Source organism: Malus domestica, chromosome 06 (assembly GCF_042453785.1).
Source record: "Malus domestica chromosome 06, GDT2T_hap1".
Taxonomy (NCBI): Eukaryota; Viridiplantae; Streptophyta; class Magnoliopsida; order Rosales; family Rosaceae; genus Malus; species Malus domestica.
This window is the reverse complement of record NC_091666.1, coordinates 1,803,272-1,873,299: the sequence shown is the minus strand read 5'-3', so window position 1 is coordinate 1,873,299 and position 70,028 is coordinate 1,803,272. Positions and strand designations below refer to the sequence as shown.

Below are 70,028 nucleotides of genomic sequence, written 5' to 3'. Positions count from 1 at the left end.
TGATGGTGGCGTTGGAGATTTTCGACGACGGCGAGGACCTCAAGGTTCTAGGATGTTCTAGCTTTCTCTGTGCTTGTTCTAAGCCCTAAGCTTTGTTTTGGGCTATTTTGTGTGGCCTTTTGAGATCCAATGTTTTGATTTATACTTATGTTGTTGGTGGACCTCTTTGTATCTTAGTTTGGCCTTTGGCCCTGGAATAAAATGTCCAGTTTACCAAAAAAAAAAAAAAAAGCAACTAAGGAGTTCTGAAAATCAATACATGACTGTAGAGATCAAATTAAGTTAAAAAAAAACAATATTATGAGATTAAGTTTATCTATACTATTATTAAGAGAACCTTCCTTGTCAACTTTTTGCCACATTTTTTTTTTCAATTTTGCCCTCACAATACTTACACAAGGAGGGCAAAATAGTAATTTTGTATCTTTTGATAAAATGACAATCATATCCCTATTTTTTCCATTTTACCCTCACTTTTGATATACAATATTTACATAAGGAGGATAAAACAGTAATTATGTAATATTAAGATAAAATATTCACTTATTAAGAGAAATTATCTCACCATCATTTTTTTATACTCTTTTTTAAATTTTAAAAACTAATCACACTCTTTAATAAAAAATAAAAAATAAAATTGTTCACACACAAAGTGTGTGCTGGTTGATTAGTTTATACATAAGACCATGTTCGGAACCAGAGCACAAGTCTGGAGATTCGATCTTCCAATGTATGGTGTCATGTATCCCAAACCTCCATTAATAGCCAAGGGTCACTCCATGCGCACCATTAATTGCCACCTCGCTCTCACTATATTTGCACACCAAATGTTGTTTCTGTATGCAAAATGTCTAATTTTTTCTCTTTTTTAAAGCAATTACTAATTTATTGTTTTGTTTCCTTGCAAATAATAGGATAATCTACACTTAATTAACTTGTTTGAAATCGGGACGGAGTAGTTTTAACTTTGAAGAGGAATATCCTATCCATCAAGACAATTTTCTACTTGCAATCCATTAGTTCTCTATTTTACCCCTTGGTGTTTGGTGTTCCCTCTTTTTAATTTTTTTTTTCTTTCAGAAAACCAAATCAAGTTGTAAGTCTTGCATGCATTGCTCGAGAAATTTCGTATCTTATACCAGATTTTCACTAATTTAACTTCTTAATATAGGATTGTGGAGTTTAATTTAAGTTTCTTCGTTAACTTTTTATGGTTTAAAAGTGGTTTCGATCAAATCAACTCAAACACCCAATTAGACAAATGCCACGAAGAACTAGAAGGATTCTAAGTTATTAAAAGCATGTGTACTACACGTGATGATTCTCAGTTTCAACTCATAAATGACGAGAATGATTTAACATTTATATTAAATTCGATACTTAGTTGTAATTAGGTCATTGCGGCTTGGCCTAAGGCCACCTCGCCTTATCAGAATATCATTGTATAAGACGAAGTAACCTCCATTTGCCGTTGCCCAAATTATTTCATGCGGTATACATTTCAAATTGACCTTCGCACCTAATGCGACGTATCATGGAAGAAAAATTGAAACACAAGCAGCTTGGTCTTCCTTACTCTAGAATTTCCAAAGTTACGAATAAGCTTTACCGTTTTACCAAACCTTAGTTATATAAAAAGGGCAACCCTAAGCTAACAAGACTCCCCGCTTTATGAAAGTCGGGAGGAACGTCTAAGTAGCTTAGTTATATATATAAATTTACTGTGCATCAAGCGTTGACATTTGTCTGCTTGCTTTGTCTTCCTCATTGAACCTGTATAAATTCTCAAGATCCTGAAGTTAACTGCAAACCAGAAGTTGATGAGTTTCAAACATTGCCAGTTTCTGAAAGGACTCTCTCTATCTCCTCTACGAGCCGTTCTTTTTCATCCATTAGATCTTCATTTTGCTTCTGCAACTCCTCTATCTGCTTAGTCTGCTCAGAATCCTTCCTGAAACAATGCAACACTTAGATAATCAATAAAATTTCAGATAGAACACGAAGGCGTGTTTCTAGCAGTCAAACCAAAAGCTTTCGTGCTCCCAAAAAGACCCTGTCAGTTGATTTGATCTAACTGGCAATACTTTCCAAAGACTTTGCTCGACAATTCACTAGCTCTAGCACTTAACCGAGAGGTTTAACTAAGTTTCGGACCAACGAAACCTATTAACAGAAGCTAGTTAGAAGCTCTAACGACAGCAAGTTTTCTGAACCATAAAAATCTTGATTAATACAACTAGAAAGTTTATGTCCTTTAGCAAACAACTGCACCATTCCGTCTTAGATACGGATATTCAACGGTTGTATGCATAATGTGACTTGAGTGAAAGAACAAAAAAGTTGCTTCATACGCGGAAACATCAAAGTAGAAAATTCTGAGGAAATGAAAGCTAATCTGTTTCGTTACCTATTCATGAAGGACAGGTTCAGTTTGAGTGATCGCACTTCCTTTTCAAGATTTTCGCACCGCTTCAAGACAGATTGCATATCAGATGGAATTACTGGAGTTGAGTTCCTTCCCTTTGCCTCCGCCATTCTACATTGACAAGAAACTTAACGTAAATATAACCTTCTCATCTCTAAAACACATGTAGCACTTTCTAGATAATTTCTATTGCCTCATGTTGCCTACAAAGATATGTTCCGGCATCACTGGAACCTGCTCACTGATTTTAACATAAAATCCTCCTAGAATTCCTAATAAAAGTCACAGTCTTCAATACGAAAAGTTCACTCTTCAATGCGATCAATTTGACGTCAGACAGTAAGTGAGATATGTATGCTGGTGTTTTTTCCGCTATCGTATCTTATGCGAACCCGTGTGCATAAAATAAAAAATAAAACTGGAATTAAGATTCAATGGATAGCCAAATAAGTAAATCTGCTCCCATTTGTTAACAAAAAATATGGAAATAAAGAGAGGAAAATCTAAAATTCGAAGAAGAGAAGTTTTTTCGGGGGAAGACAATACTATCCCCCATTGTAGAGATCAAATTAAGTTTTAAAAAATAAAAAATAAAAACAATATTATGGGATTAAGTTTATCTATACTATTATTAAAAGAACCTTCCTTATCAACTTTTTACCACTTTTTTTTTCAATTTTGCCCTCACAATACTTACATAAGGAGGGAAAAATAGTAATTTGCATCTTTTGATAAAATGACAATCATATCCCTATTTTTTCTATTTTACCCTCACTTTTGATATACAATATTTACATAATGAGGACAAAACAGTAATTATGTAATATTAAGATAAAATATGGACTTGCCCATTTTTTTCTTATTTTGCCCTCACTTTTGATACACAATACTTACATAAAGAGGGCAAAATAGTAATTTTGTATCTTTTGATAAAATGACAATCATATCCCTATTTTTACCTTCACTTTTGATACACAATATTTACATAAGAAAGACAAAACAATAATTATGTAATATTAAGATAAAATATTCACTTATTAAGAGAAATTATCTAACCATTATTTTTTCATACTCTTTTTAAAATTTTAAAAACTAATCACACTCTTTCATAAAAATAAATAAAATGAAATTGTTCACACACAGAGTATGTGCTCATTGATTAGTTTACACATAAGACCAGGTTCGGAACCAAAGCACAACTCTGGAGATTGATCTTCCAATGTATGGTGTCATGTATCCCAAACCTCCATTAATAGCCAAGGGTCACTCCATGCGCACCATTAATTGCCACCTCACTCTCTCTATATTTGCACACCAAGTGTCTTTTCTGTATGCAAAATGTCTAATTTTCTCTCTTTTTTAAAGCAATTACTAATTTATTATTTTGTTTCCTTGCAAATAATAGGATAATTTACACTTAATTAACTTGTTTGAAATCGGGACGGAGTGGTTTTAACTTTGAAGAGGAAGATCCTATCCACCAAGGCAATTTTCTACTTGCAATCCATTAGTTCTCTATTTTACCCCTTGGTGTTTAGTGTTCCCTCTTTTCAATTTTTTATTTATTTTTCTTCAGAAAACCAAATCAAGTTGTAAGTCTTGCATGCATTGCTCGAGAAATTTCGTATCTTATACTAATTTAACTTATTAATATAGGATTATGGAGTTTAATTTAAGTTTCTTCGTTAACTTTTTATGGTTTAAAAGTGGCTTCGATGAAATCAACTCAAGCACCCAATTAGACAAACGCCACGAAGAACTAGAAGAATTCTAAGTTATTAAAAGCATATGTACTACACGTGATGATTCTCAGTTTCAACTCACATAAATGACGAGAATGATTTAACATTTATATTAAATTCGATACTTAGTTGTAATTAATTAGGTCATTGTGGCTTGGCCTCAAGCCACCTCGCCTTATCAGAATATCATTGTATAAGACGAAGTAATATGAAGAGTGACAAAATGCCCCTACCTGCTAAATTGACACAAAAAATTATCCCATTTGCTGCTGAAACCACCTCATCTATTGAGAAGAATGAGGTTTCTCGTGCTGGCGGTCATAAGAAATCCACCAAGTCTATTTCTAGGAAAGTTGCTGAGATTTGTGTGCTTCTGAAATCATATTTGCTTGAGGACATGGATGTATGTGCTAAGTTTGTTGATGGTATCAAATGGATTGTTGGCCCGAGCTCATTTGCGAAGCATATGACCGAGTACAGAATGACTGCTTTACTAGCCATGATGCAAAAAATGACAATTCTGGCAGCCGAGTCTATGCTTCTTGATCAAGAAGATACCAAAGCTGCCAATGAAATGGCAAGAACTGTGGCAGCCGAAGCTTATTCCTCGACCGAGAAAGTCAAGAAATTGGAATCTGAGCTTGCTGCTTTAAAAAGGTCTAATGTATCTGCCCCCACTTCTCTGCAGCTTGAGACTGTTTGCCAAGATATCGTGGATTTGAAGACTAGGCTTGACGCGATCCAAGTAAAGTATGAAAGTGCAGATAAGAAGGTCGAGTGTTACATACCTCAAATTCAAGATCTTGAGCGATCCATCTCAGAATTCCGCTCGCTACTTATGTAAAGGATGAAGAACTGATCGCTGTTTACAACCAAGTGATCCACTTCAAAAAGGTTATTGATAGGCTTGAGCCTCAAGTGTTGGAACTCCAAGGTGCCCTGAAGATCAACGACAATCTGAAGAAAGAAGTAGAGGAGTTGCAACAGGTTCGTGTTTGTCTGCTCGAGGAGAATGAGCAGCTGAAAGGTGAGAAGGTTATGTTCGAGGCTTCGTTTACTTAGAATCAAGCCGATTTCTACAAGCTGGGTTACGTAGATCATCTCTTTGGGCAGCCGTCTGACTTTGAATTTTCTGGTAAAGACTTCGAGACCTTCTCTATTTCTCTAGAAGACTTGCTCATATTTACCTTTGAATCTTCTATTGGTGAAGTAGTTGGAGAGGTTAGTACCCAGGCTGGGGCAGCTGGGGGTGAAGCACCAGATGATGCCGCTGCTGAGGGTTTCACGGTTACTGAAGGTGTGGCGACCAAGTAGTCGTGGGATGTCCAAGCTGCTGAAGAGTAGTCTTCTAAGTTGCCTTTAGGATTTTCTTTGTTTTCCTTGTTGCTTTTGTTTTGCTTGAACTCATTCGATCTTTACTAGTTGTTTATCAATTTTGCTAGAAAATTTAATAAACTTGTTTCCTTCACTTTTCTCAATCTTTGCTTATTTTGTTCATGCCCTAACCTTTAGACTTTATAGACCATTAGCAAGCATGCTACTTTTTTATAAGCAAACAGGCTGCGTAGTCTATGCAGTCGTAGGTGCTGGTGTAGAATTTCACAAAGTTGTTAGCCATAGGGTCAGCAGCTAGATGTCTTACTTATAGAAGCAGACAAGTCCGTGTAACCACTAAGTTGTTAACCTTGGCTTTCTCCAATTCTGTAGGTTGCGTAGCAAGTATCACAACACTTTAGGACTTGGTGTAGATTGTTTCGTGCTTAGCAGAGGTGAAGTTTATCGCCTATGCAGCATATCGGCAATGGATAAAACTTCGTATATGCACGCTAGCTTGTTTAACCTTTCACAAGAATGTGCAGTTGTATAAGTCTAGCATGGCTTTATTGCTCGAAGGACAAGCCGTAGGCAGTCTTCCAAAAATCGTAGGCTACCTTAGTGCACTAGGTAGCAGCTTTAGGTTTCCAGGGCAGTTGTCCATTGGGTGTACTGCGTAACGTGCCCATTCTGTCTCTAGAGCCTGGTTCCACACGGATTAGGCCAAGAGACCAAAATCCTTAAGTTAGCTAAGCTTTGAAAAAGACCATTGTGGCTATTTCTAGGAATGCTGGCACAAGCCATTGTGTATCTAGTTATACTAGGGCTACCAGGCTCATCCACGTCTGGATATTCGGAGTGTAAAGTTTATCCTCCCACTTTGGAGAGCATGGTTGGTCCCTTAGAGGTGCAATTCCTGCATTGAGTCCCTAAGAATGGCGCAATCTTCTTTTGAAGTGCAGGAGAGATAAGTTATTGTAGACATGTAGTCGAGCCAAGTTGTCAATTACTTTTGAATTCCTTATTGAAAAATGAGTGAAACGAACGAATAACTTAGCTGTAACAGAATGCATAACAACTGGATAGCCCTCGACTTGCGAGGTATTGCCCATTGAGCTGCTTGAGTCGTCAGGTCTTGATATAGTAGGAGGTTACACCTGGTACTTCCTTAAGTTGTAGGCGTTCCATTGCTTCTCGATCTCTTTGTCGTTCATGGTGGCGATAGTGTAATTACCCTTGCCACCTACTATGCTGATCTTGTACGAACCTTCCCACATGGGATCCATCTTTGTAGAGCCTTCTCTACGGGCAGTGATGAAGGCCTTTCTTAGGAATATATCTCAGGGTTGGAATTGCCGGATCTTGGACTTTTTGTTATAGCTAGAGATGGGTTGTTGCTGGTAGGCTGCAATACGGGTGATGGTCTGCTCGCGCTTCTCCTCTGCTAGACCTAAGCTTGTGGCCATCTCCTTACTATTCTGCTCAATGCTTGGCAATAAAGTGCTGATGTTTGGCACGATGATGTTGGGATGAATGATTGCTTCCGAACCAAATGCCAAAGAGAAAAGAGTCTCACCGGTTGCTCGTCTTTTGGTGGTGCGATATGCCCATAGACACCCAGGGAGTTCATCTGGCCATTTTCCTTTCTTGTCGATGAGGGATTTGTTGAGGCAGTCAATGATTGTATTGTTGGATGCTTCGGCCTGCCATTTGCCTTGAGGGTATCTCGGCGTGGACATGTGCTGCTTGATGCCTAAAAGAATCGAATGATATAAATTCAAAAACTTTTCGTCTCACATCCCGGCCAGGGCCCCCACCACATTCCGGGCTCGACTCCGCCGTAGCATGATATTGTTCGCTTTGGGCCCCAACCACACCCTCACGATTTTGTTTCTGGGAACTCAGACGAGAACTTCTCAGTGGGTCACCTATCATGGGATTGCTCTCGCGTAAACTCGCTAAACCGAAGCCAGTGAGCTCCTAAAAGTCTCGTGCTAGGTAGAGATGTGAATATACATATAAGGCTTACATGATCCACTTTCCTAGGCGATGTGGGATGTCACATTTCGCACACTTCTTTAATTTTTTTTGAAGCTATTCTCGTAAAACCGAAAACCTTATTGACACTTCAGAATATTTTAATGTCCTGCATCTCAAGTTCATATCAAAAAGAAAAAAAAAATTTATCATGTACAAACTTAAGATGGCAGGGACATGATAATCCTTTATCCATCAAAGATATTATGGCTAACACCACCCGAGGAGATGAACATAAAATTCAACAATTGATAATGTATGGACATAGACTAGGTAAAGTTGTATAATTAAATATGCATTTGCATATTCCTTTTTCCTGCAAAATTTAAAGGCAAATAATGTATGAAACTCAAATTCTAATTAAGCAAACAAACAACCCCCTCTATTTCTATCATTTCAATTTCGTGGAGCTTAGAAAAAGGAAATAGACCAAATAAAGAGGACTCATATGAAAATTTCAATGTGATCGAATTGAAATGGTAAAATCCTAGAAATAAAATGAGTAAATTGTAACAATGGTCCCTTAACTTTAATCAAATTGAAACAATGATCCTTCAACTAAAAATCCATTACCATTGGTCAACTCATCAAAACGTGTAGCTATGTTCCTTTTCGTCAACTTCGTCAAAATTTTGTCAAAATGAGTTAGGTTGGAAGGATCATTACTACAATTAGGTTAAAGTTGAGAGACTATTTTTCCAATTGGATTAAAATTGAGGGCCATTAGTAATGAATTTTTAGTTAAGGGACAATTGCTTCACGTTTTGATGAGTTTATGGATCAATGGTAATGAATTCTTTGTTGATGGATCATTGTTTAAGTTAAAATTGAGGGATTGCCGCAATTTACTCGAAAAAAATCCTTAAGACCATCTCCAACCCTTAGCCTAAAACCTAAAATTTTTAGCCCATAAAATTTAGGTTTTAGCCCAGAAACAGTTTTTCTGCTCCAACCCTTATAGCCTAAATTTTTTAGCCCGAGATTATTAAAGAATAAATTTAGGCTAATTTTGTCTTTTAAAGTAATTTAAAAAAAATTATGTACACTATCATAATTTAATTTTATAAACATTTTAATCTAAAAATATTTAAATTCCGATAAACATTAAAAAATCACTAAATTTGGGTGAATTTTGAGTTAAATAATAATTTTTTTATTTTTTTAATCGTTGGATTTAAATTTGGATCGTTAGATCTTTTTTTTTACTGTTAGATTTTATTATATTCGATATCAGCCGTTGGATTTAATAAATTTTGTAGGACATGCCCATGTGGGTGGGTCCAGCTGGTGGTGCCCACACCATTTTTTGGGCTAAATTCTAGGGGGAATTTGGCCCTGGGATGAGTTTTAGGTTTTAAGTTAGTTTTAGGCCATGGGTTGAGTTGGGTTTTGGGAGAAAAAAAAAGGGGAATTATAGGTTTTAGCCCAGGGTTGGAGTGGGTATAAAAGGATCTGACTTTACATGCAGATTTACCTGGAAGAGAGGCGGAGCAACCCATTGCGAGCATCTGGTGTTCTTATTGAATATGCAACTGTAAATTAGCGGCAGGCTCGGCCTAGGTCCAGTGCGGGTAGGGCGACCGTTCGGGGCCCAAAAAAATTGGGGGTGCCAAAATTATTAGGGTGGTATATTTAGGGGCGGGTTCGGTACGGTTACCGTACCAAAACCCTTGTACCAATTACCGTACCAAACCGAAGTTTGGTAAAATCTATTACCATTACCGTACCAAACTTTCGATATACCGAAGTTCGGTATTGCCAAAAGTTCGGTTGGCATGGTATGGCAATGGTAATTGCCATTTTGTTTTGGGACAAAATCTATTTTTGTTTTTTTAACCCAATTCAAGGGCAAAACTTTTTTTTGTACCTTTATCTCATACATTATAGATTAAATTCATCTATTATTCATCATTCACAATTCACACACATAATAATTCAAATGATGCATCAAGATTCATCATGAAAATTAAGCTTACAATCCAAATAGAAGTTACGAACCAAAACAAATAGAAGTTAACAATTCAAATAGAAATTAAAGTTTCAAACCAAATGAAAATTGGAAGTAAACTTCAAAAAGGAGAATTCATTGATCAGTTATTCAAACTTGAGATGTCGAAACTTTTGGAGGAGGCATTGAACTTGTAGAAGATTGAGTTTGTGTCAAGCCTATATTACAAACAAAGAAAACATATTAATTAGTAGCAAGAAGAATTAAAGTTGAAAACCATTTAATAACAAATTTACTAAAAAAATTGAAGCATATCTTTTTTGTTTTCTCTTCTTCCATTTCCTAGTAAAATTGAAGCATATCTTCCGTTGGTTCCTTGTAGAAGTTTACTTCATCTGCCCTAAGTCAACCACTAGTACGCACTAGTGCCTCCATTATTTTAGGAGTCAAGGATACCCTAAAAGGGTCCACAACCCTCCTCCCTAGGCTAAATGCATTTTCACTAGCAACAGTAGAAGTGGGGGTTACAAAGATATTTTGGCTATTAGTGAAAGACTTAGGAACTTTTTTGTGTTTGATTTCCACAATTTCAAAAGATCAAAGTCACTAACAACAATGCTAATATAAGTAGGGTTTTATTTTCAAATTATTGGAATATTATAAATATGTGTTACATAATAATCTATTATATAATTTATAAATTATATAATATATTGTATTTTCGGTATGATACGGTAATACCGTGGTAATGGTATCCATTACCAATACCGTACCATAAAATTTCGGTACGGTACAATACCGTACCATTACCGATTGGTACAAAAAATTTGGCACAAAATCGGTATGACACGGTTGGCAATTCGGTTGGCACGGCAATTTGGCAAAAAAATCCACCCCTAGGTATATTTATATATGTTTTTATAAGAGTATAAATTTATAAAATTTGGTTTAGTGACAAAGAAAATTAACTAGAACTGGTGGTTTTGTTGTTTAAAATGAATGAGGTGGTCTTAGGTTCAAAGCACTATGTGTGCTTATTTACATTCCAATTTTAAAAAATTTATTTTCATAACAATATAAATTTATAAAATCTGGCAATGAGGTGGTCTTAGGTTCAAAGCACTATGTGTGCTTATTTACATTCCAATTTTTAAAAATTTATTTTCATAACAATATAAATTTATAAAATCTGGCTAAATGATCAAGAAGTTTAATTAGAAGCAATGGTTATTTTTTTCAATTTTTACAAATTTTTGTTTGGTTGTTAATTTATTTACTAGCTAGTAGCTATGTGAGTTGCTATTTTTAAATATTCATTCCAATTCAAGTCTAATCTTCAGCAAAGAGTAATGCACATACTAAATTTTTAGACCAAATTTGCAAATAATATTACGTGTCATCAAAATGTTTAATTTAGTGTTCATTCATTACTTATACATATCCTTAAAGACTCAAAACATTAATATTTTTTTGGGTCTTATATTGACGAGGTTAGTAAATAAGAAAAAATAACTCACGATTTATACAAAAACACTTTAAAAGTTCAGATGAAAAATAAAACTCATAATCTATCTAGTTGTAAGCCCGAAGTTTTTTAGTTTCCTTCTCTTGATACAAAATAAATTAATTATTCTATATTTCTAAATTATTGAGTTTGAAGTATTTTTCTAAATATAATTTTATTGATATCTTATGTGTGAAAATAAATATTTTTTTGTATGAAAGGAAGGCACATATTTTTACGTATTAGTGGTGTCCGTGAAATTGCATAGACCCCCGATCATTTCAGTTCCTCTTCTCCGAGCGGATAGGAGTTCTGTAACCAAACCCAAATGCCTCCGACCAAATTCTCACCGAAACTCCACCATGCAGCCACAGTGATGAGATCAACAATCCAGTCCTGACTCTAATCCTCCTATGGCGGACACTCTTGTCCTCCTATGACACATCCGCCTCCATTAATCCCGATTGCCTATCTACCATCCCCTCACAAAAAAATGTTCTCTTTCATTCCCTGGCTTTGGCTATCGAGTCCAGCATTGTATGGGACAGTGTCAACTTTGTTTGGATTGTAGAGTATGGCTACGAGTACGAGCAGACCTACGCTTTCTTTCCCCTTCTTCCTCTTTGCATGTCGTTCTTATCCCGCACAGGTTAGGCTCAGATTATCAGCTTTCGGTAATACCATTTGGGAAATTTGTTGGTTTCTATGGTTTCAAGCAATATCCAGTTTGCAATTTGTGAACTTTAAGCAATACCCAATTGGCAATTTGTGAACTTTGAACTTACCCAATTTGAAATTTGTGAAACTTGAGCTTACCAAAATGACATATTTTGAACTTAAAGCTTTTACCCAATTGGTAATTTGTGAACTTTGAGCTTGCCCAATTGGCAATTTGTGAAATTTGAGCTTACCCATTTGGCAATTTCCGAACTTCAAGCATACCCAATTGGTGTTTGTATCAGTTTGTTGAGTTTGAATAAGTGCTTTTTTTGTAATTAGCAGTTGTGCTTTGTGTTTCAGTTTTGACGCCATTGGTTCCAGTTATTGGGCAAAGAGCTATGTTGGGATTATCCGGCTATGCATTAATAACATTGGCTTCGTGTTTGCGGCAGTTTATTTGTAGAGGTGAGCTAGTTAGGATTTTCATAATTTCAATTCGATTCGGAAAAGCTTTATCCGGACTATAACTATTTGGCATCTTCAAGTTTTTACATTGACTTTTTGATTGGTTTAAAACTTTTGATTACTTAAGTCTTTCCCTTGTCACTTTGACAGGCGAACCGATTATTATATATATTTATTTATTTATAATTTTTAATTTTTAATTAGAAATTACTTGAACCATTGGGTTTGTTAAAATCTAATCCAACCGTCCATTAGTTAGGTCATTTTATTAGGTTGGTGATCAGATCTCTCGGACTCACTCACTCTCGCTCACTCTCTGCGCTCCGCTCTCACTCACAGTCTCAGTCTCTCCCTCACACACACTCTCACAAACAGTCTCGGCCATCAATAGCTTGATTGAGGAAGCCATTGTTCAAGCTGAGAGAAAGGGTGCCAAAGTTATAACTTATAGCTGTCCAACTCCAAGGCGTTTTCTGCAATCCGCCGCTTGTGCCAAGCGACCAAGCGACAGCAACGGAGAAGCACAGAGGAGGAGGATGGAGAGTAAAGTGGAAGTAGACGAAGCGCCGCAGCCGGAGCTCCAATCCACCGCCGCGCAGCCATCACCGGCCTCTTGAATCAGGCCAGTTTCTACCTACCAATATCTGAGTAAATTATATATGGTCATTGTCTCCTTAATTTTTTATCTGAATTCACTTTCTAGTCTTTAAGTCGAATTATTGTCCAGGAGGTCCACTCTATTATATATTCTGCAAAATAGATACATGAAACCCACCCCACCAATCTATTACTTTCTAATTTATGGATAATGTGTTTAAGTCTATTGGTGAGGGTTCTTTGTTCACATTTATATGCGGCACATGTTCTCTGGCTTACTAGTCATCTGTAGTGTTTTGAGTTCATTTGATACCTCCTCCGATGGAATGATGGTTTGTTTTTAACCAATCCCGAAGTATCCCGAAACACTTTCGGGAATCCCGAATTTCGGGAAATGCACATTTTCGGTTCGGTTTTGGGATATAAAATCCCATCCCGAAATGTTAAATGTTTTGGTTTGGGATTTGGGAAAGGAGTTTCGGTTCGGGATCCCGACCCGAACCACCCCTACCAATGACCCTATATTTCGGGCGAAGGCGGAAATGTTTTTGCTCACAATTTTGTTCATCCATTTATAAACATCATTAAGTGTCTCTGTCATGTCATGTCAGATAATGCAAATGCAACGCAAGTAAACAAATATCCATAGCTACAATTTACTTTATTATTATTTTTTTAATTAACAATTCATGTTTAAATGTGTATTTAAACAGGAGGCACTAGAGTAAATTTGCAACGCCAAAACCCTAATTGAAGACTTGTCTCATTTTCTCACTTTGGTAGTCTGGTTTGGTTTCCATCGAATCGAATATTTTCGGAAGGGAATTCTCCCATTTCGAACAAGCAGCAGCAGCAATGAGCAAATCACAAGGTTTCTCGTGGTCACGTCTCATCGTGAAACAAGGCATTAAGAAACCCAGCAAAGCCCCACTCCCCTTGGCCCGGAAAATCTCCACTCGGCCACACTTTCCCGCCACCCCTCAGCCACCGAAATGGTCGTTTTCTAGCAAGATCCCTTATTCAACAGTGTCATCCAGAGCGGCCCAAGACCTTCTGGCGGAGGTGGAGAGAGAAAAGCAGAGAGAACGAGAGCAGAGGAAGAGGGTGGGGCTGGACACCAAAGACATTGACCGAGAAGATGAGGAGGACTACATGGGCGTTATGCCATTGATCGAGAAGCTCGAGAAGGAGAAGCTCAAGGACACCGGAGACTTGAACTTGTACGAGGAGCCCACCGATTCCGATAGTGACGAAGACGATGAGAGGTTCACTCCTGATGCCGTCAAGAAGAGGTTTGATGAGTTTCAGAGGAAGTTCACACGCCACGAGGAGTTGCTCAACAACTTCACCGAGGCTGGTAATTTGCCCATTTCCCTGCTTTTTCAACAATGTGCTTTTTTTTTTCTTTGGTATTAATTATTCCAATTGCTTTTGAAATAGAAAAAATAGAAATTGTGGGTGAAAATTTTCGACTCCAGGTACCCAAAAACATGACATAATGATGGTTTTTGTATGTATTTGTGTGCTAGTCTAGTCCAGGATATAATATTTGTTTACTTACGTTGCATTTGCATTCTCTGACATGACATGACAGAGACACTTGATGATGCTTATAAATGGATGAATAAAATTGACAAGTTTGAGCAAAAACATTTCCGCCTTCGCCCCGAATATAGGGTCATTGGTGAGTTGATGAACCGTCTCAAAGTAGCTGAGGGAAAGGACAAATTCATCCTCCAGCAGAAACTAAACAGGGCTATGAGATTGGTGCAGTGGAAGGAAGCCTACGATCCAAACAATCCTGCCAATTATGGAGTCATCCAACATGAGCAAGTGGAGCCCTCAGTTGATTTATTGGAACATGCTGGGTTTGAAAAACAAAAGCAAATTATACAAGGAGTTGACGACGACAACGAAGAAGAATTTAATGACATGAAGGAGAAAGATGACATACTGTTAGAGAAGCTTAATGCCATTGACAAAAAACTCGAAGAGAAGCTAGCAGAGTTAGATCATACATTCGGGAAGAAGGGTAAGGTTCTAGAGGAAGAGATCAGAGACCTAGCAGAGGAAAGAAATGATTTGACAGAGAAGAAGAGGAGACCTCTCTACAGGAAAGTAAGTGCATGTGTCATCAAGTTAGACTTTTTAATGTTTATAGTTCAGAATTCAGCGACAACTGACAAAATAATTGTCATAAGTATTTATAAGTTGAACAATTGTTCTGGGTTAGTTTTGATGCAACTTTCCCATTTTCTTTCCCATGTTTTTATGCTTGCTATAGTTTTTAAAAATATTTGTGCATCTTTCGTGGACTTGCCTTTTTTTTTTCCTTTGTTGCTGTTAGCTAATCTGTTCACTTTTGGTATAATATATCATCTGCTACGTATGATGTTTGTAGAAAGAGTATGAGTTATTTATTTGGTATATGGTTAGCCTTGTTATACTGCGAAGTTTGAGTGAAGTCTTCACAATTTTGTTTTTCCATATTTTCTAATCATTCTTACTAAAATTTGTCCTTTGAGGAGCTTTATATTATTTGTTTTGAACTTCATTGCAGCTTCCCATGCAGACATATAACATATTTCTTGTTTTTGGTGTGCAAACACCAATGTTTTTGACCATTTTATTCCTTACATGTTGGCAGGGGTTTGATGTTAAATTAATCAATGTGAACCGAACTTGTAAAGTAACAAAGGTACTCCACCTTGCGGTTTATTTTTTGTGTACATAACTTTTGCTTTGATTTCTCTTCAAGACTCCTAACAGAGATCAATGCTTTTACATTTCTGTTTATGCTCTATAGGGGGGGCAAGTGGTCAAGTACACTGCCATATTAGCTTGTGGCAATTATCATGGTGTTGTTGGTTATGCTAAAGCAAAAGGCCCAGCAGTCCCTATCGCTCTTCAGAAGGTATGTGTGGTCTATGAACACTGCAGAGTTCCAATGTCTTGCACAGTGTTAAACATATATATTTTTTTGAGAAGAATTAAACATATATATTTTTATATGTTGATTTATCATGATCTAGTTTGCACATCTATGCGTAATTGCTGTGTTACTTTTTTATAGTTTGAGTATATTAGATGTGACCGTTGTGATCAAAGTAATATCCATTGAACTGATTATTTTAGATGGATCTCATGTGGATAAGTTCATTGGTTGTTTTTGGATATATCTTGGTATAGTCTGATATTGCTATCTTACTATTATTACTATGATTATCATTATTGTTGTTATTTTTTTTTACAAGATAGGCTTAGTAAAGTTCAACTCTTACAACTTTATGTCTTAATGGTCACAGATAATAGAATAAAAATGCTTTTATTGGTGAAAAGACTATAAATAACAGATAATACACATTGAAGATATAAATGTGGGCAGTTCGCAATAACTGGCAGTGGTGTTTCTCACCCTTGTTGTCCAAGGGTCACATATACTCTAAAACCATATTCGAGACCGATACCACCATAATACGTGCTTATTGCCTTGTTGAATACTACCCTAAAAATGCTTATAAGTGATTTTAAACAGTGATGGAAATTATTTTTGGAATAAAATAGATCTAGTGGTAGTTTACAATGTGAAGGGCACGATGATCACATTCTAGTTTTTGATGTGCTGTCATGTCATTGTATTGTATTGTATCATATTATACATCTTGATTCTTGAATCTACATCCATGCAACATATGTCTTCCATTCCTATTTTGGTTAAGTACACCCATTTTTTGTTGGTTTTCATCTCTATTATGAAAATGCACCCCCATGAAAATGGCCATCTGTAAATGAAGATGTGTTGTTTAATAAAACAACTGAGGAAGTATGACCAGGTTTTCTGTTACTAGGACGACATGTGTAGCAATAACTATCCTTGTTAGATTGTTGATGATTTTCACTTTTGTTGCGTTCTTCCAGAATGATTGTAAAATTATGGACTGAAAAAATTTGAACAGTACCAATTGAGCTAAGTTCTTTGCCTCGCATGTCTGGATTATGAACTTACTGTAAATAGGTTTCCTTTTATTCTGAAGTAAGTTATTAAGGGTGCTTTATGTGTTTTTACCATTGAGCATAGATTGAACAAGTTTATCCATTTTTTCTCTGTACCGGCAATTGTCTTTGTGAAACATATGACCAGGGTTCGTTTTTCTTCTCAACAACAACAACAACAAAGCCTTTTCCCACTAAGTGGGGTCGGCTATATGAATCCTAGAACGCCATTGCGCTCGATTTTGTGTCATGCCCTCCGTTAGATCCAAGTACTCTAAGTCTTTTCTTAGAGTCTCTTCCAAAGTTTTCCTAGGTCTTCCTCTACCCCTTCGGCCCTGAACCTCTGTCCCGTAGTCACATCTTCGAACCGGAGCGTCAGTCGGCCTTCTTTGCACATGTCCAAATCACCAGAGCCGATTTTCTCTCATCTTTCCTACAATTTCGGCTACTCCTACTTTACCTCGGATATCCTCATTCCCAATCTTATCCTTTCTCGTGTGCCCACACATCCCACGAAGCATCCTCATCTCCGCTACACCCATTTTGTGTACGTGTTGATGCTTCACCACCCAACATTCTCTGCCATACAACATCGCTGGCCTTATTGCCGTCCTATAAAATTTTCCCTTGAGCTTCAGTGGCCTACGACGGTCACACAACACGCCGGATGCACTCTTTCCATCTAGCTCGTATTCTATGGTTGAGATCTCCATCTAATTCTCCGTTCTCTTGCAAGATAGATCCTAGGTAACGAAAACGGTCGCTTTTTGTGATCTTCGCTAGATTGCTCCGGTCATTAGTGTGGATAAGTATATAAATGGATAGAGATAGGAAAGCAAACACAAGATGTACGTGGTTCACCCAGATTGGCTACGCCCACGGAATAGAAGAGTTCTCATTAATTGTGAAGGGTTTACACAAGTACATAGGTTCAAGCTCTCCTTTAGTGAGTACGAGTGAATGATTTAGTACAAATGACATTAGGAAATATTGTGGGATAATGATCTCGTAATCACGAAACTTCTAAGTATCGGAGTGTGGTGTCGTCTTGACTTGCCTTATCTGTCTCATAGGTAGATGTGGCATCTTCTCTGGAAGTACTCTTCCTCCATCCAGGGGTGGTATCTTTAACTGGTGGAGATGCACAAGGTAATGTATCAATTTCACTTGAAGCTTACTTGTAGTTTCAGGCTTGGTCAAGCGCGATACAAACCATGTAGTAGGAGTCCCCCAAGTCGCCGAGCTAGGGGGTCTGCTGAAAGAGGTGACAGACAAGGTAAGCAATCAGAGCTCCGACTGATTGTTCACCTTCTCCCCATCTTGCAGCAGCATGAAGGATAAAGAGAAGAAAAATGAGAAGAGATGATATGAGATACTTTTGCTTTTGAAGAAGTAACTTTCCACAGGCTTATTCTTGAACTGAGCTGGAGGGTTTTCTGGTTTCCTCCAGAGTATAAGGCCGACTGAAGAATTTGAGGGTCAAAACAAGTCCATCAAATCTAGAGTACGTTCCACCCTGCTGATATGGGATACTTTTGCTTTTGACAGAGTAATGGATGTATCGGCACGTGTGCTGTTACGCTTGTCTCCACATGCTTCCTTGTATCCTTCGCACTTGCCCTATCTGTTCCTCAAGCAGATGCGGAATCTTCCCTGGAAACATAAGATGATGAAGATGAGTACTCGAGAGCAATGCCAGGTAAGTAATCAGGTAAGGGGTTCCAGGCAGTCAGTTCCTGGCTGGAAGCTTGATTCCAAGTACTGACTGATTGCTCTCTTTCTCCTTGTCTTGCAGGTAAAAACAAGGCCAAAAGAAAAAACAGGGAAAAAGCATGATATGGGATACTCTTGCTTTTAACCCTGATGATATGAGATATTCTTGCTCTAGTATAGCTTGTTTGCAGAGGTATTATCGGGGGGAAAGAAAGCTGAATATTTCGAAAGGCTTTGTTGGGAGTGCCCTCTCAGATATGATGAAGGGTTGAGCATTTTTGCAGGTCTGCCTGTCCGTTGGGGATGGAGGTCGACATATATAGGAGTCTCCCTAACAACAAGTAGTAATGCTATTCCTTTACCCTGCTTGGTCATAGCACGGTAGTGGGAGCTGCCAGTTTCACATGTTTTAACTCTGTCAGAGCACTTTGAAAAAGTGGTCTGTGGTATCTGGCTCTCGAGATTCGGAGAACGATGCCTCTTCGATTTTTGAGAAAGCAATCATGCTGGGGGTCTGACTCTCGAGATTCGGAGAGCAGTGTCTCTTCGATTTTTGAGGAAGTAATCATGTTGGGAGTCTGGCTCTCGAGATTCGGAAGGCGGTGCCTCTTCGATTTTGGAGCAAGCAATCTTGTTGGGAGTGTTGTCTCGAATGTGAGTAAAGGTTGGACATGTTTGCTAGTCTACCTTGCCACGAAGCACAAAGGTTGACACACAGGGACTTTCCAATTATCCAGCAATGGTACTGTTCCTTTACCCTCTCTTCGATTTTGAGAAAGTAGTCATGTTGGGAGTCTGGCTCTCGAGATTCGGAAGACGGTGCCTCTTCGATTTTGGAGCAAGCAATCTTGTTGGGACTGTTTTCTCGAATGTGAGTAAAGGTTGGGAGTCTGGCTCTCGAGATTCGGAAGACGGTGCCTCTTCGATTTTGGAGCAAGCAATCTTGTTGGGACTGTTTTCTTCTGATTGAAATAATTAAGGGTGTCGTAATTGTTTCTACTATTGAGCATAGACATGAACAAGTTTATCAATTTATTCTTCTTCTGTTTTTCTTTTCTTTTCTTGTCTATGTACTGATGATTTTACAACAATCAGGCATATGAGAAATGCTTTCAGAATCTCCACTACATTGAACGACACGAGGAGCATACAATTGCGCATGCAATACAAACAAGTTATAAAAAAACAAAGGTGATTGGCTCATTGTGGTGTACTGGTTTTTTGTCCTTGTAGTGGCATTCTTTCATTCTTGTGTTTTTCTTGTTTTTTCCCTTGATATAGAGCCTACGTTTAACCTGTAATTCGTATCAGGTGTATCTCTGGCCTGCACCCACTAGGACAGGTATGAAAGCAGGAAGAACTGTTGAAACCATTCTAAACTTAGCTGGTTTCAAAAATGTTAAGTCTAAGGTATTGACTTTGAAAGAAATCCATTTTAAGAGGGGTGGTTCCTGCAATTTGGTTTGTTGCTCTAACCTCCACACACTTGTCAGGTTGTAGGCTCAAGGAATCCTTATAACACAGTCAAGGCTCTCTTCAAATCCCTTAATGCGGTCAGTAGTCACTTTATCGGGTGTGTTGGATTTTCTTAAATTCATTGAGTTTAATTTGTGTCTCTGTATGTGAATTTTCAGATTGAAACTCGAAAGGATGTTCAAGATAAGTTTGGCCGCACTGTTGTTGAGAAGTACCTTCTGTGACAGATGTGCTTTATGGAATAATTCTTTAGGCCGTCTCAAAGTTTTGCACCCCTTTGGTTTCTCCTTTCACACTATTGGTAAAATAATGCTAGGGAGCTTAAATTTGTAGACAAAAGTTTACACACTAGATGTTATGGAAGTTAATGATTGGTTACTCGGTAAATCTTTTTGAAAAAGGAACATGAGTGGTTCTTTCAAGAGTCACTCAACATCAGTGGTTCTTTCAAGAGTCACTCGTCTGTTTAAGACCCACAAAGGAACACTTTACCTAGTGATTGTTGATTCGTCTTGGATGAAAAGTTTAAAATGTGAAAAATGATTTTCACATATTTTGTTTTCTTTCACTTACTCTTGTTTATTTCGGTTGCTTATGAGATGCAAAAATCCACTATCCCTCCCTCCAAATTCCAAAATGATTGTTAATATCCTGCCTCTTACGGAAATATACAAGATGTGGGTTTTACCTATTTGTAATAACACCAGCGAACGTGATACGGTCTGAAGCTGTTGTTTTTTGAACTGTTTTTGTTATATACTAGCGAAGGGTATACTGTAGGTGTATTAACTGAAGGGGTTTGTAATTAAAAGCTTAATACAAAGGTAGAATTTCGGGTTATGTGTAATTTCTTGCTGTTTGTGAATCATTATGTAGTTATATGATTATATACCTGCCACTAGGACTGGACTGTATAAATTAATTCTCTAGATTCAAGGCATGTTGAAGTAAGAAATGAAGTTGGAAGGAATGAGATGAATTAGTTACAAGTATCCTATCATTTTGTGGTGATTGGTCGGGACCATGTCCAACTCCACTTGGTTATATAAAAAGGGCAACCCTAAGCTAACAAGACTCCCCGCTTTGTGAAAGTCGGGAGGAACATCTAAGTAGCTTAGTTATATATATAAATTTACTGTGCATCAAGCATTGACATTTGTCTGCTTCCTTTGTCTTCCTCATTGAACCTGTATAAATTCTCAAGATCCAGAAGTTGATGAGTTTCAAACATTGCCAGTATCTGAAAGGACTCTCTCTATCTCCTCTACGAGCCGTTCTTTTTCATCCATTAGATCTTCATTTTGCTTCTGCAACTCCTCTATCTGCTTAGTCTGCTCAGAATCCTTCCTGAAACAATGCAACACTTAGATAATCAATAAAATTTCAGATAGAACACGAAGGCGTGTTTCTAGCAGTCAAACCAAAAGCTTTCGTGCTCCCAAAAAGACCCTGTCAGTTGATTTGATCCAACTGGCAATACTTTCCAAAGACTTTGCTCGACAATTCACTAGCTCTAGCACTTAACCGAGAGGTTTAACTAAGTTTCGGACCAACGAAACCTATTAACAGAAGCTAGTTAGAAGCTCTAACGACAGCAAGTTTTCTGAACCATAAAAATCTTGATTAATACAACTAGAAAGTTTATGTCCTTTAGCAAACAACTGCACCATTCCGTCTTAGATACGGATATTCAACGGTTGTATGCATAATGTGACTTGAGTGAAAGAACAAAAAAGTTGCTTCATACGCGGAAACATCAAAGTAGAAAATTCTGAGGAAATGAAAGCTAATCTGTTTCGTTACCTATTCATGAAGGACAGGTTCAGTTTGAGTGATCGCACTTCCTTTTCAAGATTTTCGCACCGCTTCAAGACAGATTGCATATCAGATGGAATTACTGGAGTTGAGTTCCTTCCCTTTGCCTCCGCCATTCTACATTGACAAGAAACTTAACGTAAATATAACCTTCTCATCTCTAAAACACATGTACCACTTTCTAGATAATTTCTATTGCCTCATGTTGCCTACATAGATATGTTCCGGCATCACTGGAACCTGCTCACTGATTTTAACATAAAATCCTCCTAGAATTCCTAATAAAAGTCACAGTCTTCAATACGAAAAGTTCACTCTTCAATGCGATCGATTTGACGTCAGACAGTAAGTGAGATATGTATGCTGGTGTTTTTTCCGCTATCGTATCTTATGCGAACCCGTGTGCATAAAATAAAAAATAAAAAATAAAAAATAAAACTGGAATTAAGATTCAATGGATAGCCAAATAAGTAAATCTGCTCCCATTTGTTAACAAAAATATGGAAATAAAGAAAGGAAAATCTAAAATTCGAAGAAGAGAAGTTTTTCCGGGGGAAGACAATACTATCCCCCATTGTAGGTATTGCTGTACTTACTTCCGTGACCTCTCCACCCTGCGTTTTTTTGTTGCATCCTCCTTGTCTACTGCATAACATTTTGTTTTGGTTAGAGAGAATACCATGAGGGAAAAAAATGTCAGGTAAGTCCAAAGGCTTCCTAGTTCACCTCGAACATAAGAACCTTCCGTTATATGTGTTGCACATCATAAGAAAAGAGTTTGGTTTTTCTTCTCCCATCAACCAGAGTACATTCCATTCTAAAATCTCATAAAGTTCAATTCATAAGCATGCTTTAAGAACCAAGAACATTCTGGTTTAATTTATTCATGGAGGTAACATTGACACGAAATCCGTAACTCATTATGATGAAGTTTTAGTCATAATTGGATACCTGAAACAGCCGATGTCACTGATCCGTAGCGCTCTAAACGTTTCCCACTCTGTGAAATATGCCAAGTTAAAGAACAAAGAAAAATGAAACTTGGTAAATGTTTTAGATGTTTTCATAACAACATGCTATACTCAATATCCAAGAGTAGAGTATACCTTTTGGTCATCTTTCAAATTTCCAATTATCCGTTCTCTGACATCTGCAGTTCCACGACAAGATATATAATTTAGTTACATGAAACGCTGACAGACGCTTACCAGAATTAACTTTTTATTAGTAGTGCTGATATGTCTTCATAAACATTTTTAATCACAAACGGAGAACGAAAGGTGTGCATCTGAAACGTCTGCACAGGCATACAGTTTTGTGCTGATAGTCTTTTAATTTTGTACAAATTTTCACTTACTCTGGTAAATGGAAACAAAAAGATAATTCCGATCATACTTCTTTCACAATTTTAAGATGTATCATGATGGTAGTTATGTATCTTGGGCTAATCGATTTATTTTGTATGTTGGTTCTTTGTTATCGAAACTTGCATAAGATAACTCAAAGGCTTCTAAAAGCTAAAGGGTCACCGATATGAGTCTGCAATACAATTTTCATAAGAAGGGAACAGTTACTTAAAAAGGATCACCTTTGGATCTAGAGCTTTCAGCTCGTTTGATTGAACTTTCACAAATGCTCAGGGTTTGACCTGAATTGCTGGGACCGTCCCATGCATCAAAACCAGATGAAACTACTGGTGCAGCAGCAGATGATTCACTTTGGGAACGTTCTTGAGAAGTCCTGCTTACGGGATTTGGGTTTGTGATATTTACAAAACCTTCCATCTGAAGATCCAGTGAACCTTCAACTTTTTGTGTAATTCTATGACCGTTAACTTGGATAGTGGATACTTCTGGAAATGTTCCAGCTGCCATACCATGAAGTTGATCCCTTTCCCCTTGATCAAAACCGGTGTTGACAATAACTTCTTGAACAGAGAAACGTCCATTGGATCTATCATCATCCACACTTTGTTTCTTGATCTGATTGCTAAGCTTTTTGCGCTCCAAGGTACCCTTTAGCATGCTCACCACAGATGAAACTTTATCCATTTCACTCATTTGTTGGGTGTTGAAAGTGGACGATGATGAATTCGATGGAGAAATGAAGGTCGCCAATTGGTTGCTGACCTCACAAATAGAAGGGTCATTGAAACCATTTGAAAACGCAAAATCCTGATTTGCTAGATTGCTATTCCCTGAAGCAGTCTGCATGACTTCCAGACCTGCTGGCATTTGAGCGTTTTGCATAGCGACATACCTCCTCCTGCATTTTAATATATACTCGTTGAATGAAATGAGATGATGACATGTGCCCTCCATACAAGTAAATAAGAAATTAAGGACTGCATCCACAGGACAGTTTAACAGAAATTCAGCGGTTATTATCTATTAACAAGTGTATAAAAATTACCGTAATTCAGAGGATCGGCTTCTTGTCATTGGTTGAGAACTGTGAAACCAGGCCTGCATTGATAGGAAAATATCAGATAGATACAAGATGAAGCTTCCTTGAAATGAATCCTGAAAGGAATCAATATTAACATGCCTTAGCCAAGTATAACTCGCTAGCTTGTATTCCTGGTTCAACACCATGCCTAAAAAAATTGAGACCAAATTAAATCAATGTAACTATCTTAGACAAATTGTTATCGTCACCGTGTAAAGAAACTCGTATATGCTACAAGACAGCTTATTAGAAGGGAGCAGTAGCCACCTGATTGAACTTTGATTGTTGTCACCTGAGATTTCATCAGGCATGGTATTAATTGGTGGATACAAACAGTCATTGCTTCTTTTCTTTTGAAGTATACCGACAGGTTGCTGACCCGGCAAGCTAGCTATTTCAGTAGAAACCCTGTGATGCACAAAGCAATTATGAGCTTATAACTAGAAAGCAAAGAAGATCAAAGATCCGGAAGTCTGAAGGTAAAAAAAACTATGCAGTCTGGAAAATAACAATGTATTTAAGGCGTAGCACATGATTTCCATTTAAGGGTTGCTCGAGCTGCAGACTACTTACATCCGTGTTCTGGTACGATGTGCAATGCTTGATGAATTATAGCAATTGGTCTGGAAAAAGTTACATGTCAATCAAACAAAAAAGACGATCAGGAAAGGGACAGAGCACAGAACCCACAAGTCCATATATCATCCAGCTTCTAATGGATTTTGTGTATCTTATGTGAAACAATTATTTGAGCATCAGATTGTAGAGTTATCAAAGAGATCCGTAATAACTAGTAGGGAATTACGAGCCATTTTAACTGACTCAAACCTAGATAGATGTTCTATTGGACATTCAACGAATGATCAAACTTTCAAACAGAAAAACAAGTAAATGAGTATATAGGATAAGGATTACATGGCTGCTTGCCTCTCCATTTGTGAGCCAGCTTTTGAAGAGTTCCTCGCTATCAGTACGAAAGTTTTGAGACAAATTCTTAAAACCAAGTATCTCCATGGTTGGTAGAGGCATTGCAACTGGGCTCTCCATATAAGATCTCAGGATCAACTCCTCACTTGTATTCCTATAGAAGTCCGAAAGCCTTCTTCCTTCCATCTCCTGCCCCTCACTTCTTGGAATCGCCAATGCGTTTATCAACTTCTGCCGACTGCTTTCTGGTTTCACAAAAGAATCATTCACTGAGCTTCCCTTAATCCCTTCATCGACCATACTAAAAAACTTTTCCCACAAACAAAAAATTAGAAGCTGCCCGAAAAGGGTCAACTCTTATATATACCTGTGAGCGAGCTATAATCGAACTATGTACTCAAGCAGATGATGCTGATCCCTCTCAAACCAGCTACTTACGCGAGATGACTTTGAACCAGTTGACACAGCAACTGTTTCTTTCTCTGCAGTCTCAAGTCTGAACTGATCAACACTAACACCATCTGGGCAAGACTTCAAACATTAAAACCAACCAGTATATGACAAAGAAGACGTCTAAAGTACCAAGATTATAGTTTCATATGTCAGCGTTACGCGTGTTTATTTTTCCTTTGAACCATTTTACAAGCATATGCTGGTCTGCGGTCATCAAAACAAGATTATTATAAACAAAAACTGTGGTATCGTTGATTTCGGGCTATCTAAAGATTCCCTGCACCAAACATTGTCTCTTCTTTGTCATGAAACTTTCATTCTTGCAGCAGTAAATTACTTCAATTCTTCAACGGTCTGTCAAACGCAGGCAGATTAAAAAATGAATCAAACCGTATTAAGTTCAATGTAATCTCGGTAAGATATGCAAGAGGCCTGCAGCTCAAGAGGTTAAGAGTGTTTATTCCTGTACCCGAAGTTTGTGTTCGGTTTTCATCATACCAATTTGCTTATGGTAGAAACAGCTAAGCAATGATGGCAGCAAGAAAGGGACTTTGCTTGATCATGTTTATTTAAAAAGGGTAGCCGTTGGGAGGGCGTTGTATTAGTGTCGGGTAGGTACCATCTGACTCGTGGACTTTATATAATATGGTAAATTGGTAATGGTCGATTCAGAAATTTAATATCCACCAAGTGGGAATTTTTTAAGGACTATAAAAATCATAGGCTCCAAAACAAGCCAATTTAATTTTGTTTTTGCTAATCAATTTGAAGGCTTAAGACGTAGGAGGATTAATTTTTGGGTCATTTTGATTCCGGTGCCTAATCAACTTAATTGTTATATTGAAACTTTGTTTGTTTAAATATTTTGATCAGTTTCTTTACATCATTTAACGGGAGGACGGTTGTGGTAATTACACAATAGGTTTGACATAACTAAGTATCAAACTTAACATAAATATTGTACGTTATTGTCACCCAAGTGAGTCGAAAATGAGACATCTCATTTACAAATAAATGAATCTTCAAAATACCGATTTTACTGTACTCATCGACTGAATCTGTTTGGGTAACTAGAGCTTCGAACTGGAAAGACTGGGCAATACATCCATTTGGTTGCTACAAGCCACACTCTAAAATCAGCAAATTCCAGTGAGCATTCGAAACATAAATAACAATTCTTGTGTCTAATATAATGAGAGAAGTTTTTTCTTGAAGCGTTTAAGCAATTATCATCCTTTCTAAAACAAAATGACACGCTGCAAGTGCAATACTAATTAGAATCATTCATCAATACAAAGTTTCACTAAAACTCCAAAGTCTTTCAGCTTTCAAGATGCAGTTAGTCGAAAACACAATTAACTGTTGTTCAGATCAAAGAAACACATACTACTAATACCATTTACAAAGGGGCGTCCCAGATTAAATAAGATCAGCTGAAAGTTACAAATTCCGACCAATCCACGGTACCAAGGATAATGCGGTTCAACATCCTCACGAGTATTACAATTTGAACGACATACCACTAATCAATCTCCACTGGCACAGCCCTTACAGCCACAATGCACACACTCTATAACCTTCTCCTCCCTCAGATGCTTGGGCACTCGGCAAACACATGTGGTGGCAAAGTTATGATCCCGAGGCTGCATGCATCTTAAACAACAGAGGCGTTCGTATCCAGGCTGCAATTCAAACACAAGCCTTATGTCATGATTTGTCATCACAGTTGACTTCTAAAAATATATTAATTCATAAATATTAGATGTGGATAAAAGGACGCAAGGTACATGAGTTTGCTATATTTTCCTTAACATTTGTGGTATCGTAATTGAAGTACAGAAGTTCCTTTTTAACTTACTAATGCAGCTGACAATGCAAAATCCGATACATATTACCCTACCTTCATCGTCAGCATATCCATGTCATACTACCCATGTCCTATGTTATGTATTTCCCCCTGAATTCGCTAATTTTCTAGCAATGCTAAGTTTACTCCAATTTTCTTATAATAAATATTCATGCTTATGTTCTTTCAACTTTATTTACAGGTTTTTCATGATTAAAAGGGCGACCCCAAGCCAACAAGGCTCTCAGCTTCCAATTCAAAACTAGGCAACTTATTTCCAAGTTCGATATACCATGCAGTCAACTTCATACACATATAATCCAGACAAAGGAAAGAAAACGCCAACTAATAGCAAATAAGGGTAGAAGAGATCTGAGACAAACCTTTTTCCATTTTGCAATTAGATTGCGGTCAGCATAGCCTTGGTCCAGGCAGAACTCATATAGTTCCTTGGATATTTCCTTTCTTCGATGGTAAAGGTCAAAAATATAGCGGCTCTTTTGATGTGCAATTTTGAAAATAGGCCACAAGGTCTCACATTTTCTCTTACCATCGTGAGTATCATTCTCCGCTGTCCAAAAGATACAGGAAACATTCATTAGTATACTTTTGAATACGCATCGATTTTTAAAAGTTCAATGAACAATGTAATAAAAACACGGAAAAAATTAAACCTTCTCTCATCTTAGCTTGTAGGTCGCGAAGAGTAGGCTCAATCAGTTCCCATCCGTCTGGGTATTTGACCCGGTTAGTCTTTACCTTTGGCATTTTCTACCTGTCATCCGTGGCAACATATAAGCTCAAAAACTCAATCCGCAGCAGCAATAGAATCAACGAGAAAAGAAGCCGTGTCCAAGAATATATTAATTAGCAAAAATCGCAAAATGATGAGCACTAAGCCCGAACCCAGGATTTGAAACTGGATTGGGCTGAACTTTTAAGCCAATTTTCCCAAGTCATAAGTTCCTCTCCAAAATTTGGGCATAGTCTAATTTGTTTTTATGGAATTTCCCAACAAAATGATAAGCTAACAACAATACAATTATACAAAATCAACTAAAATTCGAAGACCGACGGCTGGAGCTCCAATCCAATCCCAAAATTCAACTAAACTAAAATCAGAAATTGGACATTAATTCAATAATCCCTAAATCCCTAGATTAGACATCCAATTAAAAGAACCCTAATTCCTAAATCCGTAAATCAGAATTTAGAAACAGTAATCAGAAGAAATTAGACTGGATTAAGAAGAAGAATTGAACAAGAAGAAGAAGAGAGAAATGGGCTTATTGATGAAGAAGGACTTACAGCTGAGGAGGGAGGAGCAGCGGAGCGGCTGCAATGCGGAGGAGGAAACACGCTGTCGGATCAAAATGGCCTTTCGCTTTGTTTTTTTTTGTTTTTTCGGTCAAATGTCAGATTACATAGCCGACAGAACAACACTCATATCCAATACTGGTAGGAAGCCGCTTACCAAAAAAAAAAAAAAAAGCTTTTGTTAAATTTGTACAAATTTTTTCTAAAAATACTTTCGAACATTTTAAAAACACATTCAAACGAACAATAAGTAACTTACATTTTACTCAAAATCACATCATATAACTTGTCAAACTAAACTCGTGTGTCTCATACTGTGTACATACAAGTGCATGTCTACTTTTTTTTTTCTTTCTTAAAAATGGAATAAAGGTTGACAAGCCATGGTTATTCATTATTTTTTTAGATTTGAAAGACTTACAGAAACATTTCAGCTTCTTTGGCTATAAGTTTGGCTTCCACACTGGCATCAGGGTTTCAAACATGAGACATTCAGTTTTTAGTTTGAAAAAAACATCGCAATTCGTGTTTTACCACTAAACCACCAGCTCGTAGTTAAATGCATGTGTACTGAACCTCCCACAAGTCTTGTAACATAAATAATACGAATGTGTAAAGTGTTCAAAATAATGATGGGTTAATGAATGCCTAGTGATATTGAAAACATTGGTAGATTTTTCAATGCCCACACAAAGTGATATTGACTTGGGAAACGAAGGGGGATCGTATTGTCAAAAGGTGTGTTGTAAATTTCAATGTTCAGTTAATACGTTTGTTTGGAGTTGTTCTATAAATAGAGCGCTCCGTATGATTTCAAGATACACTGAGAAAAAAATGAAAGATCAATAACATCAGTATATATTCCTCCCTCTTTTATTTATCATCCTCTTATATTATAATTACAGTGTAATATTTTACACTTGCTTAGCTTTTGTCACTAGTAAATATTTCCCTCTAACTTTTACCTATTTATAACATAAAGTACTTTTTAGCCGGTATAACATATCAACAATCCCTCATAATACAGATGCATGTTTTGTACAAGTAAAGATACAATATATTATGCATATTAGAGATGCATTTTTAAGTTTCAAAAGTGCTTTCTGCAAAAGCACTTTCATAATGCCGTACTAGTTTCATTGTTCCAAAACCCCAGCGTACAACTCTCCTCCCGCCGGTCCAAACATCCACGGCGGCCTAACTTGTTCCCCCTCTCTCTCTTCCCTCTCCCTTTCTTTCTTCTATCTCTGCAACCTGCCGAACCCAGAACCAGAACCAAACGCGACCTTTCCATCTTCCCGATCGTTCGATTCGATTCCCAATTTCAGATGGAAGCTACCCCTTCCTCCACTCTCTCTCTGCCGAAACCCATCGACATCTCCTCTGACCAATTGAGGTTTTTGAACCACCATTTCCCAGCCCAGGAAGATGTTCTTCACAAAGCTCCTCCTCTTTTGGCAGCACTTCGCTCTCACTACTCTGATTTGAATTCTAATCTCCAAGCGCTCCAAACAGCTCTCACCCAACGCACCGTGTCCTGGATTCGCCTCTCATCTTCGGCGAAAACCACCCTCCACAATCTTCACATCAGTCTTCAGAATCTCAGCCTCCTCACTTCCCAGTGTACGTGCATTCTTTTATCTCCATCTGGGTCTTCGAAATTTGGGTCATTTAATTTATCTCCTTCTTTTGGGCATTGCAGATGGGAGTGGCTTGAAGAAGCTGCAGCGAGTTTTGGGTACGGAACTGCCTCAGCTTGCTAGGGAAGTGTTGCGAATTGAGACCATTCGCAGTTATCTTGGTGAGTTAGGGAGTGACCATTTTGTAATGCATTCTTCAATTTCAGATATTTGTGTAATTTAGTGTATTCGATTCGCCATTGAAGCCGTGCAGTTCTCAATAACTCAGTGCCACTTTATTGAATTAACTCAACCGTTGTTTAAAAGCTGTCAATTCTGAATTCCTCACATTCATGTTCTGTTCTTTTAAACCATGTAGTTTTGTTGAGTACACTTTGACAAAGCGATGCCAAAAAGACAGTATAGTAGATTTATAATGCCAAATGTACCACATAATACATATGACTCTTATGTTAATTGCACGAGGTGGCTGCAAATGTGTAGCTCATCCATGTAACTCCTTTCAAACCTGCCCTTATTTTTACGAGTATCGCTGTACTATTTACTACTTTTTGGGCTCAAAATGCTTAGCATTCATAGATTACATGTAGGACGTATAATGCATAAGATGTCCCTGCCAAATTTCGTCCGGTAACCTAACCACAAAAACTTTTCACTTTTCTATTGCAAAGAGTGAAGCGGTAAAGGGTGTGATTGTTTATAATACTGTAGTTTTTGATATCTACATTGTACAGAAGATATTATTACCCGAAAGCAGTTTACCATGTTACCACGTTATGCATTAGGTACCATATATATATTGCCAGCATTTGCTTTATACAAATTACTCCAAATATCTAGGTACATCCGACACATCTTTGAATTACAAAATGTTTACAAACCTTGTTAGATTGATTTTTGTAACTCAAATACATTGTTGTGTTTTATGGTGGAAAAGTTATCAAGTAAATCCCATATCTCATTTGTTACGAGGCTGAAATTGTTATTGAATGTGTGTTTTCTTCAAAATGCTTTGTGATAGTGAGCTCCCAAATCTGAAATTGTGATGCTGCTGCAGTATTTTCACATGACAATTTCCATTTTCTCTTGATATCCAAACGTCTTATATTTCACTGCTGGATGTGACATGCATTTCATTCTTGATATTGCTTTCAGTGTTGTAGAAGTCTCAAGCTAAACTACCCTCTTAATATTTCAGAGACTACTCTACAGTTAGAAGCTCGGGTTGGAGATCTAGAAGATGCAGTTTTCTGTTTTGTGAATTTCCATGGTGGAAAAATGTTCTCTGGAATGCTTTCAAATTCATCTGTATCGACTGAAACAATTTTGTCATTTCTTCTTATTAATTTTCAATGCAGAGTTGAATGGTAGATTAATTGACAAGGGTTAGTTGATCATACCGTATCTTATGAATGCAGGATGATGGAACAAAGCACGAAAAGTTGCTTCAAGCCATAAAAGCATTGAATGATTTGGAAGTGTTGGTTGATGTTATGAAACTTCGACCACAGTGGCATCATCTTTTGACATCTGTTGATGGGAGGGTGGATAAAACTTTGGCTATTCTTCGTCCACAAGTTTTTGCCGATCACAGATCTCTTCTTGCTTCTCTGGGATGGCCGCCAAAACTTTCAACATCACAAATAGAAAGTGAGAAAATCGCAGGTCTCCCAAACCCATTAGTTTTAATGCAGGGAGAAAAAAGAAAGAGTTATTCGAATAGCTTTTTAGCTCTCTGTGCTTTACAGCATCTACAAACAAGGCGTGAAAAACGACAGCTTAATCTCTTAGGACAAGAGGTGTGCATGATACAGCTTTGGGCTATTGATGAGTTGGTGTCTCCTATTGCCTCACGGTTGGAATACCACTTTTCCAAGTGGATTGACCAGCCTGAACTTATATTTGCTCTTTCACACAAAACTACAAGGGGTTTTATTGCAGGAGTTGATGATGTGTTGCAGCCTCTGATTGATAAAGCAAGATTGGTAAACTATAGTGCTAAAGAAGCTTGGGTTGCTGCCATGGTACAACTGCTCTCTGAATTTTTGGCGAAAAGCATTTTTACAGATCTTGCAGAAAGATACCAGGACAAACAAATGAAATCTGAAGTTATAGAATTATGGCTTCATCTGGTCGACCTTATAGTTTTATTTGATAAACAAATGCAGTCACTTGTAAGTTCAGATGTCACTCTGTTTCTGACAGAGTCAGAAAGGGTGGAAAGTCTTTCTGGAAGCATTTCAGCGTTGATGGTGTTCTGTAAAAGGCCGGATTGGCTGAAGATTTGGGGAAAGATAGAGCTTAAAAATGCCTGTAGGAAATTCAAAACAGATTTGAAATCTGAAAGAGCTTGGTTAGTTGATGAAAAACATCAAGATGCCTTGCAATTGGATATGGAATTTGAGCAGTTTCTTCTTTCAACTAGAGAAGACTACAGAGCTCCGTTAATTGCAGAATCTGCCCTTAGAATCACCTGGGAAATGGTTGAAAAATGCCAAACTATGCCTTCCACTTTAGCACGTATACAATTTGTTAGGTCAACTGCTGTCAGATTCCTCTGGTACTTTTTTAAAGTTTTGCTTCTACGGTGCAATAAAACTGAAATTTCTCCTGACAATCTTGATGATGATGCCTTAGTTAGACTATCTGGATCAGTTAATGCTTCCAAATATGTCGAATCCAAACTTCGACAGTGGAGTGATGATGTGAACTTCTTGGAGATGAAAGTTGCTGAAAATGATACTAGTGACCAGGAGAAAGATGACAGTACTGAGATCAGTTTCTTCAGAGAAGAAATAAAAAGCTTGTCAGAGCTTGCAACTAACTGGTTGTTGGAGATCATTTCTGTTCTCCTTCGTCAGTTTGAAACTCTTTCATGGGAATATGTGCAAAAGGTGAAACATTATGACCAACAACTAGAAGGCTTGACTCCAGTGGAAATATCAGCAGCCATGGATATAACTATATCAGTTGATTTCATTGAACCGTTAGATGTTTTGAGAAGTCATCTCATGCTTTTGAGAATGCGTCTTAATCCCAAAGACTTCTTAGATCTGTGGAGAAGTGTTTCTGAGGGACTTGACCATTTCATATCTTCCAGTGGTATCGGATGTGGTATTCAACCTTTTGATAATAGGATCAAACAGTTCGAAACGGATATGCAAGCATTGTTTTCTGTTTTCCAGCCTTTTTGTGTTCGGCCTGAAGCATTTTTCCCCCGTACTATAGAGACCATAAAGCTACTGAAAATGAACAAAGGAAGAAGGTGAAGCATTTCAGGTAATTTCTTAATTCTTAAAATGGTGACAATGAAACAAATTTTGTGCATTTATCTAGAATTTTACATGTATCTTTTGATGAAAGTGGAATTAGCTTGAGGGTATTAAAAGCAACAGAAACAAAGCGTGCAAGTTTTTCACAGACTAAGAAAATAACAAAATAAGTGAAAATAGCTTGAGTAACACATGCAAAAGCGTTTAAATTAGATACAAATTCTTGTTGCATCCAGGATCATTAGGATGCAAGTGTTAACAAGTTTTACTTTATTTACCTTTTTACCATAAGCTTTATCAAAATAAAGTAAGCAAAGTACAACATCATTGGTCAGGACTCAGGAGTGGACAAGTAGTTCACCAAATGAATAGTAAGTCTACCATCCACCAACTATACAGAAGTAACATAACAACACGTCTCGATAAACAGTTGCTACCCAATAGTTGGGGCAAAAGGTCAATGTTTTATGGGGTGTACTGGCGTTAGCTTTCTGAGTTATTTGGATGAAACACAAAATGGTTTTAAGATTGCAGTGGTGCAGTGGTGGATGAGCTTTTGGATGAGGTCAGATTCTGGTCCTTGCTGTAGGCTTTTGATGTTTATAAACTAACAAGTTCAAGGCCCTTCTCCTATTCTTTTAGATTGGAAGGCTGAAGAACCCTAGATATGTTGGAATTGGTTTTATTAGGGGTTGGATTTTGTTCTGGGAAGAAATTATTATATATCTATTACTTTTGAATTGGATTCCTGGTCAACTCTATCTTATTTTGTTTAGATGAGTGGTAACATGTTTGTATTCATCAAAAAATATGAAGTTACCAACCTTATAGCGGAATAATGGAGTATGGGTAAAATACTTGTATATGCTACCTTCCCATAGCAACGCCCTCAATTAAGTTCCTATTTTCCTTTCTCACATACAACCCATACTTAGGACATCAACCACTAACTTTTCTAGAAACAAAGACATGAATCCCTCTTGTTAGGCATCCATATAGAAGTCCAAACCTCTCTGATGGCCTCCCATAGCTCAGGCAGCCAGTGATTTACAACCTCCACCATCTGCAGAAACGTTTCCTAGCCAACAAGGCAACAGATAATCTAAACAGGCCATTGATGAAGAATAATGCATTTATTGGTAATTCCATCAATGAAGAATCCCTGGAAAATCCTCAACAAAATGTCCTGACCACTTCCCAACGATCTTGAAAGCTCACCATTTCAAATCCATATTCCCCACCAAGGCAACTTCCTGCTGTCACAATTTTAATATTCAAAACTTTTATTCCTAGCTTGAAAAAATCCCAAAGCGTTTAGTTTCAGAGCAAAGTCCATCTTGTGAAGAAGCATTGGAACTTGGATGGTTTGTAAATCTGTCATAACATCTACAGTTAATCACTATTGTCCTTTTATTCTGGAAGTTCGTTAGCCTCTTTTCCTCATACTGATGGACAGGTTGACAAGACTGCCTTTTTAGATCTTAGAAACTTGTGTTGTGGTTTAAAGACTTCCTGTTGTAGAATATCAACGTTGGAGTTTGCAGGTGTTTGAAAATTTGAATTAATAGGGATAATGAGGGGCTGAAAAACTTAACAGTTTGACTAACAGATGTATGAGACTGTCCCAAAATTTACACTTTAGGTATGACTCTGAGACGAAAAAAACTTGATGTACTAAATGTTGAAAACCACGAAACATTAGGGTAGTAAACAGTCTTTTACCCTACTTTTTTTTATTTTAATTATAATTAGGGACTGATTATTCTTTTTTTTTTCATGAATAGAATATGAAATTGGTAATATATTTGATTATGAAGGTTTGCAAATGTATCAAATGTTCAAATTTCAATTGGCAATCATTATTTTTCAGAAGTCCTGGTCATGATAAATAATTTTGTTCTGCATCTTGGTTGTTGTCTTTTGTTATAATGTTTTTCTGGAAGTTGTTATTTTGGTTACTTCTTTTGTGATCGTATAAACTGTGTCACTTTTGTCTGTTTAAATAAACTAGGTGTACCTTGGCCTAGTTGCCCATATACGAGTCCTTGGACCAGTGCAATGTGGGGAAACAGCAATATATCTGAAATGGGAGCAACCATAGTAGCATGTCCATGTTCCATGGTTCCCGCCACTCTAGTAGCTGTTGGACCTTGCTAGCAACAGAGGAAGTCTTGCAGACCCTTTTCGGCAGTCATCCATAAACCTCACTAGGCCCTAAAATGGCCAAAAATTGTGAAGGTGCTGGGTGCGGTGGTAACTGCAGGCTGCATCCTCCCTATCATTGAGGCACATCAGTCAACAAGAATCCTGGTGGTGGCATTTGCGATGGTTATGCTGGCTTTTGCTCAACCATGGTGTGGCGTGCTGCATAACATAATGGTTGGCTGCAATTACGGTATCATTTGAAGATTATTGACGGCATATTTTAACCCGGTTATCAAGCTCAAAAACCGAAACGCCTGAGGATCAGATATGTGTCAAAAGCTGTAAAAGGAGCAATACATTTCGCAATGTTTAAAGAAGACAGGTTTTTTGTGTGTTAATTGATTTTTAAGGATTTTCTTTTCTTTCTATTAAACCCAATCTCAACCGACTTCACTTAGTGGGATAACGCTTGGTGGTTGTCTGTCTATTTAACCACTCTTGGTTAGGACCAATATGTATGGATTGTAGCAGTAACACTCTTAAGAATACTGAATTCGAATGTGCCTTCGTGCTTCATTTACAGGCAATTTTTGTGAATATAGAGGATGTCATTTTATTTTTTTTTTCCTTTTTATGACAAGACAATATGTTATTCTAAACTAATTCACGGGAAAGAGGATTCGAACTTTGGTGGCCAGCTAGCCTCCTAATCGTATGTGCAACTGGTAACTCCTATTTGGGATGCAATTTGATTTTAACCCAAATAAGCAAAAGTAGTGGATTTCCCTGGTGGTTAGGGCATACCCTCTTCAACGCACTACGTTCTGAGGTTCAAACCCTTCTCATAGTGTAGACGAGATGCTCATACTATAAAAACAAAGTAGAGAAATGAATTCCCGAAATCAACCACATCCATCACAATATAGCACAAATAAAACATTAGACAATCGATTATTCGAATTTCGGTGTAGAAAAATAGATGAAATTCAGTGAGATACTTATACACAAATCATATATAAGATTATCGCTCTTTTATCTCCAGGTAAGTTTGCCTTGCCTATACAATCTCTATCTGAGCTCAATATATTCTATTCAAAAAGATGATATTTAAGCACATTCGGTGCCCACTCAAATCGTATATCATTGTACAGGGGAATGATAAGCTCCGTTGCTGCAACTCCAAATTTGTAGAATCTAGGACCGAACACCTTGCAGACGAAAATGGAATTAGCACTTCTCAATAAACTCTGCTGCCTACTTCTCAAGAGTTCTTAAGAAGAACGATGATCTCCGGGAGGCCGAGCCTTTTCCCATACTGGATAGCCAGCCAACCCACAAAAGAGATGTATGCCACAAGTAAACAAGTGCGCCTGAAACTGATAGTACGCACTCTTGCAGCCAAAATCTGAGGCAACCGAAATTTCATTTGCTGCAGGAGTCTAACAAAGAATATGGAGATGATAGAAGTTGAAAACCCACTAACAACTCCAGCTATGGTTTCCCACCTGCAAAACACGCTTCGTTTCTGGCTGAAAATCCAGGCGTGTAAAATCTTCGTCGCCCTGAAATATAAGAGACACCATTACTAAGTAAGACCATACAAGTACAAAACACAAAACATACATGAACAGAGGATTTATTCAAAGGAAAACTAACGAAAAGTCCAAAAAAACTTTAGTTTTAATGAAAAAAGGACAAATAAAGGTGTAGTGAATAGTATCAGGAAAAGGTAAAGTACCGAATGTGTTTACTTAAAACTCCCTTTATTCAAGTGTAAATTCACAACTGCTCCACTTAATTCTCTATATACACTGCACTTATTCATTATCAGGAGAAATTTTTCCTAAACAAAATGAAAATTCTCAATTGGTATGTTCGACACTAGATAGAAATATAATAGTTGTGGAAGAAAAGTGAACAATAATAAAGCTATATCTAAATTTACATGCTACTGTCGTCTGCACACGCTAGAGACTATGAAGAGGCTGGAATAAACACGCCGCTAAAACAGCTCGCTGCCTGCCTGTAAAGGTCGTAGGTCGTACCCAGTGCACAAGGCTCCCGCTTTATGCAGGGTCTGGGAGAGGTGATTGTCGGCTAGCCTTACCCCCATTTATGGAGAGGCTGCTCCCAAGTCTCGAACCCGAGACCTACCGCTCATGGGCGAAGGCCTGCCTGTAGAAGAAAAAAAATGCACATGCAATAGGTTGACATGGAAAAAAAGGGTGCCGAGACAAAGTCTTTTGCAGTGAACCATGATGAGAGAGTCCTTTCTCAGATTTTCCCACAAATACTCTCTCCAATCCTTCAGAACCTTTTGGTACAAAGCCCATGCAATAGGTTGACATGGAAAAAAAGGGTGCCAAGACAAACTCTTTTGCAGTGAACCATGATGAGATAGTCCTTTCTCAGATTTGCACACAAATACTCTCTCCATTCCTTCAGAACCTTTTGGTACAAAGCCCATGGTTTACATGCATGCAGCATCAGATCCAAGTGTTTCTTTTGATAAGAAAGCTGTGGCTTATATGTATTTAAAATCCAAGTAATCATATGCATACCATATTTCCTTCACCTAAACCACCTCACCGATCACAATCAAATGTATTGTGGGATGAAGCCAACTACTTACTCATGAAAACAGATGATTACAGTTAGGGATGAAGTTAATCAGTGCCACGTTCTTGCTATAACTACCACCAGAAACAAACTCAACCAACAAAAGCTCCATATACCTGGTTTATTAACGATTTCATGCAAATTAGCATGAAGAGTATTATTTGATAACTATTCCTCACTATACGCCACCTCCTCTTAATGATATGTGCAGTTGTTTATCAATTTATTCCAGAAATCAAATTAAAGAGTTTTTCTTAGGTCTCTTTCCTAGAACTCTTTTTTTTTTTAAAGGATGATAATGGATAGGTGAGTCGAGCTATACATAAGGCTTGGTCATTGGTCTACCATAGTAGCCACTCTCTAAACCCGCACAAGACGGTCAGCAAGAACCAAGAACTCAGGATTTAGCCATCGACTACAAAGTAGGCTACTTCCTTCCAACTCAAGGTGATTAGAAAGGGATAACTCCCTGATAGAACGACCACCCTGGTGCCCTATCTCTGAATTTTGTTAAAGACAAAAAGCGATAAAAAATACAAGTGGGGGGACGAAGCCAAAACCGCAAAGGAAAAACAATGCATCACCCACCTGGAACCCTCTTAGGTCTCCTTCCTAGAACTCAATTGTCTTCATTTCCAGCTTTGGTTCTATAGTTTTATCTCCAAATGTTTTTCTGTTGCTTACAACAGGGATTCTGCTTTTTATTTTGATTCGTCACAGTTAAAACTAGTCCACCAATCTACAATAAAGCAACAAAAATAAGAAACAAAGAACAGAAGACCATTCACTACAAACAGAACCCCATCAAAAATTGATTTTCTATCTCAAGTAGGCTAGAGCTACATGCTTCCCCCTCTGTAGTCTGCACTCAAGTTTGAATTTCCCTCCCTGTAGTTTAGATTGATTTAGTGTAGACTATTGATCGAATAAAAATAGAAAAACAGCTGCTCGCCAATCTTCAATATAAAAGAAAGCGGCATATCTCAAAATGCAGATGAAACAGTAAGTCGCAACCCAAAGGGAAGTAAAAAATAATACTCTATCCCATAACACTTCCTCCAACCACTCTCCAACCAAATTACCGGAAAAAAATGCTAATTGGAACCCTAAAATTCCTTTGCCTTTGTTTCACTACCAAACACTTTCTGTCTTTCACAATAGAGAGAAAAGCAACCACCCGGAATTACCGAACTAACCTCAACCAAAAATATGAAGTTAGAGGATAGTTAAGGAAAAGATGATCTTTAATTTCACCCTTTCCTTTAAAACATACTGCACCACTGGGAAGAACAATAAGAATTAGGTCTCTCCTTTGGGCCAAAGCACAGGGATTAGCCCACGCACAGGGAATTATCCAAGCAAAAAGTTCACCTTAGGAGGTATCATAGCCTTTCAAGAAAACTGGGAAGAGATGGATACACAAGTAACTCTCTAAGTATGCATGAACAAACAAACCCACTACCTTCTAGCATCTGATCTACCATGAAAAGAAGCTAGGATTCTTCAATATAGACAACCTAGAAGCGAGCTCCAAAATTCCAGTTCGCTTGGATACCTTTTTTAGTATAAAATGTTTATACCCCTAAGAACTCTAAGTAGTACTAATTGCTTGTCAAACTCAGCATGCAAAGTATACAGTGCAAACAATTGTCTTAAATTATTATAAAACTAAGATTTTGAAATATATGCAGTCAAATTCAATTGAGCATAAAAAACTTTTCAGTAATGAAGTCTCTCAGCAAGCTCTCTATGTACACTAAATAATGCAAACCTACAATGCAACTAAGTTTTTCTATAGCTTTTTAATCAAATAGTAGATTGGAGTTTCATTCAGAATTTTCATGTATCGTTTTTTGAATTTTATGATATTATTTCCATGTTTTTGGAACCAATATATCCAGCTACGCTGATGTATTACCTTGCTTATGAGACAAGCAATCTATCTAGAAAGGCTATCCTAATGTACTTATGTAATTAAGTGAAGTTATCGAAAAACTCACATTCTTTGGAACTAATTTGGTCCCATGAAATAATATCCATAAAAATAGAACAAAACTGATTAGCTAAAAAGGAATAAGAAAAAAGTCCAAAGAAATAAGGAAGTCAGTTTGCTCACAAGATGCAATATCTTCTAATCATCTCAAATGTAGACGGGTCTTTAGCTTGGCAACTGAAGAAACCATCATGATATAAGCTTACTTTGGAAATGCCATATGTGTACCAGCAGTCATAAGTTTCATTGACCTAACAAACATGAGAAATTAAAAAGAATTCTATCAAGGAGTTGAGAACCATAATGTTCAGCCATGACGTTATCTTCATAGTAAATGTGGAATTCATACAAATTAATTTTAACCAAAAATGCAATAATAATTAAGCTGACCGCAGCGTATGCAAATGTAAAGGCCTTCCAACATACCTTGAATTTGTCTTTGGTCAGCCATGCAGCACCAAAATTAGGTCTGCAATTAAGAGGAAGGGCCTCATCTGGAGCCTCAGCTAATGCAAGCTGAGTCTGACCAGAAGACTGATCTTTGTATTCCACCTGCAGTCAGGAAACAGAAGAATTAATATTTGAATGATCAGAACATGCCAAACAGATACTACCACATACCATTCTCAATTCATGTGGTATGAAATTAGCTAGAAACCAATATGACTAGTGTTAATGTTTCGTGGTTTGACTCATGTCAAGTTTATCAAGGGTTACAGGAAACATCATAGCATGACCATAAAGCATAATTTCTTCAAACTAAAAAACAGTGACGTTACCAGTTTACTACAACACCCACTTGCCAAATGCCATTCTATCATCCACATAGAATCTTTCATAGTGCTCTTTTGGTTCACGGATGAACTGCATTTACCTCAAACTTGAAGAAAAAACTAACAGAGACACACTCGAATCCAAATCTCTAATAACACAAAGTTCCAACTACAAATTACGTGTGGAAGGTAAAGCTATGCAATCAGAAATTGCTATTACTAGTTGCCTATAATTAGCATACTGCATGCCAAGAAGGATTGTTAAAGTAACCTTAAAAATTGAAGCCCAGTAGTAATCATAACGGCAACGAAATCTTCTTCCCTCAAAAGGATAAAACACATGCTTGGCTTTATAATTGAACAATCCAAGCTCACACACCTTAGATGACTTAAGATCAACACCTGCAAAAACGAAAAACCGCTCCAACTCGATTATTATGATTTCGTGATAGATAATAAACTAACTAGCAACAGATCCTTGTCTTCCGAAAACCGAACATATATCTGCGTAATTTTAACAGAAAAAAAGTGATTGTAATTAGCAAATTTGGTTGAAAAAATGTATTAAAACTATATGCATATACAAGTTTTTCAGTACTCTAACCAGAGGAAAACAGCTATATTTGTTACAGCTAAACAATCAAAAGCAGATTGCAAAAACCCTAATCTGCTAATTCGAATTCTCATTTCGAAGTCAACAAACAGTGACATTCAAGAATATCATAGTTATTAAAATAAATTAAATAAATAAATAAACTCACTGCTTGAGACGATCCTGCACTGAGAGGGCACGGAAATTGGGCTCGGAATTGAGGAATCGGCGACGAAAACGGCGACGAAAGCGACGAAAAGCGATAGTGAAAAGAAAGCAAGGATAGGGAGAAGGAGACACAGAGACCACCGGAGTATTAAATTGGCCACGCTGCCCTTCGCAGAGGCCTCCTCAGAATCCATTAAGCTTGGTATATCGCGTAAATTAAAGGGAATTCGTGGGTTTTTCTGCAAAAGGTCCGGCCACCGGAACCATTTATCCGGTGATCGGAATACCCAGTCCCCAAGAGAGCACTGAACAGAAGGAAGAAGAGGAATTATTGATTTGTTTTTCTTTTTCTTTGTCGTTTCTGCGAAAGATTCAAATCAACTATTTGGTCGCTTCGCTTCTTTTCTCTCTTTTTTTTTTTCAATCCTGTTTTTCCCTCTTAATTTGTTTATATATTCTGCTCAATTTTAAGCTTTCCTCAGGTAATTTTATTTTAAATTAATAAAATTTATAATATTAATAAAAATAATGTTAGAAAGATCAAATTTATTAATAATTAAATTATTATTTAACTATTAATTAACATGCTTATATTTCATGAACTTTATTAAAACAATTTGGATAAAATGAATATTTAAATTTGAAAATATTTAAATTTCGATAAAATATAGACAATCACACAATACATACGAACCACATTTCAACCAAAAGCCAATTTACCAAATGTACTCACAATTTGTGTGTCTCTGACGTGGCCGAAATGCAAGTGCACCGTGTGCCGTGCGGCATACCTTTGTTTCGGAGTGGCGTACATGGCAATCCGTGCACCCGCGCGTAATACTAGGGGATATATCCGGCATTTTCACAGAAGCTGTACCCTTTAAACAAACGCCTTCTCATTTTCCCTCTCAAATTATTACACTTTCTAGCGCTTTCGGTTCGATTTCGATTCGTCAGTTTTTTAGGGTTTCGGTTTTCCCTCTCTATACACTCCAAAGCCCCAATCTTTGCACTATCTCTCTCTATTCTCCCAAATCGATCAACTTTCTCGGCTACCAAACGGCCAGTTACCCTGTTTCGACGATGGATGTGAGGTTAACAGAAGGGGCGATAATGAAGATGTGCACAGAGGAGCTCAACGACGGGAGCTTTCAGCCCATCCTGCAAGTGATGGACGTGAAGCTGGTCCATACGGCGGCGCGAAATGGAGCTCAGCCGGGCCAAGATAAGGAGAGATACAGGGTTGTGATCTCCGACGGGTCGCACTACCAGCAGGGGATGCTGGGCACCCAGAAGAACACACTGGTTCGGCAAGGTATGCTTCAGAGCGGCTCCATCGTCTGCATGAAACAGTTCACCTGCAACGCAATCCAAAACCGCCTGTAAGTATTCTTATACTATTTCATCCTTTTCCAATTTCACTCCTTTTTGTTTCGATTCGTTTGCGAAATTTTACAGATGGGGTTTTATTTATTTATTTTTGTTTTGACTCGATTCGGTTTGAAGTTTTTGTATTCTGTTTGGGAATTTTCTAGGGAACGGAGAGAAAAAGGGTTATCGAATTTACGGGTTTAGTTGATTAAGAATTTAGGACTCTAGTGATTTGGTTGCAGTTACTTCACTATTTGCAGTCATGGTGAGAAGCATTGATGATGGTTTGGTTGGTTAACATTTTGTTTCGTTATATCTGTAATTGTTTGTTCTCTCCGATTGTACAATTTCTTTTGTTATGTTAAATGGAATTATTCATATTTGGGTTACGGTTTGCAGGATTATCATTATAATTGAATTGGATTTGGTGCTTGACAAATGTGATTTCATTGGCAATCCTGTACCGGGACCTAAGTATTCGAATGCACAGTCGTCAGGGACGTCACCTGGAAATTCTCAATCTCTTGGTGGCACTGCACATTCTGGCAGCACAGTTCATCAAACTGGCACGGGGGCTACTCCAGAACAGCCTAGAGTAAATCAATCATTTGGTAGCGCAGCTAGTGCTTACTCTAGTAATGCTGAGCCAGGAAGAAATGCTACTATGAATACACCTCCCAATTACCCTAAACCAGAGTCTGGATTTGGTTTTCCTGGATCAGCACCATCAAGTGGGTCATATGGCAATCAGAGCATAGGTTTTCACAACCCTAGATCTGAGGTTCCTCAGCCACCACCAAATTCATATGCCCGCCCACCTCAGCCCGCATATCAGCAGCCACCTCCGGTGTATACTAATAGAGGACCAGTTGCCAAAAATGATGCTCCTCCAAGAATAATGCCAATTGCTGCTCTGAATCCATATCAAGGAAGGTGGACAATCAAGGCTAGAGTGACAGCTAAAGGAGAACTTAGGCGCTATAACAATACTCGTGGCGATGGGAAAGTATTTTCTTTTGATCTTCTTGATGCTCATAATGGAGAAATTCGAGCAACCTGTTTTAATGCTGTGGCTGATCAATTCTACAACCAGATTGAAGTTGGTAAGATTTATTTGGTCTCCAGGGGTAGTTTAAAACCAGCTCAAAAGAATTTCAACCACCTCAACAATGACCATGAAATTCTTTTAGATAACTCATCAGTAATACAGTCATGTTCTGAGGATGATGGTTCAATTCCACATCATAATTTCAATTTCAGTCCAATAAATCTTGTTGAAGGCTTGGAGAACAACACTATTGTGGATGTAATAGGTGTGGTATCATTTATCAGTCCCCCTGCCTCTATAATGAGGAAAAATGGTGTTGAGACTCAGAAGAGAACCCTCCACTTGAAGGACATGTCTGGTCGTAGTGTTGAAGTAACTCTTTGGGGAAATTTGTGCAATGCAGAAGGACAAAGACTGCAGGTTATGTGTGATTCTGGTCTATTCCCGGTGCTTGCTGTAAAAGGTGCTAGAGTCAATGACTTCAATGGGAAGGCGGTGGGGACCATTTCCACAAGTCAGCTTCTGATAGAGCCTAATATCGAGAAGGCTCAGGAGGTGAGGAACTGGTTTGAGAAGGAAGGAAAGAATACCTCATGTATCTCTATTTCCAGGGAAACGGCAGGTGTGGGTAGAACAGAGAACCGAAAGACGTTATCCCAAATTAAAGATGAGAAGCTAGGGACTTCCGAGAAGCCAGATTGGATCACAGTTGGTGCAACCATTTCATTTATAAAGGTTGATAGTTTTTGCTATTCAGCATGCCCACTCATGATTGGTGATCGACAATGCAGCAAAAAGGTTACAAATAATGGAGATGGGACTTGGAGGTGTGAAAGATGCAATGAGTCCGTAGAAGCATGTGACTACAGATATATACTCCAGTTTCAGACACAGGACCATACTGACTCAACATGGGTAACTGCATTTCAGGAGGGTGGTGAGGAAATCATGGGAATACCTGCAAAAGATTTGTATTTTATCAAATTTGAAGAGCAAGATGATGAGAAGTTTGCAGAAATCATTCAGAAGGTTCTCTTTACCAAATTCATTTTCAAGTTGAAAGTAAAGGAGGAGACTTTTAGTGATGAGCAACGTGTAAAATCAACAGTTATCAAAGCCGAGAAAGTGAACCATTCATCGCATGCTAGATTTCATTTGGAATTGATGGATAAACTTAAGATGGAAAATATTAGTGCTTCTGCCTCCAAAGGGGACAATGTAATGCCTAGCGCCGGAATGAATGTTGCTGGAGTTGGGAACACTGCAATTAGACAGCCCACTCCTGCTGTGAATGTTGGTTATAGTAACAATGCTGGTAGAGAATTTGGAGCACCAGAAAATCAAGCGGGTCACCATGGGAATCAGTATGGCGGTACGTTCCTTTCAGGGGGTTCTGCTGGTTCATATCAAATATGCAAGAGTTGTGGGGATGCTGGCCATAGCTCAATGAACTGCCCAACTGTAATGAATGGCCCAGGACAGTCATCAGGAGTGGGCTATAACAATAGAGTGTCTTCTAGGCCAGGTATCAGCAATACTTCTGGTGAATGCTACAAATGCCACCAACCTGGACACTGGGCAAGAGACTGTCCTGGGTTAAACACTACTCCAGCTTATGGAAGCAGTGGAATCAACCGTGGGACATATGGTGTTTCAAATTAAGAGGTCGGTCGCTTTTGAGGTTTGCTTGGACAAGGTTTGTATAATAGATGGACACTTGATCAGCGTCCTTTGCTGGGCGTCGGATGTGCTTCTTGGTTATGGGATTTTGAGTAGGTGAACTTTTCCCTTGTAGCAGCAGAGGGTTGAACCATGGTTAGGTTGGAGCTGAACCGAACTTTTAGCCTTTATTTGAATCAATCCTTCCAACTTCAGAATCATGTTTTGAAAGAGAAGCTTTGGTGAGAACGCCTCAGACTCTTTGTTATTACCTAATATGTTTTTATGTCTTAATTTCATGGATCTTGGTTTTATTTTACTCTTTTGTAAAGGTATTGCTTATACTGGTTAGAAAAGCTTAATGAAATCCCATGCTATAAGGGTCTGCGTACGGTTGCCCAATTTAAGTATGTGTTGGTTCATCTCTCCATTTCTAACCATTTAATTATGTGTTGGTTTATTTATCTCACCATTTCTAACCATTTTGAGCATGCATGGGTTGTTTCCCATCAAGAAATGCATTTTGTAAAGCCCTTTCAGTTGAGGCTGAAGTAGCCAAATTTGCAGATACGGGTTGCATTTTATTTGGGTTTTCAATTTCACCTCCTACAGGCTACAATAGATGCATGTCTTGTCGGATTGGCAGCGCGTCATTGTTGATTGTACATTCTATTTCTCTTCTACCATCCAATGTTGATTTGACGCCATTGCGGAAAGTGCAGTTTGGTTGAAGTTTGAGTTGAGTACGGTCTCTTTCTCTCAAACAATTTTATTCTCATTTCTTCTTGCTTATTTCTCGACGACTTTGCCGTCCTCGTAAGATTTCAGTACTCATGTCATGCATTTGACTGGACTCTTCAAATCCAAGTTCATGCTGCTGAAGACCTCTAAGTTTCGAATGCTCGGAGGACTTAAAAGTTGGTTGGGAGTGGCAACCGGCAATAGTGTCACTCGGGCAATTTCAAGGAATTTTTGTTGATTTTATCGACCCAACCGGTTGCAAGCCATACGCACAAAAAGTTGTGGGCAGGAGAGAAAATCTGTTTAGCGGTATTGAGCCCAAAATTGCTCAAACGAAATTTGGGCCCATCTGAGAGCTAGAGCCAGTCCATGCTGGAGCATAATGTTAGGGAAAAGTAACCACCCAATTTAGTGTTAGTTTCGAATTGCTTTTTTTTTATTTTTAAAATTCTACTCAGAAGCATTTTTAATAAAAGTGCTTCTATTAGAAGCCTAGTGAATTTCTAATAAAAATGCGAGTGCTATCTGGAAACAAGTTTTTCCCCTTCAAGTGTTTTTTGGAACCTAGAAGCACTTCTTTTTCTTTAAATCATATTCATAAGCGCTTTTGGTGATCTGAAAGTATTTTTAGTTAATTTAAAAGGACTTACCTAATCATATATGTTGTTTTTATTTCATTTATTTAGTCAGATCATTGGAAACAGAATAGAATGTGTGTACGAGAAGAAAAATGTGTGATTACAATTTCTCTAATTACTAGATTCCTTGTTTACTACTAATAATTTACCCCTCCCCTTGAAAAATCCATGATTCTGCCGTGCGAAAGAGACCAGGGAAGATTCTATGGAACAAATAGCTAAAGAAATTATCATTGTTTTTGGAGTGCATCGCTCGGAAGTTCATAAGTATGCGCATAAAATGCTCAAAGGGTTATATGTTTTTATTTTGGTTAATTTCCAAGAGGATATGTTGGTCGGCCTTGTACATTAGCGTATGGGAGGGAGCTTATATACAATAAGAAGATCCAGAATGCCGTCCGTAACATGGTCACACACACACTGTTGGCATTTGTCCTAAAAGTAGATTAATGTTTGGAGAGAGAACATGAGTACGATGTAGTATATTACGTGTTATAATATAAGGAGTAACGTTTCACTAATCATATATTTGTACCATCATTTTAATAGAGGTATGACCCACCAATACATGTGAGTTTCATTTCTATTAGAGAGATTATATAAATATATAGTACGGCTAACATTTTTGTAATATAAGTAGACGGTTCTAGCTTTTAACACACTCTTCCTTATTTATGATCATCAGATTGAATAAATTATTCGAGTTTCACAACCAGAATTAAACAGAAAATGTAAGAAATTAAAAATAGTGTGTAAAAGTCGCTTCCTTCTCAAAAGTCCTCTCTTCACTTCTATTATAAAATACAGTGTACAATCTTATATTATAAAATACAATGTACAATTTTATAATATAAAATAGTATACACTCTTGTGTTGCAGATACATAGAAAAATCTCTCCAGGGCGAAAAGGCCTTTCTCTTTCGTTGCCACACACAAACACATGCAGATGCACATGCAAATGCCGTATGGAGTGCGAGATTTGATGGATGCCAAAAATAAGCATGTTCCCTCCCACTTTCTCTCTTCCGTAAAGTGATCTCTCCGGATCTCTTTCCTCCAAAACCATCAAATTAAGTGATTTGGACTCTTGAAATTTGATCTAACAATTAAAGATTATTATAATTTTTAAAAGTTTTTACTAACTTCTTTGTTTCTAATCATTTGATCAAATTTCAAATGCTCGATAACTTGATTTGGTGACTTTGAAGGAATCTCTTCCATCTATAATTTATTTTTATAATATTATATATAATAAGTCAATTTACTCAAAATAGCGACATGTCGTGTTAATAGACACACTAAATCAGTCCGCGTTGAGTTCATCAAGCTGCATCACCGACTCTTTGTCCTTACTTTCTCCTTCTAATCCTTTTAAGCCTTGATTTTCAATTTGGAGGGCCCCATACCATGTGACCAGGTTTCTTCTATCTTTTTCTCTATCATTTTTGGTGATAATGTACAACTCTAATCTTTTGAAAGACCCATGTTATACGTTGTAATTTAATAATTTATAGCCAAATTTCTGTTAAGATTTCATAGTCGAGTCAGTGGTCCATTCTTAGTCACATCAATATTGTCTTAGCTTAATAACATGCACAGCCTAACAAGTTTTGCGTTTCATTATAAAATTCCTCAGTGTTAAGATTTCATAGTCGAGTCAGTGGTCCACTACTAATTACATCAAGGAAGTGAAGTCTTGCTTCATAGTTTAAATAACTCTTGTCCTCTCCCTCATATTGCCGATTGGTTTTAGGAGTGATGCTCACATTCCAAAACAATTGAGTTGACAAACTATACCTACTTCCCCAAGTAGGGAACATCAAACGAATAGCTATACGATTTATCTTAAAGGTTAGTGTTATTCACATATTTCTTTTTACTTCTCACACACTCTTGTTAATTTTTATTCATCAATCTTCTTCCATCCATTTGATCTGATAGTCGAAAATTAAGAGATGTGTGTAAGAAGTAAAAATAGGTGTGTAAATAACACCGCTTTATATTAAAATATACCATTAGGTTTCTCAAGCTTTACATTTACTCTTTTTTTTTTTTTTTTGGGTAGAACAACAAACAAATTGTAAATAACTTATTTGGTTTGCTAGTTTTGGAGTGGCCAACTTTTTTCATTAGGCAATTGGGTTGGCGACAAGCATAAATTTATAGCTAGTTGTGTTGGGCAAGTTGTAAATTAATCTGGTAGTTAGGATCTTTCTCTTTAACCGCTACAATTTTGATTTAAACTCTTCACTTTTTTCTCAGCGTAGATTAATATAAAATATTGATTGTAATAGTAGTGCTCGAGTTGCTAATACAATTTGTGTTTTAGCACAAAATAACATAGGAATTTGTGTAGCTGTGTAGGCAAATGTGAACCTACTTGCTAGACTGGAGTTCTAATATTATTCCCAAAGGAGAAGGATTGTCTGCCCTCCACTTTCGGTGCCCTCCTATTTTGTATGGTCACGGTTAAATTACGCAACATTTTATATTGTTTTTTTATAGATATAATAAGACAAAAATGAATAGTAATATAAAATGTTGACGTGGCTTAACCGTGATCACACAAACAGGAGGGCACCGGAAGTGGAGGGCAGACAATCCTTGTCCATTCCCAAATAGATAGGATAGTCCTTTTTTACGAGCAACTAGGATTCTCTCCCCTCATTTTTCCATCATCTTTCATCCTCTTCTCTCACATTCTTTTATTTTGTATTTCTCTTGCTATAAAAAATTAATATAAGATGTTGACGTGACCAACCGTGACCATTCAAATAGGAGGGAAGGGAAAAAAAGAGGGAAGATAATCCTACTCCTTTTACGAGTAGTGTCCATATATGAAATTTTTGAGTTTTGGTTTAGACAATGCCCTCTTGTTTATGCGCTATTACGTTGGAAAATATGTAATTACGTAGGGGTGAATCCACTTTGTAGAAAGGTGTGTTAGTTGACACCTTCAAGTTTAGAATTTTTTTTATAAAAGAGCGAGCTGCCTTTTTGACAATCTGAGATGTCACTGAAAGCTGATGTCCAGCTGTTCGATAAATTGCCTTTATGGGCACTGAATAGGGTAGCTGCTAGTGCCTTTGCATGCGTAGCTATGAGCATCTTTCCAATATGCTCACTCGGCATATGTTGAAATGCTCACTCAAAAGCTATCGACAACAGTCGACATGACATTATTTATAGTTAGATCATGAACATCTTATTCAGTATAGACATAAGTTATTATTAAGGAATGTCATGAAATTACACAATATTATAACGTTATAATTATTTAGACATAGTAACGCTTGTATTCCAATACGAAAGTTTACCTTTATATTATAGAGTGTGAACGATATAATAACAATATAAAAGTATGATATTATATTTGAACGTGTTTATATTACACTAATAAAATGATACCAATGAATTTTTATTAAATTAACCCAAAAAAGTTAAAAATTAGTTTTCTAAGTTCAAAAACCTGATACGGAAGATTCAGATACTCAATTCGAGATACAAACCTTAATCATATCATTTTTCATTCTATTTAGTTGCCTTGCTGCAGGCAGGAGACTCAGACCAAAAATATAAAATTTGGAATCGGTCATTCACTGTAATATTTTACGATGTCAATTAACGAACTTCGTGGCCAAGTCAATGTTACTCATTTAAATGGGACAATAATTTAGTTTATAATAGGATGAAGTTCTCATCCTCCTTTTTGTATCTAAAGCTCAAAGACTTAGAAATTCGGGTCATTGAAGAAAGAGAAGGAAAGATCTAAAGCCATATTTTATGTGAGATGAGTCATAATATGAGCTATTGAGGACTGCATAATTTAAAATAAACGATACGAAACTCAGAATCCATTGATTCCAGGCACAGAGATTGGAAAAGAATCTCAATTCCTCATAATATGGTCCAAGGAATTGGTACGGCAATAAAGTTCTCACTACTTGCCTGAATGACCTTTTCTTTATTCTTCTTTATTTATCCCCAAATTAAGGATAATTCTATAAGCAAAGTATAACAAATACCAACGCAAGGAAAAAGGTCAGATCCCATCCAAACCAATGAACATAAAAGGGAAAAGAAAAGGTCAAAAAGGAGACTAACATGTCGGTGGTGTATTTTATATTTATTTGTTTGTTATAAGAAAAATAGAAATAAGTAGTTTAAGCTTTTAAAAGTTTGAGACTCGACTATAATTCATGCAATACATTCACTATATAACGGTTATACATACAATTAAACTGAGATAATACCATATATGACTGTGACATAATAACTATATTGCACAAATGCATGTATTGTAGCTAGTAACTAAAATTTGAAATCCCTAGCGCAATCCAAACTAACTAAATCAAAGAAAAATATAGCAATGGAGGGAATATTATATCCTCGAAGTGAAGTTTATTGACACCGAGCTCGATAATTTTTTCTAAAAAAGGATCAGATAGTGGTCAAGTTACGATAGTTTACCTTTTTTAGAACTAAAAAACACACATGGGTATTTTAACATCTCCAACTATCATCGTTTGATTCACTAACGACGAAAAAGAAAATAGAAGTGATGTTCACTACTTTTTATACCTTTTGTGTTCACGTTTTAGCTGTAAAAAGAAAATTAAATAAAGGAAACGTAATGTACATTCCACGTTTACAGCTAATTAAAACTGTCACTATTGCCTATTAAAGCTAGTGTCAAGCTGGAAGGTGGCATGTTTTATACAATCATTGGAGTGTAGCATAAACATAACTCGTCGAAAAGAGAATTATATAATACACACATATGTCGATGATTGGAGCAATAGTACCTGAATTTAAGTCTAAATGAATTTTTGGTTCTTGAACTGAAAATTTGTAAGTGTTGATTTGTGAACATGTTATAATGTTTATCAACGATTCCTTTGCGTAACTATGTTAGAACTATACGTCTCTCTTTTATCCCTTTAAACTACGTATTTTCGATAGGATATTTAACGATGTGGCTCAAAAAGACCATTGCCATATATTGTGACAAATTCAATGACCAGTATTCATGAATTTTTAGTTCAAGCATCGAAACTTAAGAACTCTCAAATTCATGTTAATTGAAATCTTATATATTGTAGTCAGTGTCCCCTTATCACAGAGGTAGAAAAATGTTGAGTCATTGCATTACGATGTGAGTTCGAGCTTCATTGACTCCTAATCTGACCAAATCGATCATTTGACCAAAAAAAAAAAATCTTATGGATCAAAGTTGTTTATCAATAAAAAAAATCCTAATGGTCCCAAACCAAATAATAGAAAAAGATCCCTTCGAGTAGAAGCAGGAATGGTATGGTCCCAAACATAATTAACTTTCAAGAATGGCCAAATATTAGTGATAAGAGTCGACCACAAATTCACTTCCTTAAACAACATGTTTCTAATATAAAAAAATATTGTCAAACAAGTTTATGGTTCGTTTGGAAATGGTTTTAAAATAGTTAAAAACGTTTTTTGTGAAAATATTTTTGGTACAATTCTTAGTAAAAATGTAAATGAATCTTGAAAAGAACTTCAATTGCTTTTAGAACTCAAAAATATTTTCTTTAAAAGCACTTTTAGTTAAGTGATAATGGATTATGATTAAGATAGTGTCCAAGTGTTGGATTTCATTCAATGTAAAAAAAATTGGGACATACCTAAGTAAAATCACCTAGGAAAAACTCGGGGAAGAAAAAATACGCTGCTCATGCCACAATACAACCTACATTATTGTCCTCAATTGCTTAATCATGAAAGGTAAAATTTACATAAAATGTGAGATCCATAGATACCCTTATAGACCGGAGAGATTTTTCAATGTGACTGATACACGAGGTGGTACATCACGTGTCACTAAACAAATTATGGGATATGTGTGCTAAATAGTTAATAACTTAAAAAATAAAATTTCTCACAATTCCTATTAAAACATGTGGTGTACCACTTGTGTTCCCGTCACAACTAAAAATTTCTCTATAGACAAACACCTTGTAGACTCATTCTGCATTTACAAATCTAATTATGTTGTTAATCAAGCTTTATATATTAATAAAGAGTAATTTGATTAACCCGTTATAGATTCGAATAGTGTCAAGTGTTCGATTTTTCATTCAATTTAGTAGAAAAATCAGTAACATAATTTGTATGAAAGGCACCGGATAAAAGATATCTAGAACTTTTGGTCGAGTCATATCTGGTGGGAGATCTAAGATCTTCGTCAAACGTATTTGATTATAAACCAGGGTGAGGGAACCAGCGGCGAAGTTATGCCTAAATATTCACCCTAGTCAAAATTTCATATTATTACTTCCCATTCTTAGTTACATCATCCTAAGTATCACTATGACTAGTATCTTATGAAGTTTATTAGGGGTATTATACATTTTTAAAAGTTTCACTTATAAGTGAGAGTGGTGACCAGTGGCGGATCCAGGAATCTTACCCCAAGGGGTCGCAGTGTAAAAGTTCAAATAAAAATTTAGGATGGAAAAACATATTGAAAATGAAATCATAGTACTTTCATTCATAATTCATAATGGAAACAATATTACAAACTATAATTGTCCACGACGAGGTTTCATATTTTGAAAACGAAGCATTATAGCTTCATTTTCAATACAAGCAAAAATATCTCTCTCAATATAAACAAGCAAACTATCACTCAACCATTGATCTCCCATTTTGTTCCTAAGTGGACCCTTAACAATATTCATGACAGAAAATGCTCTCTCCACTGAAGCAGTTGCAAAACTAAAGACAATGTAATGAGCAAATATACATAATTGAATACTTGATGCATCCTTGTCTCCACCATTTTTTTGCAAGATCACCAATCCCTTCCAATTGAGAGAAATCACTACTGGAACACACATAATGAATATAAATCTCAAGTTGATCTTCAAGTGCCAAACGATCTTCATCCGAAAAGTCTTGAGGATAAAATTGAGCAAGACAAAGTAACTTTGATTTATCAAAAGCTACAAATGAATCTTTCGGACTCAAACATGCCATACAAATAAGCAACTCGGTATTTACCTCATTAAAGCGATCCTCTAACTCCGTAATTTGCTCATCAATGACATAAATAAAAAGCTCCACACGATAATGATGACGATTTGTCTTTATTGGAGCATAACGCCTTGACCTCCCTGGAAGTATAAATGCCTCTTCCATGTTAGGAACATCAATATGATGTTTTTCACAAAAAGAAGATACTTCATCAACCAATGCATCGAACCCATTATTCCTCATCCAATATAGCTTTTCCTTGAATGATTTCACTAAAGCCATTGCATTCACAATTTCTTGATCTTTCCTTTGCAATGCTTGTGACAAATCATTTGTGAGTCCCAATATGACTTTCATCAAGAAAAGGTGAAACAAAAACTCAAAAGTAAGTATCACTCTCATTAACTTATTTGCTTCAGCCGCACTGTCATTGGGATTATCATCAATAACCATTTGAAGCACATGAACCACGGATGAAAACATAGAAATGATGCTAATCAAGGTACCATAGTGTGAGTTCCATCGTGTGTCACCGGCACGTTTGAGACTTGTTTCTTGATTTAAGCATCGCCCCGGTATAAGACAATCATTTTCAAAAGCTATCACAAGTTTCGAATGAGTTTTCAGTGTTAAAGTACAAGTTTTTTTTGGATAGAAATAGAATGTGAAGCGTGCAAATTTTGTATAAATTTATTCACCAAGGCATTTTGTCAAACACTTGGTGGGCTTGTTGTCGTCAACTAAACCACGCACATGTCAACATATGTCGACATCGAAGCAATCTGATGAGTGATATTGAGAGAATTTGATGAGTGGTGTCGAGGCAATCTATCGAGATATGCCTAACATACATTACATCCGACACTTGGTAGGCATAAAAGAGACCTCATAAGATCTTCACAAGCATATCTCCCAGACTCTAAATGGTCCTGGAACCACCTTTGTCCCCTTGTACATCCTCCCCTGAGTGAGAGGTCTTAGATCACGGTCAAGGGCGGAACCAAGTGCAAGACTACCTACAAATCAATTATTCCCTAAATTTTTTCATGTATTTTTCATTTTTATTTCAACTATATACAAATACACTAAAATCCGACTGTGAAAATTGAAATGAGGCATATTTTGAAGGGAGTTTTAACGAAAAGTCCACGGTATTGTTCACTTTAACGAAAAACCATATTTTTACACTAAAAAGTCAAACTTGATACTATTCACTTTACCCTTTATTTTGTTCTTATCATTAAAACTCAAAGTTTTCAAATCTTTTTCATTAGTTTTCATTATTTTGAATGGTATGATACATGGATGCCCATACATACAAGAATTTCTCATTAGAAATAATTCCTTAACGTTGTAATAATTGGTTTATTTTATATATATTTGTCTTGTTAAAGCTCGGTAAGCATAGAATGATTGAATGAGTTCTGCTGATAAGATTTAATGTAATCGTCAGAAACGAAAAATGATCCTTAACTTTCCAGCTAGCCAGCCTACTAGCCAAAAATTTCTCTAGCCCTATACCCGTCTACAGTCGACTCTCATAGATAATAAGTTTGATATCAAATTATTATCATTTATCTCATTGTATGACTAACTCAATTATCCACGTCTTTAATATAAATATTTCGTTGTATTAAAAAAATTCAGTTATAAATTTACATTTTGGAGCACATCTCTAACATTATCGTTGAGGGTCAACAACAAATCTCCATATCAAAACATTTGTTTAAGATTTTCTGAAACCGGATATTTTAAACAATGCATGCAAACAGCGTACGTAATAGTTTGGATGCATCTCCGACGAGGGATGGTATTTACCATCCGGTTTTGGAATATTTTGGTCTTGTAAGTTGTGAGTGCGTATTTGCCAAAACACCATACTCTTTGATGCTAAAATACCAAACTTCAATAATAACTTCTTCAGAAAAGAAAAAATAATTAAGGTTGACGGTGAATAACACTTGCCTACTCAAAAGATAAATAGGCATTCTTACTTGAAAATGTTCGTTGTCGATTCGTAGAATTTCATGTTTGTGGTTATAGTTGTTCATATTATAAATCACTTTATAAATATCATATTTGCAAAAAAATAATTAATTAAAACTAAAGTGACCAATAAAAACAAATGAATTAAATTGGTAAAAGAATTATGAACAATTTATGCATTTGCTACAATGTAACGACCCGTTCCCAATTTTTACAGTTTATATAATTTTAATAAGTGAATTTACAAAAATACCCTTTGAGGCAAAGACGTTGACTCTTGTTGACTGCCTTGTCATTTCACGTCAGACTCCTTTTCTTAGCATATTCTCGTAGTACTCATCGTTACGAACGCGTGGGCGCAAACAGAACGCAATTTGGAGTTATAACGAAGTAGATATTAACGTTTAAAGTCGGACGCATTTTAGTAAAATAATTATTTCTAGAAAGCTCTTTTTTTAGCTTAATCTGGAAAGCCACTTGTGTGGCCCAGATTTAAAGGCAGAAAGGATAAGCGGTGGAGATAGAGTATAAAGGAGAGAATGGAGGGAGGAGCCGAACTAATCAGAAAATGAGAGATGAGAGGGTGACCAATCAGAGAAGAGAGAAAGGAGGGAAATGAGGGAAGGGAGAAGGAGAGAACCGGCCAAACTCGGTTTCTCCACCTGACCCACCAACTTGACCCTCTCATATCTCATTCGTACGAACTCCGTTTTGGGTGATTTAGTGTCCATGGAAAGCCCTTGACAAGCCTTACATCTCTGGAGTGTTAGATTTCCAAATTTCTTACCCAAATTCACAAATCGAAGCCACAAAACCCATGGGGGCATCCGACGATTTTATCCTTTTTCCGATGACTCCAGCGAGTTTCACCTTCGATGATCACTACCAAAAGACTCCTTTCAACCCCAAGAGCAAGGCCCAAGCTTTAGTGGAGGCATCGAAGTTCGTTCTGATGGCGAATCAACAACTACCCAATTTTATGGGTTTCTAGCAGATTTTCATGAAATTGAGGCTTTTTTAGGCCAAATTGGCCTTAGTCACAGGTATGAAAATTGCTTCAATCATTGAGATCATAAAATTTGGTAATTTTTAGAAATAGTTGAATTTTCTGGCGAGTTGAGGCGACTGACCGCCACCTGCGGCGGCGCGTGGCCAGTGGGCCACCAATGCTATTTGTACACTAAATTGATATCCATATGATGTGATTTGAGTGTTGTGAATCTAGTTTGATTAAAGTGCGTTACTTGATAATTATATGAATTGACGATTCGACCGTTGGATCGTCACCAAACTTTGATATGTTATAATACGTAATATTTGAGGATATTAGAAACTTACGGATCTTCCCAAATAGGATATGTAAGTTATATGTTCTATTGATAAGAATTCTAAGACATGATTTGATAATTGTTTTAGGCGTCGATCGTTCGTGACGCCTTGATGTTTGTGCTAGGGAGTTGTAGCGCAGACTCCAGGTGAGTGGGCTTTTGGTTTTCTATATATACGTATATATGTTTTCTATTTTTCCCAGAAATTGTTTTAAATGGATTTACGTTTTTAAATGCCATGTCAATTACATTACATTTTAGTATATGCATTAGTATAGATATGCATATTATTGCATGATGCTGAGGACGACCAGGTAAGCTTCAGGTGAGTACATATTGATGATAGTGATTGCAATATGTATGGTTATGTTTAGATGCATTTAGTGCTCATTATCCTGCACCCCGGTGTTAGTGCTTCACTAGAGGCTTAGTACTTCACCAGAGGTCAGGGCCAGCCTTCACGTGATCGTTCACCTCTCGTACCATACGCTCACCTTGGATCTAAGGCAGGTGTCAGCTTGTCTTACAAACCACATTAGGTGGTTCCGAATCGTAAGTGACATGCGATACTTCGCATAGCCTTCACGTGATCATATCACTTGAACGTATTTATTTACACCCAGCCTGTTGTACAGACCACATTAGGTGGTTCCGACTCGTGTGCAGGAATTGGTTAATGAGTTATAGGTTCAGCCATACAAGTCACGCTAGGTGACTCCAGCTGGCATATCATTTTACATTGATTTATTTCACCTGGCTTACTTATTTTATTTCTGAGATACTTGACATGGCATATACTTGGTTTTCACTACTCTCAAGCATGATTTCTATATACATATGTATTATTATTTTTCGAGAAATTATACGAGTTTTACGCTGAGGGGTTATAATGTTTTCAAAAGGTTTTTACTGAAAAATTTATTTTCAGGCCCACTCACCCTTGTTTTTGCGCCCTTCCAGGTTTTAGCTGCCAAAAGTTCGTATCGACAAGGATTCTTGGCAAATCTCAGTATAGGTGGCTACCTCTGAGTGTATGATCCTTATCCACACTACTGTACTTTACTTATGCTCTGACGTCACGTGTGAAATGGGTTCATCTTTGCTTACAGCGCACTCTTGTCTTTAGGTACTTTAGGTTTAAATTTATTCACATTTTCCACAACATTATCCTTTATGGTTTCGTCACCTTCCAGGTGTTGGCCAGCACAACTTGATTCGGAGTCCTAGTGGACATTCCGGGTCAGGGTGTGTCATATAACAAAATGACTAAATGACCTTAATTTTATTTATTTTATGTAGAGATGACCTACAACTACAAGGTGATCATATGAATGTTTTAGTCATAAGCAAAAAGTTTTGTGATTCAAACATGAAAAGTTTTAAATAAGAGTCCATACTTATTGTTAAGTAGTCAAGCATTGTTCATCGACAATGGTGCTTACTGGTGTGGACATATGAAGATTTTCAGCAAAAAATGAGGACAATTGGTGGCAAGTTACGATTATCCACCTCTTATGGCCACATAGAGATTAAGAAAAATTTAACTATGTCTGCAAACACAGTCAAGGAGAATTTTGTTGAAAAGCTTCGCATGAAGATTAATTGATGGAAAGAATAAATTAATATGAAAATTATCAGAAAAGTTGTGATACTCTGACTCATGGCTGTCTTTGAGATTCGGGGGTCATATGCGAAATTTGTAAAATAAGCCCTCCTTAAGATAGTTTTAAGTTTTTTTGAAAAATATGACAATGTATTGATACTAGAAAACATTCACTTAAATCTAAACAAAGCCACTTTGTACTACGGTCTAGTGATATTCCTTTTCACTTGTAAGTAAGAGGTCTTAGATTCAATTATCGTCAAAGGTGAATTTGAACTACATTATTGTTAGCTCATTGTGAGGCTTAACCCACTCTCCTACCCTCTTAATGTAGATACTATCGTTTGTTAAAAAAAAAATCAAAACAAACTTTAGTACTCACTGATTGCATGTTTACAAATGTCTTTAATGATAAGTAAAAAGAGTTACAAACATAACATTCACTAAATAATCAAAAGCAATTTTATCTTAAACAACCAAACCTGAAAAAAAAAAAAAAACTTCAAACCTCTAACTTTAAAGTTTCACTTGAATACATAACATTGTTGTATAATAAAATTAAGAAACTGTCATTTTTAAGGATGCAATTATTAACACTCAAAATATCTCATTGTACTCCAAGTTTTTATATTTAGAAAAAAAAAAACTTTTATAAAGAATGCACAATGTAGTTTTAAAACGCTAACAAAATCAATTTTTGGATATAGAATATCATTACATAATGTTAGAGGGCAAAAATTTAGGGGCTCCTTCAAATTTGGGGCCCTGTGAGACTGCACATTTCGCTCCCCTCAACGTCCCCCTCTGGTCTGACTTCGTGCCTTTGAGTGGAGGGGGGCTTCAACTCCCCACCGCACCTAGTATTACACTAGTCAATAAAGTAATGCCAACTCTTCTCCACAACACACCAACAAAATTAGAAAATGAGATCAAGTGTTCGACAATGAAAACACAGCAAAAGGAAATTTATAAAAATTAAACCAGTCAATTTTTTTTTATTTTAAAATTTCAAAATTTTAAATTTAGTGACACACCCCGATCCGGAGGATCCAGGTGTGCTGGCCGTCACGTGGACGTGACGTAACCATAGGTGCGACACGGAAGCGAAACAACCACAAAAGTAAGCAGGAATTCAAACCAAACTCAAACATATCAACCTACGAACATAACCGGACGAGTTATAAAGTAAACACATGAGTTCAAAGCATAGGTTAATTGCAGTCAAGTAGGACTAAAATAAAGATACATCACCCTAAGGTGAGTCCTACATGTCGATAGTCTGTCAGAAAGCCGGAATAAGACCTCGAGAGCCACCAACCGCTAAACTAGAACATGGAGGGGCGCAAAACAAAATGAGTGGGTCAGTAAAATCAAATAGTTTTCCAAAACAGTTCATTAAAAACAATTTTATCCCCTCGCCGTAAAACCTGTATACTTTCCCAGAAAATAGTATATATACATATATATATATATATATATATTATATATATATATATATATATATATATATATATATATATATATATATATATATATATATACGCAACATCATAACTCAGCATAAAACCATCATCATAATATCTCAGAAATGATATGCCATGCCCAAACTGTAATCAGAATGCATCAATAATAGTCAGGTGAATAATAAATCAACCGGAGACCCTATAATGGTCCTGTACGGCTGATTCTAAAGCTCAACATCCAAACCAACCGGAGTCACCTCGGTGACCTGTACAGTTCAACTCTGCACGTCACTCGGAACTACATATAGTAGTCTGTACGATGACAGGTGTATGAATACGCTCTAGTGCTTCTCACATCAATCATCAGCGCGCATAACTAAGGTCACCCACTAGTTGGAATCACATCTAGTGATCTGTACAACTAGCATGTCGGAACCCTCACATGGTCTGTACGACATCCACCTACTTGGATCCAAGACGAGCGTACGGTGTGGTGAATAATAATATAAGCACTATCATCTAGGTGCAGGTTATGAGCTTTCAATGCAATTCAATATAAATAACTCAGCTGAAAAATAAATAAACTCACCTGAGCGTCCACCGCGTCATTTCACATATATATGCATCAATACTCAAGCTAGATATCGCAATAATTTCATGCATGGCAATTAATTTCATAACTTTCATAAAAACGTATTTTCTGGGAAAATAAATGTATATAGATAAATACGAAATCAAAACTGCCCACTCACTGATAAGTCGACGGGTCGTAACCCCCGTGGCGTCCCTGGATGCGCTCGTCCTCGGGATATGTGTCACCTATATGCGAAACAACTATAAAAACGTTAATTTTAAACACATCACCAATTTTTCGAAATAACTTCTCATACGATGCTCAATTTGGGTATATGAATATACCACATCGACCTACTCGACGTCACGAGCGTCGGAAAATTTTTAGAAATTTTTTTTGGAGGTCTCACGCGCCCCCACGCGCCGCGCGTGGCACGGGTCCATGCGCCCCCCACGCGCATCTCCTTCTTCCTTGGCTCGCCGGACTGGTTTTTCCGGCAGCCGTTTTCCGGCGAGTTTTAAAACTCTTCGTTCTCCTTCGTTTTTCACCCATTTTCTTCGTATTTTATATCAAATTGAAGCCCCAAACATGTAGAATCACGATAGACTAGTTTAAGGCTCTAAAAATCAAGAAATCTCACCGGAAAATTCCCAAGAAATTCGGCCAAAATGGGACCACGTGATCCCGACGTCCAAATCCTTCAAACGAAGTACTCCGAGCCTCCTTAGGACTTCACTAAGCTCACTACAAGCTTAGAATTTCCTGAAACACAACATTTTACGTTTGCATGAACAGTGACCAAAAATGGAGGTTCGGGTTTCACGTGATTCCGAAGGTTTCACTTCCTAAAACTAGTACCAATGAACTCAGAACGTCAAAAGGATGAAGATGCATACCTTGGTTGCCTCGATCCGTCGAGTTTTTGGAGGATTTGGGTGTGTTCCGTACGTTTTGGGTGAGAGAGAGTGAGAGAGGGTCGTGAGGGAGGAGAGAGAGAGAGCCACGGGTAGGGAGAGAGAGAGAGAGAGCAGGAGAGTTGTGATGTCCCAAAAACAATCTCCACCCTCCATTTTCTAATTCCCTAATCAACTTAACAAAAAATCAAATCAATAAACCAACTCATCTTATAATTTCTTCCAACACATATGTAATATTAAACCAAATAATGTCACACACCCACGTACCTTAATACCCGTCAAGGGTAATCCCGTCATTTCACATTCCCGTCAAAAGTACCTCCGGGACGGGCTGTGACATTTAGAGTAACACCATCAAGATGTCGGCAAGTTAAACTACGAAAATACAGTCACAAAATAATAAATTAAAATCTACAAATGTTAACCTTTTTTTTTATGATGAGAATAAGTTTCTTTAATTTGTGAATAATAACTTAATATATAAATGAGAAGTAATAGTTAGCAAATGGCGATGGCGGTGGTAGCAGCAATTGTAAGAGTGCGTCTTATGGCTATGAAAATGTGGTGATAAGGTGTTGGTGGCAGGGGTGATGGTGGTGGAGGAATGGTGATTGCGATTGTGGTGTGGTTTATGGTATGAAAATATGGTAGTGACGATAGTGGTGGGGTTGGTGGCGGTGGCAATATACATGTATAATGTATTAGTACTAAGGTTGTGTCACATCTCGACCCGGGCTCCACCACACCCCGGGCTCGACTCTGCCGTAACACAATATTGTCCGCTTTGAGCATCAACCACACCCTCACGGTTTTGTTTCTGGAAACTTATGCGAGCAGAATTTCCTAGTGGGTCACCCATCCTGGGAATTCTTTGGCCCCTTTCTTGCTTAACTTCGGAGTTCCTACGGAACCCGAAGCCAATGAGCTCCCAAAAGGCCTTGTGTTATATGGAGGTGAGCATGCGGTCTCGACTCCGCCGTAGTACGATGTTGTCCGCTTTGGGTCCCGACCACGCCTTCACGATTTTGTTTATGGGAACTCATGTGAGCATAACTTCCCAATGTGTTACCCATCCTGGGAATACTCTAGCCCCTTTCTAACTTAACTTTAGAGTTCCTACGGAATTCGAAGCCAGTGAGCTCCCAGAAGGCTTCGTGCTATAAGGAGGTGAACATGTACATATAAGGCATAGAAGATCCACTCCCCTGGGCGATGTGGGATCTAACAATTCACCCCCCTTAGGGGCTCGACGTCCTCGTCAACACACTTTCGGCTAGGGATTGGCTCTGATACCAAATTGTCACATCCTAGTCCCGGCTCTGTCGTAGCACAATATTGTCCGCTTTGAGACCCGACCACACCCTCATGGTTTTGTTTTTGGGAACTCATGTGAGCATAACTTCCTAGTGGGTCACCCATCCTGGGAATGCTCTGGCCCCTTTCTCGCTTAACTTCGGAGTTTTTACGAAACCCGAAGCCAGTGAGCTCCCAAAAGGCATCGTGCTATATGGAGGTGAGCATTTACATATAAGGCATAGATGATCCACTCCCCTGGGCGATGTGGGATCTAACAGGTTGGGCATTTTTAACCACCAAACAAAGAAATCGAGCTAATTAGACTAAGTTTAAGTGAATAGGTTAAACCTTTTTGTTATGGATTTTACAATGTGAGATTACCTGTTTAATCAAACCAAATCAATCATCTAATTTTTTAAATTTTATTTTGGGTTTTAGTTGAGGTTTTTGAATACAAGGTAAAGTTTTGAGGGCTAAACCACCGAAAGAGTAGTGTATCATAGTACAACCACCTAGTCACCTTTTAAAAAAATAAAAAGGAATATGTTATTGCTTGGTGAGAGAAAAAGAAAATAAAAAGCAACAAAGTAAAAGACAAAATTACTTGCTTATCTCCTCAAATTGGAGATTCTGACGCAATGTATGGACATGAATATTTCTAAGGTAAGTCATACTTCTTAAAGCATAAAATAGAAAAGTACATTGAATAAAAAAATAACCAAGGCTTGATTTGCATGTTCCAAATCTAGCTAGGGATACAAACTTAAAAATAAACACTTGAAAGAATGCATTCCTAATTTTGTTTTTTATTTGAAAGAAGACAATGACTTACAAAGAGAACCTAACTATATGATACTAAACTAGTGTACCAAAATGTCGATACCTAAATATATTATATTAAACTAGTGTACTTAAATGTCCGTATCTAAACATATTATACTAACCCAGTGTACCAAAATGTTCGTACCTAAATATATTGTAATGAATTAGTGGCACATAAGAAAATATGCAAAAACATAAGAGTACCGAAAAATCTCTACAAAAATATTTTCTTATATATAAGATACTCACCATAATGAGAATTAAAATTTATAATATTTTCATAAAATTTAATTTATGAACACTATAAAATTATAAATAAAAAAGAGAGACATTGAATACATATGTTGGCATTTAATAGAGTCTAGGGACTAAAATCAATTTTTAATCTTGTATAAGACATTTTTCTAAACTTCATCTTATTTAGGGATTAAAATCTAGTTTTCTAAATAAAAAATAAAAACACCTTATATACAAAACCATTAGTGTGAACACATAATGTGAATAGAGAAAAATGGTGTGCGCTCATCCTTGATTATAAATAGGATAGCACTTTTGGAAGCTATGGAGCAAGTAAAACACATGAGAAAGAGAGAAGATGGAGGAGAGAAAAAAGAAGAAGAGAGTGATCATACCATTTAACATTGTAACATCACCATCATCATCATCATCATCATCATCATCATCATCATCATCAACAACAACAACAACAACAACCACAACAACGACGACAACAACAACAACAACCAATGACAACAACAACAACAACAACAACAACAAGAACAATAACAACAACAATAACAACAACAACAACAACAACAACATCAACATCGACAACAAATGGATTTTCAAAGTTTCGAAGGCAACCCTTTCCAAAGACAAGGCAAACCCTGACCTTGAAGAAGATAAGGCAAACTGTGGCCTTAAAGAAGACAAGGTAAACCCTGGCCATGAAGAAGACAAGGCAAACCTTGACCCTGGAGAAGACAAGGCAAACCATGGCCCTGAAAAAGACAACGCAAACCCTGACCTTGAAAAAGACAAGGCAACATCAACATCAACAACATCAACATCAACATCAACATCAACATCAACGACAACAACAACAACAACCAACGACGGCAACAACAACAACAACAACAACAAGAACAACAATAACAACAACAATAACAACAACAACAACAAAAACATCACCATCGACAACAAAAGGGTTGTCGAAGTTTCAAAGGCAACCCTCTCTGAAGACAAGGTAAACCGTGACCCTGAAGAAGACAAAGCAAACCCTGGCCCTGAAGAAGACAAGGCAAACCCTAACCCTAAAGAAGACAAAGCAAACCCTGGCCCTGAAGAAGACAAGGTAAACCCTGACCTTGGCTCTGAAGAAGACAAGGCAAACCCTGACCCTGAAGAAGACAACGAAAACCTTGGCCTTGAAGAAGAGAAGACAAAGAAAACCTTGGCCTTCTCTGGCCTCGAATAAGACAATGCAAAGCCAGACCCTGAAGAAAATGATCTCTCTGCAACCACTTGGCATTCATGATCATAACTATCACATGATGTTTGTGGGTAACGTCTCTGGAAACCCTCACGAGACTTCACTCGTCCCATTAGGGTCACCTATGGGTTTAAAAGGCTTGTTGCATGCGCTCAATGCAATCGAGTTCCCTGCGAAAGTGGCATTAGTTTTCATCACTAGTTTTTCTTATTTTTAGTTTCTAAGTATTTCAGTTTCACTGTATTGTGTGTGTGTTAAACCAATAAACACTGATCATATAAGCTCTGTGGTTATGTTCTTTATGTAGTAGCTAGTATGTTCAATAAAAGTTGTGTTTCTTGGAAATTCTTGCTTTTAATGACGTCCGTATCACTTTAATTCCACATTCCAGTAGCTTTAAGTACTAATTAAATTAATTAAGAAACTGAGAAGGAACTACAAACTGGCTACTCTATTCTAAATAAGTGAGAAGGGAGGATTGGTACCTTGCATCAATTTAGGGTTCTATCCGGTGGAGGATTAGTATTACAATGCAATCTATTTTCATGCATCTTAAACCAAACAATATGACAGGCCTCAGAAAATTTTGAATATAAAAGTATAAACCTTCCGGAATTGTGTCCGTAGTTTTCAATTTTCCGCAAACTACGTTGTCCAAATTTTTTTTCTTTTCAAATCAACCTAAGGGGTCATAACTCATTAATAACTAACTAGATGAAAATCTTCCTTAGTCAATTTCAAGAACTTCCAATAATTTTAGAACAACGTCTCTAATGGGAGATGTATAAGCATCAACAATGGAAAGATAAATTCTAATTTGAGATGCGAAAATCATATTTACATCACAATATACATTTCTGGAAGATGTAAATATGAGTTGCATTTCCAATGAGAAATGTGCAAGTTTGAGATCTCATTTATTTTTCTTTATTTGATTGGCAGGACCCATCACCAAACGATGTAAAATTAGGTTCTGAATTACATACTCTAGCCAAGGTGAATATTTTACATCTCTCTTTTTTAGATGCTCTACAATGCCTTGAAATTGGCATTTTACATTTCTTGTTGGCCGAAAATCTCTCCGTGGAATGATGTAAAAATTCATCTTCGGCAGAAAATGTAAATATACACTTATTTTACATCTTTAGAACATGGACAAAGTTATAGAGAGAAACAAAATAAGGTCCCAAATTTACTTCTCTTCCATTGGATTAGAATCTACATTCACATCTCTTGGAGATACTAAATGAGAAGTAAATGTGTTTTGGCATCTCATATTTGCATCTTTCAACTAGAGATGCCGATGTACTTTTACAGCTCTATATATTTTTTTCTTAATTTTCTCTAGAAGTAGGCCAAGATGGGAGGGGATTGTTCGAACTCTTGGCATGGAGGAGGGAATGCTCGAACTCTTGACTAAGTACAAAACTCACTAAGCCAATTCCACGAATTCAAATAATTTTCAAGTGAAGTTCGCAAATTTAGAATTGTTTCAACAAATCTCTATTTTTGTTTCTCTTCTGTGGAATGGAGGCCAAAATGGGAGGTGAATGTTTGAAACTCTTTGCTCAGGTGTGGGATACATTTTACCCAATTATGAAAAGATTCTCACAACCGACCAGTGACTGATTGAGCGCTTGAATGTATTAAAGCAAAAAAAGAAGAGGAAAAAGGATGAGGATCGAAAAGCATAGACTTATAATTGATGAATAGGGGTTTGCTCAACGCACCACTCATTATGGCAAGTACATGGAAAATGTCGAACAAAGGTTGTGTCGGTGGATATTTATTACACGTCATTGTGGGCCTTTGACCACCTATCGTAGAACTTACCCAACAAACATTGTTGTTGGGCAAATCCAACCTTGCCGACGAATACTGAATTTGTCGGGCAAACATCTAGATATTGCGCGCCATTTTTTTCCTCTTCGCACCCAAATTTTGGTGGACTAACTGTGACTTGCCCTACGATAGACTTCCGGTTCGTAAAGGTTTTGAGTAAACCCTAAATGTTGACCATCGTTGCCCTACCAACTAAAACATGTGTCAGGTAAATTCCCTTTACCCCACGAAATTTAGTCCGCCTAGCAAACATTTGTACGGCAAGCTCTATTTTCTGGTAGTATTGATAGAACTACAAAGAATTGTTAATGACAACGGCTAACCCAAGTGCCCTTCACAATTAATTTTTTTCAAAACTATTTGTTTTTCTTGCTGCCGAGTTTTACAAAAACCATCTTTAATTTTCTTTTTATTTATTTATTTTAATTTACAACATAACTCACGTTGGATTATTGGTTCAGGTAAAAAAGTTTTTTTTGGCATGCCAATTTGTTGGATAAATTCTTAATTGAAGTTTTAAACATTCCAAAGGCTTTAAGTAAAACTTTGCATGCACGGGTCTCCAATTTTATTATTGATGGTAACTGGATTTGTCCTGCCTCTCTCCTTGATAGTTTACATCTTATTTGCAGTCATTGTTGAGCAAAAATTGTACACAATACGTAAACTAGTAATTCACTCTACACAATTTCACCCTCGTTCATTTTTCTGAAGAGGGTTTTATTAATTTGAGTTTGACTCATTCTAGACTATGCGTCTATTAATTACAATCCTTCATTAATTAAAAGGAAAACCCCTTTGATTCCATTATGAATAAATCGTAACTTGAGGATTTGGGTGTTTAGTTGATTTTGTGACTACACCTAGGTCGAGCCCTAGATTGGTTACGTACCCTTTTAAGGGGTCAAGTTACTCGTAGTTCTTTTGATTTGGTTTAAGATTTTTAGTGAGTGAATGACCCACTAAAGAAATATTTTTTATTCGGTGAATTTGGTTGAATGAACCTGGGATTCAGTTTGGATTTTGTGGTGAATTTGGTTGAGGTGAACCAAGGATTCGATTTTGGATTTTTGTCCTTGTGCGGTTGCATCTAGATTGAATCTCTAGATTACCTATGTATCCTTGGCGAAATAAAACCAGCGTAGTTCAAAATGTATTTGTTTGTATTTGATGCCTTGTGTAGTTTCAGCTTGTGTAGGCAAGGACTTTGTGCCACTTGGAGCGTTTGATGCGTTGTACAATTTTAGCTCGTGCAGGCGATGAGCATTTTGAAATTTGATGCACCTTTGTGCCATTTGGTATTTGATACGGCTTCGTGCCAGTTGAATCGACTTTGTGCCATTTGTCGCAGATTTGTGCCATTTGGAATTTTATACTGCATATATTTGAGTTTTGGTTCAAACAATGCCCTCTTGTTTATGCGCAATTACGTTGAAAAATACGTAATCACGTATGGGTGATTCCACTTTTTAGAAAGGTGCATCAGCTGACACCTCCAAGTTTATAAGCTTTTTATAAAAGAGTCGGGCTGCCTTTTTGACAATCTGAGATGTCACTAAAAGCTGCTCTTTAGTTGTTTGACGAATTGCCTTTATGGGCACTGAATAGGGTAGTTGCTAGTGCCTTTGCATGCGTAGCTATGAGCATACTTCCGATATGCTCACTTGGCATATGTTGAAATGTTCACTCAAAAGTTATTGACAACAGTCGACATGACATTATTAATAGTTAGATCATGAACATCGTATTCAGTATAGACGAAAGTTATTATTAAAGGACGTCATGGAATTACACAATATTGTAATTCACTTATGACCCTTATATCTTAAAGTATAATGGGCATGTTAACCACAAGAAAGGTAAGGTTGCAGTACAACCGTTCGAATTTGCACTCCAAAATTTAATAATAATTGTAACGTTATAATTATTTAGACACGGTAACGTTTGTATTCCAGTACAAAAGTTTGCCTTTACATTTTGGAGTGTGAACGATATAATAACAATATAAAAGTACGATATTATATTTAAACGTGTTTATATTACACTAATCAAAATGATACCAATGAATTTTTATTAAAAGGTAACGCAAATTAACCCAAAAATGTTAAAAATTAGTTTTCTAAGTTCAAAAACCTGATACGGAAGATTCAGTTACTCAATTCGAGATACAAACCTTAGTCAAATCATTTTTCCTTTTATGTAATTGTCTTGCTGCAGGCAGGAGACTCAGACCAAAAATATAAAATTTGGACTCGGTCAGTCACTGTAATATTTTTCGATATCAATTAACGAACTTCGTGGTCGAGTCAATGTTACTCATTTAAAGGGACAATAATTTAGTTTATAATAAGATG

The 70,028-nt window shown here is 37.1% G+C and overlaps 6 protein-coding genes and 1 long non-coding RNA gene across 13 annotated transcripts; 4 read left to right on the top strand and 3 right to left on the bottom strand.

Annotated features, from left to right (window-relative positions):
* The first annotated feature begins 11,226 nt into the window (after positions 1-11,226).
* Positions 11,227-20,261, top strand: LOC103436785 (uncharacterized). 2 transcript variants are annotated; one of them, XM_070823933.1, is made up of 11 exons: positions 11,227-11,619; positions 11,991-12,095; positions 12,355-12,717; positions 13,406-14,049; positions 14,287-14,810; positions 15,340-15,390; positions 15,499-15,606; positions 19,494-19,589; positions 19,710-19,808; positions 19,892-19,951; positions 20,033-20,261. In XM_070823933.1, exons 4-11 carry the CDS (start codon positions 13,548-13,550, stop codon positions 20,096-20,098), a joined length of 1,506 nt encoding a protein of 501 aa, XP_070680034.1. In that variant the 5' UTR covers positions 11,227-11,619; positions 11,991-12,095; positions 12,355-12,717; positions 13,406-13,547; the 3' UTR covers positions 20,099-20,261. The 2 variants fall into 2 exon arrangements, with proteins under 2 accessions (XP_070680034.1, XP_070680035.1); XM_070823934.1 differs by having other exon boundaries at positions 11,389-11,619; positions 12,351-12,717.
* Positions 20,262-20,779: 518 nt separating this feature from the next.
* On the bottom strand, positions 20,780-25,583 carry LOC103436784 (protein CYCLOPS-like). 4 transcript variants are annotated; one of them, XM_070823932.1, is made up of 12 exons: positions 25,432-25,572; positions 25,065-25,309; positions 24,711-24,760; positions 24,405-24,545; positions 24,237-24,285; positions 24,102-24,154; positions 23,278-23,954; positions 22,796-22,839; positions 22,641-22,689; positions 22,286-22,331; positions 21,678-21,806; positions 20,780-21,221 (listed from the first exon to the last, which is right to left on the bottom strand). In XM_070823932.1, exons 2-12 carry the CDS (start codon positions 25,248-25,250, stop codon positions 21,098-21,100), a joined length of 1,548 nt encoding a protein of 515 aa, XP_070680033.1. In that variant the 5' UTR covers positions 25,251-25,309; positions 25,432-25,572; the 3' UTR covers positions 20,780-21,097. The 4 variants fall into 4 exon arrangements, with proteins under 4 accessions (XP_070680033.1, XP_028960221.2, XP_028960220.2 ...); XM_029104388.2 differs by having other exon boundaries at positions 20,963-21,221; positions 22,286-22,334; positions 25,053-25,309; positions 25,432-25,583; XM_029104387.2 differs by having other exon boundaries at positions 20,963-21,221; positions 25,053-25,309; positions 25,432-25,583.
* A 1,183-nt stretch (positions 25,584-26,766) lies between these two features.
* On the bottom strand, positions 26,767-28,956 carry LOC103436782 (protein BUD31 homolog 1). Its single transcript, XM_008375238.4, has 4 exons — positions 28,672-28,956; positions 28,038-28,138; positions 27,747-27,934; positions 26,767-27,199 (listed from the first exon to the last, which is right to left on the bottom strand). Exons 2-4 carry the CDS (start codon positions 28,129-28,131, stop codon positions 27,044-27,046), a joined length of 438 nt encoding a protein of 145 aa, XP_008373460.3. The 5' UTR covers positions 28,132-28,138; positions 28,672-28,956; the 3' UTR covers positions 26,767-27,043.
* A 755-nt stretch (positions 28,957-29,711) lies between these two features.
* Positions 29,712-36,324, top strand: LOC103436781 (RINT1-like protein MAG2L). Its single transcript, XM_008375237.4, has 5 exons — positions 29,712-30,303; positions 30,383-30,481; positions 31,519-31,628; positions 31,739-33,599; positions 35,604-36,324. The coding sequence occupies exons 1-4, from the start codon at positions 30,009-30,011 to the stop codon at positions 33,587-33,589; spliced, it is 2,355 nt and encodes a 784-aa protein (XP_008373459.3). The 5' UTR covers positions 29,712-30,008; the 3' UTR covers positions 33,590-33,599; positions 35,604-36,324.
* A 352-nt stretch (positions 36,325-36,676) lies between these two features.
* Positions 36,677-42,577, bottom strand: LOC103436780 (uncharacterized). 3 transcript variants are annotated; one of them, XR_011582305.1, is made up of 5 exons: positions 41,884-42,303; positions 41,394-41,524; positions 40,776-40,901; positions 37,913-40,600; positions 36,677-37,760 (listed from the first exon to the last, which is right to left on the bottom strand). XR_011582305.1 is itself a non-coding variant. In XM_008375236.4 (5 exons), exons 1-5 carry the CDS (start codon positions 42,074-42,076, stop codon positions 36,999-37,001), a joined length of 879 nt encoding a protein of 292 aa, XP_008373458.1. In that variant the 5' UTR covers positions 42,077-42,577; the 3' UTR covers positions 36,677-36,998. The 3 variants fall into 3 exon arrangements, 2 of the variants coding, with proteins under 2 accessions (XP_008373458.1, XP_028960218.1); XM_008375236.4 differs by having other exon boundaries at positions 36,677-37,299; positions 40,473-40,600; positions 41,884-42,577; XM_029104385.2 differs by lacking the exon at positions 37,913-40,600 and having other exon boundaries at positions 36,677-37,299; positions 41,884-42,565.
* A 180-nt stretch (positions 42,578-42,757) lies between these two features.
* On the top strand, positions 42,758-46,370 carry LOC103436779 (replication protein A 70 kDa DNA-binding subunit E). Its single transcript, XM_008375235.4, has 2 exons — positions 42,758-43,264; positions 43,653-46,370. Exons 1-2 carry the CDS (start codon positions 42,966-42,968, stop codon positions 45,961-45,963), a joined length of 2,610 nt encoding a protein of 869 aa, XP_008373457.4. The 5' UTR covers positions 42,758-42,965; the 3' UTR covers positions 45,964-46,370.
* A 10,731-nt stretch (positions 46,371-57,101) lies between these two features.
* Positions 57,102-58,827, top strand: LOC139197169 (uncharacterized). Its single transcript, XR_011582304.1, has 3 exons — positions 57,102-57,380; positions 57,754-57,812; positions 58,626-58,827. It is a non-coding gene; the product is annotated as an uncharacterized lncRNA (long non-coding RNA).
* Positions 58,828-70,028: the final 11,201 nt, after the last annotated feature.

What these genes read in the sequence shown, in the direction of transcription:
- LOC103436785 (XM_070823933.1), top strand. Translation starts at nt 13,548, where the DNA reads ATGAGCAAATCACAAGGTTTCTCGTGGTCACGTCTCATCGTGAAACAA. An exon ending in GAACTTGTAAAGTAACAAAG is followed by an intron (nt 15,391 to 15,498) that starts GTACTCCACCTT and finishes TATGCTCTATAG; the next exon opens with GGGGGGCAAGTGGTCAAGTA. An exon ending in TCCCTATCGCTCTTCAGAAG is followed by an intron (nt 15,607 to 19,493) that starts GTATGTGTGGTC and finishes TACAACAATCAG; the next exon opens with GCATATGAGAAATGCTTTCA.
- LOC103436784 (XM_029104388.2), bottom strand. Translation starts at nt 25,250, where the DNA reads ATGGAAGGAAGAAGGCTTTCGGACTTCTATAGGAATACAAGTGAGGAG. An exon ending in AACAATCAAAGTTCAATCAG is followed by an intron (nt 24,286 to 24,404) that starts GTGGCTACTGCT and finishes CAATTTTTTTAG; the next exon opens with GCATGGTGTTGAACCAGGAA. An exon ending in AGTGACATCGGCTGTTTCAG is followed by an intron (nt 22,335 to 22,640) that starts GTATCCAATTAT and finishes AATGTTATGCAG; the next exon opens with TAGACAAGGAGGATGCAACA.
- LOC103436782 (XM_008375238.4), bottom strand. Translation starts at nt 28,131, where the DNA reads ATGCCAAAGGTAAAGACTAACCGGGTCAAATACCCAGACGGATGGGAA. An exon ending in ACAAGCTAAGATGAGAGAAG is followed by an intron (nt 27,935 to 28,037) that starts GTTTAATTTTTT and finishes TCTTTTGGACAG; the next exon opens with CGGAGAATGATACTCACGAT. An exon ending in TAATTGCAAAATGGAAAAAG is followed by an intron (nt 27,200 to 27,746) that starts GTTTGTCTCAGA and finishes TTTGAATTGCAG; the next exon opens with CCTGGATACGAACGCCTCTG.
- LOC103436781 (XM_008375237.4), top strand. Translation starts at nt 30,009, where the DNA reads ATGGAAGCTACCCCTTCCTCCACTCTCTCTCTGCCGAAACCCATCGAC. An exon ending in CAGCCTCCTCACTTCCCAGT is followed by an intron (nt 30,304 to 30,382) that starts GTACGTGCATTC and finishes TGGGCATTGCAG; the next exon opens with ATGGGAGTGGCTTGAAGAAG. An exon ending in GAATGCTTTCAAATTCATCT is followed by an intron (nt 31,629 to 31,738) that starts GTATCGACTGAA and finishes TTATGAATGCAG; the next exon opens with GATGATGGAACAAAGCACGA.
- LOC103436780 (XM_008375236.4), bottom strand. Translation starts at nt 42,076, where the DNA reads ATGGATTCTGAGGAGGCCTCTGCGAAGGGCAGCGTGGCCAATTTAATA. An exon ending in GTGCAGGATCGTCTCAAGCA is followed by an intron (nt 41,525 to 41,883) that starts GTGAGTTTATTT and finishes TCGTTTTTGCAG; the next exon opens with GTGTTGATCTTAAGTCATCT. An exon ending in ATTAGAAGATATTGCATCTT is followed by an intron (nt 37,300 to 40,472) that starts GTGAGCAAACTG and finishes CTTATATTTCAG; the next exon opens with GGCGACGAAGATTTTACACG.
- LOC103436779 (XM_008375235.4), top strand. Translation starts at nt 42,966, where the DNA reads ATGGATGTGAGGTTAACAGAAGGGGCGATAATGAAGATGTGCACAGAG. An exon ending in AACGCAATCCAAAACCGCCT is followed by an intron (nt 43,265 to 43,652) that starts GTAAGTATTCTT and finishes TACGGTTTGCAG; the next exon opens with GATTATCATTATAATTGAAT.